Source organism: Arvicola amphibius, chromosome 17, assembly GCF_903992535.2.
Source record: "Arvicola amphibius chromosome 17, mArvAmp1.2, whole genome shotgun sequence".
In the NCBI taxonomy this organism is placed as follows: domain Eukaryota; kingdom Metazoa; phylum Chordata; class Mammalia; order Rodentia; family Cricetidae; genus Arvicola; species Arvicola amphibius.
In genome coordinates, this window is record NC_052063.2 from 5808781 (window position 1) to 5880700 (window position 71920).

Consider the following 71920-nt stretch of genomic DNA (forward strand, 5'->3'; position numbering starts at 1 on the left):
GAAGGTGTCAGATCTTGGAGCTATGGACAGTTGTGAGCTGCCATGTGGGAACTGAGCCTTGAACCCAGGTCCTCTGGAAAGGCACTTGGTGGCTCCTAACAGCTGAGCCAAATCTCTAAACCTAGGACTGGCTTCTGACTGTTCTGTTTTCTGAGTAGCAATTCTTAGCATCAAATGTTTCATTTTTCTCAGGCTCAAACACAAATACCAGAACATTAGTTGTTTGGGTTTGTTTGGTTGGTTGTTTTGTTCTTGTTTGTCTTTTCGTCTTTAGATGGGCTCCTGGTCCAAAGCAATATGAGGAAACACAAAATGCTCTCGTGCAGGTGTTTTATCCCACGAGTGATGCCCGTCACAAAGAACAGAGCAAACAACAGTTTAAAAGAACATTTTCCTTTTGTCTGTGTTTTTACTCAAAACAGCAGGATATTCAAGACCCAGGACCACAGGATATCCCTGAGGATATCCTGAGGAGCCCCAGTGAGAACTCATACAGGTTGTATAGCACAAACCAGAGGCTTCAAACCAGACCCATGACTCTAGCATAGCAATGAACACTTAGAAATAAAGATGTGTGGGCTAAAAGATGGCGGGACTCACGGGGCCGCACTACAGCTTCCGCAACAGATTCTTCTTCCTTTTTTTTTTTTTTTGTTCTTTGTTTTGTTTGGGTTTTGGTTTTGTTTTGGAGGGAGGTTACAAGGGCAGAGGGTGGATTCAAAGGGACAGGGAGGTAAGTGGGATGGGAATGCATGGTGTATGATGTGAAATCCACAAAGAATCAATAAAAGTAAAACATAAAGAACTGGGCTGGAGAGATGGCTCAGAGGTTAAGAGCACTGGCTGTTCTTCCAGAGGTCCTGAGTTGAATTCCCAGCAACCACATGGTGGCTCACAGCCATCTGCAATGAGATCTGGCACCCTCTTGTGGCACGTGGGCATACATGGAGGCAAAATGTTGTATACATAATAAATAAATCTTTAATAAATAAATACATACATAAATAAAAGAATTGTGGAAAGTCTTATCAGCAAATCCCTAGTGAAAAGTTTCTTTACCCCCATGAGCTTCTCCATGGATGTAATAATAAAAATCAGAACAAATCAAACCAAATTAGAAAAAGTCCAGGTTTAACGGATACCACGTTCCTGAATGGCTTTCCAGCTCCCCAGAGAGGAGGCGGGAAAAGAAGACCAGAAAAACCACGTGCTTATTCTCTGGGTGGGGGGGGGGGATGTTTAAATACCCTGTGGGAGAGGTCTTGAGCGTCTCTGGGGAGAGTCATTGTTTGGGGGGCTTTCTTGGGGGTGGAGTATGGACTGAGGCAGCTTCCAGGGCGGGGGACTTGAGATGGAACTTGGACCCTAACATTACAGACTCTTTGGATATATGGACACTAGGGGCTGGGGCGAGTCATCCATCCAAACACCTAGCACCTAGCTTAGAGTAAAGGCTGTGTCAAGCAAGCATTTAAAAAATTGTTTGCTGAATGAGCAGCTGGATGGATTGGTGTTTACTGTGCTGTGGTCAAGCAGATCGCAACAGAACCAACCATAAACACAGGTAACACAAGAAATGGGCTGGACTCCATCCAGCGTATTGAGGGGCTCAGTACTTGTACAGTCACATGACACCCGAGACGACCCTCTCTCCCCGATTTCTTTTTCTTGCTTCAACATTGGGTTGAAGAATTAAAACTGATCACATCAGTAGTTCCTTGGCTTGGGTTTCCGGATCTTTTCAGCATGACAATGGAAAGGGTTGGTAACAAGTAGAGCTAAGTAGAGCCAATGTGTTACAGTTGAAATTTTTTTTTTTTTTTTTTTTTTTTTGGTTTTTCGAGACAGATATTTTAAAGTAAGTCTGGATAGTAAATGGGGCTACCTCCCACCTTTTACTTCTGCAAAACGCTACAATCTCTACTAAATCCACACCACTGAAGAAATCTATTATGTCAGCATCTCTGATTACCTCATTCTTTTCTTCTCCAAAAAGGGAAGTTATGTTTGCTTTTCCAACTCTACCAGGGCATTTTCTCTGAGAAATTCTTGTACTGTTGTCGGTCGACAAAAAGCAGCCTGAGGTTCATTTTACACAGGGTGAGTCCCTTCAATCAGTGACGTGTCCTTCCCTTCTTCCCGTGAACATCTAGGTGCTGTGTTAAATACAGGAGACACAGTAATGAATGAGATGGCAGTCTGGGTCCAGGTCTGGTGAGGGCTTTAGATAACGGGAAATCTCACAGCCACATTCAACACAGTAAAGACAAAAGAAAAAAAGAACACTGTAAGTAGCCACCCAAGCCCGAAGGATCGGGAAGCCTTTGAGTGATATTCAGACCGACACATGAAGGTTAAGCACTGACCCCAACAGGTCAGGGGAGGTGGAGGAAATAAATGAGCCAAGTCCCGGCCCTCACCTCCTGCTGAGACACCTTCTCAGGGCTCCAAACCACCCCCCTTTCTTAACCTGCCCTCAGAGCCTCGGAGACTGGGGATTTCAAAGAGTGTCATTCTCAGCAGGGATGGTTTAAAAAAAGATCAAGAAGAAAAGAGAGAGAAAAGCCCTGCAAGGACTCCTGGGGCTTCCTGAACTTCAGAAACTGCTTTTGTTGATGCTTAAGGTAAATGGAAATCATTTTAAACTGCAGTTTAGGTTTTATTTCAGCGTTTGGGATTAAAGTAAAATGCTACATGTCAGTCCCACTCCTCTTCCAACAAACATCAGCAATTCATCAGCAATGTGTGCTGCATTCATGCAGTACGTTACCAGAGGCTTCCACGTAACACACAACCCTGACACATGTTCCAGGCTGTAACTTATGTCTGAAAACAAAAATGTGAAACCTGATGACTCAAAAAAAAAAATTGGGTTTTTTTTTTTAAAGTTTCCTTTTTAAATAAAGGATATTCTAGGGGAAAGCACTATCATCTTTCACCATTTACGTCCCCTACTATCTGGCAATTTAATTGACATATGTATTCTATAGTACATTTATTTTTCTTATTCTTTCACTGACTTGCAATAAGTACAGAGCACTAAGTCCCCAGGACAGAGGAATAAAAGTGCTCCGTAATTATCGCAGGTCGGTGAATGAGATGCTTGCTGTGTGGGTTTGGTCCCTGGAACTCACATGAGCTGGAAGAGAAGAACTGACTTTATCAAGTTGTCCTCTGACCGCGACACACACTGTGGCTCACGCACCCAACCAAGGCCACATATATGTATGTACACATACAAATAAATATTTTTTTAAAAAGACCAGTGTATTCATTTAGGGAACAGTAGGACACATTTGCTATGAAGAGGAAAATGGGAGAAACAGGGCGGGAGACTTACCAAGGAGGAGGAGGAATGTGAACATGGAGTGCTAAGTAACACTAAGGATATCTGAATAGCTATAGGATTTATTTTATAGTGGCAATGCTCCCTCTAAAACCATAGACTAATAAAAAACCCCAGTGCTGGCATGGAAAACCTCCTTTTGAGTTGTTGATCATGAGTGTCCATAAGACCCTCTCCCCAGATAATATAGGCCATTGCCATCATCCTTGGGACTTTCCAGCAAAAGGAGGAAATAGTCTATGGCTGAAGACATCACACACTTAGGACCCAGGGTTTGGAGGAGCTGATCTGGAATTTCGAGAACTCTTAGCTGTTTCCCACACAGGTATAACCCCTCACTGTATTCTACTGCTTATTCTTATGACAATCCCTGCAGAGAGCCACAAAAGACCAAAAACGCAGAAACCAACACAGCACGGGACGCCTGCCCCTAATTAATACATTTACAACACAACTCCTACATTTAAGGCTCAGTGAATATCACAGAAGATGGGGCAGAAAGATCATAAAAGCTAGAGGATCAGGACATTTGCTGCAAGATAGTCTCTTCTAGAGGAGGAAATGACACAAACTGTGTGTGTGTGTGTGTGTGTGTGTCTTGTAATGGTTCTGAAGAAACTGGGAGGGGGAGACCATGGATTCAAAGGATCAGGATACACTGTATAAAATTCTCCAATAAAATACTATATTAAAAAACACTAAATGGCTACTTGTAGCAAGGAGCTGCTTGTTTCGTTCGCAACTGTGTGGCTAGCTTAGACCCAAAATAATCACACAGAAATTGTATTAATCACTGCTTGGCCCATTAGCTCTAGCTTCTTACTGGCTAACTCTTACATATTAATATAACCCATCTCCATTAATCTGTGCATCGCCACATGGCCGTGGCTTCCCCGCAAAGTTTCGGCATGTTTGATTCTAGCAGGCTCCATGGCGTCTGACTCCACCCTTCTTTCTCCCAGCATCCAGCCTTGCTTTCCCTGCCTACCTGAGTTCTGGCTTGATAAAGGTCCAAAGCAGTTTCTTTATTCATTAATGGTAATCACAGCACACAGAGGGGACTCCCACATCAGCTACTGTGTTACAAACTTTGTTTTAGGTCTTAGGAACAAACGTGGAGGTAAACAACATAGCTGTAATTCTTTCCTTCTCAATGGTTCTAACAGTCTAGTGGAGATAATAGCTATCCCGCTGAATCCTTGGAAAGCCGGGTGTTACTTGTTTCGTGATGTACACCCAAAGATCTTGAATATAATGCCCTCATTATCCTCTCCCATAGCAGCCCAACGCAAACATTGTCATTAGAGGCAGAGTCACACACAGTTCATTCTATTTGTGCATACCTTTGTAATATGTGAAATAAATTAAAATAACACAGAAATGGATCATTTCCAATATAGCACCTTATATGAAATCATAAAAGACAGGCCACTGAGGTGAATTTTAATAGGTGTGTAGTAAGGCAACCTGTACCCACTACTTGAACTGCTGCCATCTAAATGTAAAAAGACAGAAATACACTATCTTTGTATTATTTCTTCAAGATTGTGGCTTTTTACAAAAACAGTATAGATACTGCAAAACTACTTAATAAAACTTGTATTTTCAGATGTACCCAGAAAGGCTTAAGTGTTCCCAATGTTTTCTAAAATGTCATAAAAATGAATTTGTTTAAACTTTTTACATTTATAAAAAGCTAGGAAAACATAAAACTTCATTTGTGAGTTTGGATTTCATTCTTGGAAACAGCACAGAAAAACATACTAGATTAACTGCTTTTTACAATTGCTTTGGTCATTAAAAAAAAAGAAAAGACATAAAAAGACAAAAATTTCAAATACATTCACGTTTTGCATCAAAGAATAAAACTGATACAGGACAATGGGACCAGCAATCACAGCCTCCTGTGGACACAGTGTTCATGTGACCTACAGAATTCGACTGTAATAACTGACAACTGCTATTATCTCAGAGATTATTAGCCATGAATCTGGTCTCTTTGAAGCAAACATCTAGGAGCAAAGCAATAAAAACATTTAAAGTAACCTAAGATTTCAAACTCTTCTCAATTTATGAGTTTTATGTATGCAATTTCCAACATGGATCAAATAAACAAAATGGATTCAGAATATACCAACCAAAAAAACGCAAAAAACAAAAAGCAAAACAAAACAAAACAAAACAAAAAAACACAAACAGAGACTAGGGTTCATGTTTACATTTTAATACTTGAGAAAAATAAGTTAAATTGGATATAAATACTGCTGTCACACAAACACGCACACACACAAAACAGAATATATACAAATCCAAACTCACATAGAGTTGGTATGAAGCTTGGGTGTAAGAATACGTCATAACCTTTATTAGCTCCTTTTGAGGAAGTAACAGATTTTAAATTAGACACATAAAACGACTGCAGGAGAAATTATATTCCTCAAACTATTCCTTATCCATTAAGAACTACAAACTCAGGCAGAGTGTGATGGCTCAAATCTGCAAACCCAGTACTTAGGAGGCTGAGGCAGGAGGATTGCTTTGAGCCCAAGGCCAGACTGGGCTATATAGAGTGTGCCGGGCAAGCCATAGCTATACAAGAAGACATTGTCTCAGAAAAACAAAACAAAAATGTGGACTATACTTCAAGGTCATTAATTACTGCAAGCATTCTGTAGGCACGATCTCCAAATTCCTCCTTGAGGGCCAATGGAAAAATAATCGTTTCATTTTCCTGCTAGGTTTTATATAACAACACATTCATAAGTTATGGTAAAGAAAAACATTCTATTTTTCAGAGACCACACATTATATCTTCCAGGTACTTCAGCATTTTATACTTAATATTTTGCTTTATTAAATATTAAACATAAAAGACCTTATGTAATGTCACACTATTACTAAAAAGAAATTAATACAAATGCAATATAATCTTTTAAATCGTGGCAGAGATTCATCAGCTCTTTAGAAATTTTCAAAATATATCTGAATTAATTTTTTTTAATTTGTGAGGAAGGAAAGGCTTTTTAGATTTAGTTATTTATCGCATATATGTTTTATCTGCATGTATGTATGTATATTATAGACATTCCTGGTGCCTGTGGAGACCAGAAGAAGACATCAGATACCCCGAAGCAGGAGGTCTGGAGTCTGGATGGCTGTGAGCCACCGTGTGGATGCTAAAAATCAAACTTGGATCCTCTGCAAGAATAACAAGTGTTCTTAATTGCTGAGCCATCTCCCCAGTCCCATGGAATTTAATTTCTTATTCACATAAAATGTGTTTGGGAAAAACAAGCTTCACAGAAAGAAACTGATCCTATGACTATAATTGGAGAAATTCCCTTCTGCTGAAGAATAGACTAATACACTTTATTTTCCAAATAAATAAACCTAAAGTTAATTCTAGAATTTGTGCCAGGTGCCTGGACGATATCTTTACTCTTGATCACCCAACACAAAGATGATGGTGTGAAATTGCAGACTCTGCTGAGTCACAGCTAGGTCTGCTGTGGTGCCATTGCATCTCTCTTGTCCCAGGAGACCCCGTCTCTTCCTCCATGCTGGGACTGCAGGCAAAGCATCCTGCCCACCCATTCCTATGCGGGTGCTGGGGATCCCAACTCCAGTCCTCATGCGGGCAGCCCCCTCCCCCAACCCTTATCATTTTAGTTTTAAGATCACTGAAACCTAATTCTGGTATCAAAACACATTGTTTTAATGTAAAAATATTTGTCTGCACACATAGGAAATATCTATTGTTTTTAAAAATAGTTTAATATGCTAAAAGGTATTAAATTTGTTTCCCTGCAGATTTCACCTAAAAATAATAGATACAAAGTGTGTACGTTGTTACATTTTTAAAAAATCTTACTTTTTACTAAATCTCAGGTTTTGTTCCAATAAATTAACTTACTTGGGTTTTTTTTTTTTTTTCCCTTCTTCAAGACAGGGTTTCTCTGTGCAGCTCTGGCTGTCCTGGAACTTGCTACATAGACCAGGCTGGCCTCGAACTCACTGAGATCCACCTGCCTCTGCCTCCTGAGTGCTGGGATTAAAGATGTGCACCACCACCACCCAGCGGGTTTTCTTTTTTTATACCAAAAATATCGATTATAAAATGCTATTAATATTAATAAAAGGCCAATTTTAATTTTAAAAGTCCCTTCTGATAGGGAAGGGTTACAGAATTAAATAATAAGAATTTCACTTAATCCATAATATCAAACCAAGCAGCAGCAGCCATAGGTACTTAGGATTGCTGGGCCAGGATTCCTGAGAAGAAAATCAACTCAAATGCCTTTTACAGCACATGTCAAACCGTTGCCGGGTTTTACCATGTACCCCGGGCAGGTGTCCTGCCTCAGCCTTCAGAGCTGGGATTGTAGGCACACGCCAATGCCAAGCAAACCATTGATGTATGACTGAACACGGTAACTAGTGTTCAGTGCATTAGCTGCTGTTAGCAGACAGTCTCCACAGTTACTACCTGCTCAAAGATACAAGGATAACAGCTACAATTCTATTAGTGTTGAACTTTTACATTTCCCTCAAACTGCAGATGCTAACAAGATGGTACAGATCAAAACCCATAATTTGCCTATTAATATACAAAACACATGTGAGTCCTCTCCTCGGCCCAGCCCTGTTCCTGCCTCATCTCCATCTTGACCTCATGCCTGCAGCTATCCCGACAAACACACATAGGGAGACCCTTTGTGATCCTGATGGAGCTGATTCCCACTCTGTGTGGCCACCCTGGTTTGTTAAAATGATACTACTGTATTTATTTTCTGAGCTTCTTACTTCCGGTCATAACAAAATAATGGTCATCGTCTTCCTTTTTCTTGGCAGTAGGCTTTTTATCTCCACTGGCTGCTCCCTTAGCAGATGAGGGTGGCTTCCTGGTGGAAGGGGGTGGCATGCCACTTTTGGGAGGCCCTTTAGCTGAGTACTGGCCCTGCGTGGCGGTCTGTGCTGACTTTGAGCCAGTTTCTGTCTTGGCAGCAGACTGGGGGACACTCACAATGGACAGCGGGGTTCGGCCAGGAGAGCCCGGTCCTGTCTTCTGGCAGGTACCCTTACTCTGTGGTTGCTTTCTGGCAACTGAAACGATATTCTCGCCTTTTGGTTCCTTGGTAGCTTTTGCAGAGGACACTGAACATGAGGAAGCTGGGTGATGAAGTCTTGGTGCTGAGATTGCCCTGGACTTCAGAGGTCTACCAGGCGGCTGAGACTGTGTCCCCACACCTCCGGCTGTGGCTTTAGAACTGGGCGTTGTCACTCTTGCAGGGGACTGGAAAAGAGAAGGGTCAGGCCCCCCGTGCATGTCTCCCTTAGGTAGCTTTGGACACTTTGATGATAGAGGTAAAGGTGACTCCTCCCTGGAAGAAAGATGACTGTGTTTCAAAGGCTTTGGTTTCATCTTTCCAGAAGACTTACTTGGCAGAGGTCTAGACTTAGAGAGATCTCTTGAATTCTGGACTGGGGTAGCCACGGTCGTAGCAGTCTTGGGGAATGTGACACATTTTCTCACCGACGCAGACGCACACCGAGCAGAGCTTGCAGAGCTGTTACCCCCTGAATTTGAAGAAGCCACGGGAGAAGACACACTGTGGGGAGCAGTGTGCGGGGTTTTTGCTCTGCCTTTCGAAGATGTGACCTTGGGGTGGGAAAACGATGCCGGAGAATCCGGAAGTTTAGAGCGGGTGGACAGAGAAGCTAGATTGCCTTTCGTTGATGCGGCAGCAGGCACCGCACCTGGTGGGCGCGCCTGCCTCTCCTTGCTCTTTGGAGCACTCGCTGGTGTGCCAGGCTTTAAATTCTGTTTCTGAAACATGTTAACTGCTGACAAAGGGTTCATTTCTGGAGGCTGAGGTGTTCTGGCGGCAGAATCTGGCACACTTTCATTAGAGACTCCTTTTTGAAACGCTAAGATTTTTTGTTCTAGTGTAGCAAACTGCAGTATTCGACAGGGGTCGTATTTCAGCAAAAATCCTTGCAGAGTGTCCCAGCCTCCACCAACACGGACCATAACATGTTTTCCGTGAAGCATCTGCCCCCAAAAAACAGAAAAGGTGAAACTCAGGTTTATCGTTTTGGTTTGCTAACAATAATGATTTGCATTTTTTTCCTATGACCTGTGAAACTCTGAGTATTCACTAATAGTTTTGTTTCAAATCAATAGTCCTTTTTTGTATTAAAATGATAAATTTATTATTCGGTTATACCGCTAATAAAAGCCCTCCATTTTGTAATAAAAGTATGTACAAATAATTTGCATCCTAAAATCCACATAGTTAACATAGAAAACCGCAATAGTGATATCGTTGAAAGGACGGCATGCGGGAGGAGGGAAGGAAAAAGAAATAAAAAGCCTCCTGAGAGAAAAAAAGTCATCAGGAAAAAAAAAAGCAACTAAAGCTAGCACTTTAAATTTAAAAGTTATATTCTATCAATTACATCTTTAAAACACTTATACAAATTACTGTTAGTTTATCCTTGCAGATAGACTAGCTCTGGGAGATTAAGACGTTTGTGGCTAGCCTCGACCACACCAGGCTGCCCACAGGGGCACTTCTGTAGGGATAAACAAGCCCCGGCTCTGCCAGTGCAGCCCAGGCTGGATTTCTGGGCCTGGCCCCTCAGCTGGTGACCTTCACATCACTATGAGCTCAGCTTCCAATTTTAGCTCTGCCACCTCCTGTGGACGTCAAGTTCGCACCACAGCTCAGCGCTCCTTATTCTCTGCGCTACTCAGAAAGCCCCTCTTTCCAGGGAACGTGGAGTCGTGGCTGCACAAAGTGCTGCAGAGACGTGATGGATGAGGACTGCTCAGGTCTCCAAGGTTCAGGAAACATTTTAGAAGAGGGAGTGGAAAGAACCTAAGAGCCAGATGACCGGAGGAGGACTGGGTCACAGCCACTGAGGTCATAAACTTCCAGCTGCTGTGGAGGGCCACAGAGTCTCTACAAGGCTGCGAACAACCATCAGGCATGGATGGAGGAGGGGCTTAGGGGACCCCACTCTCTCACTGCTGAATATTTGCTAAGAAAGAAAAAGGAAGACTCTAGAGTCACTGTCTCAGATTTCTCTTCAGGGCAGTTTGGGCAGCGGCTATTAACAGTCAAGTCGACCTGGCTTCTGCTTCTGTTTGCTATCGATCAGACTCACAGACAGGGGACATTGCCTTCAGGAGCACCCATTGATGACCCCACCAGGCTTGACCCCACCAGGCTCCAGTGACGAGTTTCCAATTCAGTTGATAAACAGATGGTCCAATTAAGCTAATTAAGCCACAAAACTAAACCAAAGTTGTAAATACCAGGAGGGCTTGGTAGCCATGATGAGACTGAGTTGACAGGGGTGAGGCCGGCGGGGAGGGAAGGGAGGCCGGCGGGGAGGGAAGGGAGGACAGAGGGGAGGGAAGGGAGGCCGGCGGAGGGGAGGGAAGGGAGGCCGGCGGGGAGGGAAGGGAGGATGGCGGGGAGGGAAGGGAGGACGACGGGGAGGGAAGGGAGGCCGGCGGGGAGGGAAGGGAAGACGGCGGGGAGGGAAGGGAGGACGACGGGGAGGGAAGGGAGGCCGGCGGGGAGGGAAGGGAGGACGGCAGGGAGGGAAGGGAGGATGGCGGGGAGGGAAGGGAGGATGGCGGGGAGGGAAGGGAGGACGCTGGGGAGGGAAGGAGGAGAATAATGAGAAGACAGTATAGACATGTAGGAAACTGCTCAACAACAAAATTAGCAAATAAAAATCTTAAAGAGAGCTAATTAGGAGACAGAAAATGAATCTGGGGGCTCCCAGATGAGCTGGGTACAAGGCAGGAATATGATGATTCTATGTGAAAAGGGAGAAATGTAGATGGTGAAATTGCATGTTTAAGGACTTTATATTATGTTCCTAAGGCAGATGGTGAAATTGCATGTTTAAGGACTTTTATATTATGTTCCTAAATTGAGAGAAGACAGCTCTTGCATTACATCAAGCTAAAAAAATGCTAAACAGGTGAAATTTTAATTTCCTTATCAATAAAAGTGATAAAAAAATCAACTATAGATGAGGCAAAAGAAGGCCATAAACACGGGTACTGTCAGCATACTGGTACATGACCTAAAAAAAGAGCTTCTGTTTACCTCAAAGTATTTATCATTATGAATGGCAATATTTCTACTTATTTTCTTACTATTTTTTTCCGAGACAGGGTTTCTCTGTAGCTTTTTAGAGCCTGTCCTGGAACTAGCTCTTATAGACCAGGCTGGCCTTGAACTCACAGAGATCTGCCTGCCTCTGTCTCCCGAGTGCTGGGATTAAAGGCGTGCGCCACCACCGCCCGACTTACTTTCTTACTATTACTAGAAATCTTACTGGACATTCTATTTTTCTCATTTTTTCTTAGGGAGCTGATGGAAAATTATTCCATTTAAGGAAACCTGAGAAATGCAGTAAATTCCCCAAAGTACACGAAGATATTTTCATTTAGTTATATTCGATGTTTTAAGTAATCTCAGCTGTCTTCTAGCTCGTTGCTTGAAAGTTAAAAGCATCTACTCAAGCTCAAGCTCACTTAAAATTTCATGGAATCAAGTATACCATACCTTTCCTGTCCAGTGAAATTCTTGCATTAATAGCACCCTCTATTCTAATTTTTCTTTCTTTACAAGTAAAAGGGGAATCAAAAGGAGGTTGGTACATAACAAGCCGATTCCAAGACAAGCTTGTCTGAATACAGGCTGCCAACAGCAAGCTTACCCTTATGAAGAGTATTTTCTCCCCGAGCCGGTAACGCCCCTCAGATAAGTATTCAATAGAAAATCGATGAGAACAGCTACAAGGAGGATCCTCGGCAATGTGTTTAACCTAAAATTAAAACTAAATATCAATATTCAGTGCTTATTAGAAAAAATAGCTTATTAAAATAAAAATGTTATTGGATAGGAAAATAAATCTCAAAGACAAAACTTCAAAGCCAGTTGGACTATTTAATTTAATCTCTCTTCTCCTTTCCACGCCAGCAGTGATGAGGCCTAGGTCTCCCTGTCTTAGACCAAATGAAACCAGGCCTCAAGTTAACAAATGTAGAAGATCCCACAGTGGGTCAGACCAGAGTCAACGCGAAACACACTTGCTGATCTTTAGGAGGCTTGAATTGTTTTGAGCCTTGATAACTACATTTGTGTCAAATGAAAGAGCATCCAGTCAGATGCAGGCTAAGAATTCTCCCTTCTCCCTTAAGACAATGCTAAACTCACACACAAATAGAGAGGAGACCTACAAGTTACTGCTAAACAAGCAGAGACATATGTCTATACACCCAGGATGGGGTAAACTGCTTCATATTTCAGTTCAGGAGGCATTTGCTCCAATTCAGCACTTCATGAGAAAAGGAACAAAAACCTCACTTCTGCCCCTCAGAATGCTGTCTTATTTATTAAGAACTTCAAGCACGTAGACAATGTATTGTGACCGTATCTTCACCTCCAACTGCCCCATTTCAAGCCCTCTCAGACACTTCTTCCTGCCCCCCCCCACTATCATAAAACACACACACTACATGACCAACAAGGCAATCCCTCACTATTTACAAGTCAGATTGTAACGCTACTATAGTAAGGAAAACCATTCATTTCCCGTAAGCTTGAAACATTGCTCGTCAAGCACCCATTCTCCACACACTCCCAGGACCATAGGGGCTGCAGATCAGTGACTGGCACACATTCCCAATAAACACCATCTTCGTCTATAGGCAGCATTTCCGGTATCATTAGCGATACCTAAAACTGTGAAACTTCTGGCGGTGTGGTACACACAGCAGAGCGGTTACTTACAGCTTCGTGTAGCTCTTCATGCTGACAGCAGGATTTGGGGATGTTGATGGACTCTTCAAGCCCCGAGGCATTAAGCAGGGTCTCTTCCAACTCAATCTCTTTCTCAAGTTTCACTAATACTGGTGGCTCAACTCCATATCTGAAAACAAGCCAGGAAATCTGCTCATGCAATGTGCACCGACTACGTCTCTGCAGATTGAGCAGATCAAAACAGGCGACGGTTTCTGTCTGGACCGAAGTCTGTGGGACTCCCTACAGACTGTTTCACTGCCACAGCTGGGAGTCTGGATTTTTTTTCCTTTTTGAATATTTTGAGACAGGGTTTTTCTGTATAGCCCTGGCTGTCCTGGAACTCACTCTGTAGGCCAGGCTGGCCATGAACTCAGAGATCCACCTGCCTCTGCCTCCCAAGTACACCACCACTACCCAGCTGGAAGTTGGTTTTAATATTTCAGATTGTCCAAAATCCAGACTATATATCACCTCTATATCATAGCATATCGTATATCTCAGTTATGTTATATTTTCAATATTATTTTGGTGTCCTGAGAAGTCGCTTTAAAACAAGCCGGTGGGTGGACAGGGCTGACGCAGGCAGTGGGGACAAAGCCTGAGCCCTCTTAGCAAATGGGACTTGATTTGCTTTGAGCTGCTTGACATCACATGTATTTACCCCATTCTTATCCTGAAAACTTTAAGCCACATCTTCACAATTTACTATGAAATGAAGGTAAGGGAGGAAAGCTGAGGCCAACACGTGTGTGCAGATACAAACACAGACATACAAAGATAAAACAGAAAATTGGGTCACTTCATTTTAATTAAGAGTCACATTCTTTGGGTACAGAAACTCTGATAAAATTAAGTCACTTAAAGGTATTTTTGATGTTAAAATTCTGAAATACTGAGAAATACATACCTTGACACAATTCGACCAATCTCAAGAAGACAAAGGTACACCTGCCTGGGGTCTTTATGTAAAACTGGGGAAAAATAAGATCATACAGTTTAAGAATCAGATTTAAATTGGGAAATACATTCTGCCATGGGAGGGAGTCAAAGGAAAGAATAATGAAGACAACAGCTCACTTGTTTAGACAAGACTCAGAAAAGACATTTTTATTGTCAACATCACAATTTCTTCTGCATTAAAATCAAACTATTGAGCACAAAGAGAATGGGCAGTGGCCAAGATAGTCAATTGCTCAGCAATTCAGACTTCAAAATCTACAGACTTAGTAGCACTAAATTATGTTAGGGGCTGGGGAGATGGCTCAATCTTAAAGTTCTTACTGCACAGACATGGGGATGTGAGTTCAGATACCCAGATCCCATCAAAAGCCAGGTACAATACACACCACCGTAAGCACGATGCTGGGATAGACAGAGACAGGATGTCCCTGAAGCTAGTGGCCACCCAACCTAGATTAACCAATGAGCTCCAGATTAGTGAGAAATCCTGCTGCAAAAATACGGTGTGGAACATCAAAGACACTCGAAGATGACCTCTGCTCTCTCCCCAACACACTGTAGTGACGATCTCTCAACAGGATTCCGTGAGAAGAGACAACGCCACTTCAGTTTTACTCTAGACTATGTATTTCCCAAACTTGACAGAAACAGGAAGTAGCCATTCACTCTATGAAGCATTGTTATCTTCAAAACAAAGCCGGAAGCCAGGGAAGGCATCACAAGAGAAAAACCAGTACCCGAATCTCACAGATGTGACTGGAATGATGCTTGTCACACTGGCAGCAAAACCCAGCAGCACACGGAAAGTAAGACATGCAATGAGACCGTGAGGTTTATACAAGGAATGCAAACACGTCAACATATGAAAATCAACTGATGTCATTAATAGACACAGGGGTCTCATCACAAAACAGAGGTACCACAGATCAAAGAATTAGAAAGGCTCTAACACTATTTCAATATGTCAAACAAAAGACAAAAAAACAAACAAAAGACCAGAAGGGAACTTTCTCAAGCTAACAAAGGGCATTCGTGAAAACCTACAGCTAACAACATCCTAATATCACGTACATGTTTACATGTAAGGTCATGGTGGAAATGCTCCCCCCGGCCAGGTTAGAGAGAATGGCACCACGCCCACCAGTTCTGTTCACCGTTTACGCTGTTTCACCGTTTGTGACTTCAGGATGATGAAAGATAAACAGGTAAAAATTTGGATTCCCTTTGTTAGGCAATACTATTTAGATAGGACAAAGTACAAAAAGAAAAATAAAGAAAAGAGACAAACTTAAAATTTTTAAATTTGAGGCTGGAGAGATGAGATCGCTTAGCAACTAAGAGCACGGATCTCTTTCAGAGGACCCAGGTTTATTTTCCAGGACCAACATGATGGCTCCAAGCTGTCATTCCAGGCTAAAGCAAAACTGCGACCCCATAATGTATTCCCACCCCTTTGCCTTGCTAACCTGCTGAGCCTGTGATACATGATTCCTTACAAACATGTCTAATCAGATGCCTTGCTGACTCCCCTGCCACAGGATGTGTTCCGTGCTTATCTACCCCACAGGCAGCCTTGAGCCCTGAGTGCCCCTCTCTTTTGTCCAGGTGCCAATAGCCAATTATCTCAACAGCTGTCTTCTATCTAGTCTAAGTCTTCCCCATAAGAGGAAACTCGAAAGCCAGTGAGGGGCTGCTCTCCGAAATCCTGACTGTGGGAAAGGCTGCCGTCTGGTCAATCTAAATAAAGATTGCTTAATCAGACAGCTGTGGAAATGGTTTTACCTCGAGTCTATCCAGAAGTCCTAAGGAACTCTGGAATCCTAACCTAACATGCAATGCGTTCCACCAATAGTCAGGGCAGTTGCTCTCTGAGGTGTGAGTAGTATCTACCACATACACAAAACAAAGGATCTGTTTCCTTTGAAGCAGGTCTCAATACAAGGCTCAGGCAGAGGCCACAGGTGTGCACCAACATGCCTGGCTGCAAAGCATTAACTCTTTTTTTTTTTCTTTTTTTTTTTTTGGTTGTTTTTTTTTTTTTGTTTTTGTTTTTGTTTTTTGAGACAGGGTTTCCCTGTAGTTTCTAGAGCCTGTCCTGGAACTAGCTCTTGTAGACCAGGCTGGCCTCGAACTCAGAGATCCGCCTGCCTCTGCCTCCCAAGTGCTGGGATTAAAGGCATGCGCCACCGCCACCCGGCTAAAGCATTACCTCTTAAAGCAACAGAAAGGGCCTCTGAGTTAAAGCCACAGAAGTAAAGGAATTTATCATGAAATATTTCAAACCTGTTTTTGTAAATATCCTAAGTACCTTTAAATAGTATATTTTTTTAAATTACATTGAGTTCCAGGCAAATAGATGTAAGTCAAACATCTACATCTCACTCCAGTAGCTGCAAAGGGGCTACTGGTGCTGACTGTATTTTTCTTAGTCCAGCGCTGCCCTTCAAGCTCTGCTGGAAGATGTCTTTGACATTTAAAAAATAAAATCTCAGACCTTTTCAAAACTAGTAAGCTACAAAGGAAAGCATTTGAAGCGTCTCCTCCTCCCTTTGATGCTGGTAGCTGGATGTGCTATTTAGTCACATCCTTGTCAGCGACAATCAGCACACCTGGGTTTAGAGCACAGCCAGTCCTGCAGGGCATTCTACCCTGGGCGGGGGCCGGGGGCCAGAGACGCCACAGGCGGCAGGTTGTCCAGCCGCGGACACACTTCACACTGTGGGTGCAGAGTCTTAAAACTAACACGTTCAGCTGAACGTCTGCTGGGGGCCGGAGACGCCACGGGCGGCAGGTTATCCAGCCGCGGACACACTTCACACTGTGGATGTAGAATCAACTGAATGTCTGCTTCTTTTAATCGTCACCACGAATGGAGCCTGTAAACAGCGTCAGAGATGAAACTTCTGTCTAGGAAGTGTCCCCTCTGGGTTAGCTCACACCGTAACGTTATTCATTCCATGCATGTGCATCTTTATACATGGGGCTGGAGAGATGGCTCAGAGGTTAAGAGCACTGCCTGCTCTTCCAGAGGTCCTGAGTTCAATTCCCAGCAACCACACAGTGGCAAACAAAAAAAAAAAAAAAAAAAAAAACCATCTGCAACGAGATCTGGTGGCCTCTTGAGGAAGAGACCTGGTCAGTCGTCCTCATCAACTTAGACTATGAAAGCCGATGTGGAGAAGTTCAACAGAGCCGCCATACATGGGCTGCCCATGTGTGCTGCAGCATTGCCAGGGCATACATTTCAAATTTCATATGCACACATATACACACCTATAAGTGGTTTGAAAAGTGTGTGTAAACAGCAGTCAGCCGCTCCATTAGTGCCATAGAGATGCTTCCGCTGACTTAAGAAAATGAGAAAAATACATCAACAATTTTTCAGTAGAGCATGATTTTATTTGGTGGGGGGCTGCATTTCAAGACAGGGTTTCTCTGTGTAGCCATGGCTGACCTAGAACTCACACTATAGACCAGGCTGGCCCTGAACTTCTGCCTACTGAGTGCTGGGATTAAAGGTATGTGCCAGCAGTACCCAGCTTGGAGCATGATTTCTCTAATGAAATATCAAAAAAAAATTATTCTTTTTAGATAACGAAGAGGGCAGTTATTATTTACAATTCAATCCAAATACTATAAGCACGTTTCACCTGTTATTTCTACAATGATCTGGTTAAAGAGGAATTGCTAGTAACTCGCACCTGGTGGAGTCGATCTTCAGGGAAATATCAGTAGAGCATTAGTGCAGAGTCTTTGGCAGCCGACTCAGAACTGTAGATACACAAAGCCTATTAACGTAAGTGAAAAGCTTACTATATGTGATGGATATAACTTTCGAAGTAACAGCGATACGGCATTTTGAGTCACTATTTAGAAAGGAAATTTAGAAACGAGGGACACAAAACCAGCCTAATAAAGACAAAAGGCGCTTACCCAGACCCTCAGACTCAAAGAGGTACGTCTCGTCAACGCCGACGTGCCTACACCAGTGGAGGAAGTTTGCTGTGTTGTCCCTGGCGAAGAACGATCCTGACGCGGCATCTTTCTTACAAGGCACTTTTCTCATCGGAAAGTTCTGGAAAAGACAGAAGGACAATTTACCAAAAAAAGAATGAGCGATATTCTCATTCGGTGTTCATTTTAGTATATGACAAAGTCACTTTTAAATGTATTAAGTATAACTACAGACTCCACAGCTTGGAGGGAAAACTATTATCTTCAAAAATGACTTTCTTCTTTTACTTTAAGTATCTTCCAGAAAAAGATGCTTAGGAAAACGATCTACTCAAAATCAGCAGCAGATTCAAGCTTCTCTAATCTTCTTTTTAAAATAGCTCAAGAATGTCAGCATTTAGGGGACGGCCTGGTAATCACAAAGTGTCTGCAGTGTGCTCCACACAACTCAGCTCAAACACAAACTTCGATGTGAACTAACATACCCATTTCTGCTTTCCTCTCCCCACCCCCAGACTCATAAAGGCTGCCCTGAGTTTCTTAAACAGACTGTAAAATAGGGGAGTAGCTGCCCATTCTTAATTCAGGTTCTTAGATGACCTAGGTTTTATAAAACCCTAAATTGGTACTTTTGTTTGCTTAACTATCTAGCTCCAGAGGATTCTGAAATTCCTGCTGAGACTGGGGCAGGAAAAGGGAGGTCTTTGCTTTTACTTTTTAGTTGGCAATTCACAACAGTGATGTTTTTAGTGCAATAGGTACAGTAGGTCTTTATCATGGCCAGTCAGTCTCTCTCCCTAGACACAACGGCTGTTACCAAATCCATGTGTCTCCTTCCGGGTGCTATTATTTCCCAGAACCGAAATAGCCCGCGTGCATAATTAAATACAGAATATATTATCATTACCAAAAATATACAAATAAATATGGCAAAATACAAAGATGATTAGTAGTAAATGAATTCCTCTCACTGACATTTCAATAAATTATCCCCGCAAAGCTATGCATGTGAACCTAGAAAATGCCAGAGAGACACAATTCTACAATTTGATGTCTATGTGTGTGCATGTACTTTGAATGTATGTACACTGGATAGGTTGTGGGCATATTTATGACTTAAAAAGAACACATTTAAATAATTATTTCTAATGAACATAGAATATTCCAATGTTTAGGTAACATAATTTTACAACTTCTCTATTGACAAGCAGATTATATTATTTCTAGCTGTGATTTTTCTCAGAATGAGTACCTAGAAGTAAAGAATTTTATGTATCAAAGGAGGTACTTTATGTATCATATGTGCACATGTATGCATCTACACATAGAGTGATCTCACTATACGGATCATATGTACACATGTATGCATCTACACATAGAGAGATATCTCACTACATGGATCATATGTGCACATGTATGCATCTACACATAGAGAGATATCTCACTCATTGTCCTCCAAGAACAATGAACAGTTAATATTTAACTTATAGTATGTCTAGGCTCCAAACTCTCAAAAACACTTAATGTTTGATAAAAAGAAAACCTAATCCACTTTAAACCGTCACTTTAAGCTTCTCTTCTGAAAACGCTGTATGCTAAGCATTCCATCAATACTTACAAATTCACTACTAAGGAGCAGATGAGGACTGCAAAGATGGTGGTGACAGATGGGTGACACATGCCTCACTGCCTAAGTTAGGGTCACTACCGCTGTGACAAAACACTATGGCCAAAAGCAAGCTGGGGAGGAAAAGGGTTTATTTGGATAAACCGTACGATACTGCTCATGGCTGAAGGAAGTCAGGACAGCAGGGCCGGAACCTGGGGGCAGGAGCTGCTGCAGAGGCTGTGGACGGGTGCTGCTCACCACAGCTTGCTGAGCTGCTTTCGGATGGCACCACCGGCCCAGGGATGGCACCCCCGTCAGTCGCTGACTAAGAAAATGCCCTACAGCAGGATCTTATGGAGACATTTTTTAAATTGAAGTTTCTGCCTTTCAGATAACTCTAGCTTGTATCAAGTTGATATAAAACTAGGCAGAACAGCCAGGGACTGTCACAAAGTCTTCCCCCTATAACCACACAGCAGCCTGTGGAAGGCACTGTCTCGTGAGGATCTAGGTGCTGGAGATCAGCTGTAGGAAACCAGGCACTATCCTAGATACCATCTATGGGCTTAACATCGGTGAACGGTCACAAATAAACCGTGCAACGTAAATATTTATGCTGTTGTTTCTGGTGTGTGTATGTTGGTGTATGCACGTGTGCATGCTTCATGAAGACATGTTTCTTAAGGCGGATCTCTCAGTGAACCTGACACTCACTGGCTGGTTGGACTGGTAGGCCAGACAGCTTTTGGGATCTGCCCGTCTCTGTCTGCCAGTCCTGGGATCATAGGCCCACGCTGCCACGGCCACCTTGTACTTGGGTTCTGGGGATCTGGACTCAGGGCCACATGTTATACAATAAGAACTTTACCAGTGGAGCCACCTTCCAAGCCTCAGTCAATGTTACTAACTCTATTTTACAAATATGGTTTTTCAAATGCACAAAACATCAAATCAGTTTCCAAAGTCTCATAGCCAGAGATATGACGGAAATACCCACATAGAGGTGATAAGAAGCAGACATGTCTACCCTTTTCTGAACAGAAACAGGAGAGGTGGATGGGGGAGAAGAGGTGGTGCAGGGGAGGGGTTGGGAGGAGAGGAGGGAGGGGAAAGTGCTGTCAGGATATGAAATAAATAAATAATAAGCAAATAATAATAACAATAAAAAGTAGACATGAACAATGAACTTCATCCCTGTCAATATTTGCTTACCCCTGGTTCTTCGGAGTGGCACGCTTTTACCATATTCTGAAGAACGTTGATTAATTGACACAACAGCACTCCATTGTCAAGTTCTTCCAATAATCTTTCGGCCTTAATGTCAATACCTAAAAACACAGTTTAAAGCTAAGACCCATCTAGAAGCAGCAAATTCAAAAGCAGTGGCTACAACCTAAATATAATCAGATAACAGCTAGAAAACTAAACAAATACCAGATGAGACTCCAAGTTTCCACCCCTAGAAGGTAATTTTAAAACAAATAATGTCAAGGTAAATTGAACACAAGAGGAAACTATCAGTGGTTCATAAAGTTCATAAAAAAAAAAATACATGTGCAGCCAGGCGGTGGTGGCACACGCCTTTAATCCCAGCACTCAGGAGGCAGAGGCAGGCGGATCTCTGTGAGTTCCAGGCCAGCCTAGTCTACAAGAGCTAGTTCCAGGACAAGCTCCAAAGCTACCTGTCTTGAAAAAAAAAGTGCATTTATGTCAGATCAACTCACTGTACATCAATATGACTTGTACAAGGGAGAGAAAAGGTCTTTTACCAATAAGATGGACTTTGCTGCAGTTTAAAGGTTAAATATAGTACTAGTCTGGGAATATCAGCTTCCACCTCTAAAATGACATCTTTAAAAAATTATTACATTAAGAATTTGAAATCATCTATCTGATGCTCGACAAAGAGTGACTGCTTAGTGTGTGTGTTTATCTTCGAAGGACCGTGGTCCATCTTCAGGCTTTTCCCTCCCAAGAATCTCAGAATGCTACATGAGCGTCTGTAGTAAGTGATTTGAGGAACTCAGGAGCAAGCTCCCTCGGTAAAGAATGAGGTCCTGAGCTTGGGTTCCCAGACCTACATGAAAGGTAGATTTGTCGGTGTGCAGGAAGATCCCTGGAGCTTGTGGCCAGCTAAGCACACACACACGCACACGCACACACACACACACACGCACGAACACGCACACACACACACACGAACACAAAAGCCCCAACATCCTGGAAAGAAAGCTCAGAGCACTCATCATAACCTTGAATATAGTAAAAAATGTAATGCCAAGAATTCTCCAGCTGACACTTTCTCCTTGCCCCTCAGTGTCTCAGAAACAGTGTTCATTTTCATATAACGAAAACATATCTTCCACCTACAACCTTAGAGCTCACAGAAGCTTGGGGAAATCAGTTAAAAAAAAAACCAATATTCAATATACACAATTTTTGGAAATATATTAAAATTAACCATAAAGTACTGATTATTTAAAAAGGCTGGCCACTTCAATCAAATCTCAAGTTTCCTACGATTCAGGTTGAGGGCGAAGAGTACCTTTTTACTCTCTTTACTACGCAGATTATGAAAACAGGACCTGGCTCTGCCATTCACTGGCATATCCCTGGTATCTGGAATAATCAATCACTCCTTAAATGAAGATAAAATTAAAAAAAAAAAAATCAGTGTTACAAATCAAACTTCGTAAGCCTTACCTAGTAGGCCAGAGAGCCAAATGGAGAGATCTTCTTTCATGGGCAGTAGACTGGCTTCGTGCCTCACGGCTATCCACTCGTCGTACTGGCAAACATCAGCCAGTCCTGGTCCATGTCTGGGAGTCAGGGGACACCTGGGACTCAGAGGCAGGTCCTCCCCAAACCAGACCTAGACAAAAGGCCAGACAGCTGAAAGACAGCAATCTTTGCGGGAAGTCGCCGTAGCCCACCTGTGTCCGTGTTTAAATCAGTAGGCGTAAGCCATGCTGACTAAGCAAAACTGAACCATCTCGTAGAAATGGATAAATTAGAAGCAAACTGGATTCTTTGAATGTTGTTGTCAATATTTAGTGTAGTGGTCCATGTCAATGGACACTAAGTAAATGAGTGGACTCTGCTGTTGAGACAAGGGTTTGAGACGGCTCAACAGACTACTTCCTTCTCCGCTTGTTACCAGAATCCCCACATCATAGCTCTAGAAGGGGTGCATGACACCTGCCTCACAAGGAACAGGTCTGTCCGTCCAGCTCTGGCCCTGACAGACAGCAGGGAATCAACGACTGTCTGCTGAATGGATAAATGGATGAATGCATAAAAGGTGTCTGCCAACTTCAAATCATAATTGTGATGCTTTAAATATCTGATTATTTTTACTTGTATGTGTCTGTGGGTTTATGTATAGTAGCATAGGTGCTCATGGAGGCCAGGAGAGGGCGTCAGATCCTTTAGAGCTGGAGTCGCAGGTGGTTGTAATCGACCTGATATGGGTTCCAGCACCAAACTCAAGTCCTCTGCAAGAGCATACGCGCTCGAACTATCGACATCACTCCACCTCCTACAATGCTATCTTTACATTTTTTTTCTAAATGCTTCGATCAAAGCAATAGAATGGCAAATTACAGTCTAAGCAAATCTGCTTTATCATCTGCATTTTTGATGACCTACAACTCAAACACTTTAAAATGGTTGCTATCCAGCCGGGCGGTGGTGGCGCACGCCTTTAATCCCAGCACTCGGGAGGCAAAGGCAGGAGGATCTCTGTGAGTTCGAGACCAGCCTGGTCTACAAGAGCTAGTTCCAGGACAGGCTCCAAAGCTACAGAGAAACCCTGTCTCGAAAAACCAAAAAAAAAAAAAAAAAAAAAAAAAAAGGTTGCTATCCAAGTACCCAAGTACCTGTCTAACAGCCTCAACTTCGCCTACTGGCCTGCAAAGCCAGGATATAAATAAGAATAAAATTATATAAACGTACTATCAAATCAACACTAGGAAATATATGAAATATAAACTGCTGAGTGGGAGGCCTGCCCTGGAGCGCTGTTCACACACCCGTGAATTTCCCTGCCCCGCCTTCTGCCTGCGGGTGGGTCTTCGTGAACACCCTCACTTCTCTCTACTGGGATTTTTGTGAGCTGAACTTGTGCAGACAAACTATAAGGGGAAAAAAATAAAAACCCATTTCCAATCTCGTCTGGCAAGATAGAAACATATGTTAGAGAAAGAATTGCCAAAGAAACAAACCCCTGGGCTGGAGAGATGGCTCAGAGGTTAAGAGCACTGACTGCTCTTCCAGAGGTCCTGAGTTCAATTCCCAGCAACCACATGGTGGCTCACAACCATCTATAATGAGATCTGGTGCCCTCTTCTGGCCTGCAAGCTTACAGGGAAGGAATGTTGTATACATAATAAATAAATAAATCTTAAAAAAAAAAAAAAAAAGAAAAGAAACAAACCCCTGAAGGGCCACTGGGCAGTAAGCGACCTAGCAGGGTCTCCGCATACCATGCGCTATCCTGCTGATTGACAACTGCCCTGCAGAGAGAGAACTGTATCTTCACTCTTCACCTTACCTTCCAGGTGATGAAGCAGAGGAAAGATAATTCTCCAGACTCTCGGTCTGAGATTGGAACTAAGCTGCGACTGACTCTCTTAAGTTCTGACTTTCCAATGTGTTTGATTACCGGCTGACTGTACCTTTCTAGATAAAAAGGTACATTGTGACTTCTGCCTTTAAATCAACTTTTCATTGTTCTATTGATACCCAAAGAAAGAAAAGAAAAGCAAGCAAGCAAACAAAAAACCCAGCAAACACAAACTTTGGAAATCTCTTAAATGTAAGACTATCATGGTTTCTGTGACTCCCCACTGCTGGTTTCACCCAGCCATAAACAAACAAAACAAAAAGCCCTACTCATTAAACATTTTAATTCTAATACAGAGTCAGGGACAGGTTCATTTATAAAGCATATGGACAATTACATAAACTAAGACTTGAATCTCTTATTTGACTTTTAGTGACTGTTCCTTCAACTATCTCATGTACCATGTTGTAATGAGAGGGATATTATAAAATACTGCATTTATTTTCCCCAGGTTGACCCACCAACCACAAAATACTTTTGATTTCTTCAAATATCTAACACAAGTAAAACTCAGAATTAAAATCTTAGAACTAGAAAGCCAAAATGCAGTATTCCTATTGTTAAAATGTAGTGTTAAAAAACTCCAGCCATGTCAGGCGGTGGTGGTGCACACCTTTAATCCCAGCACTCGGGAGGCAGAGGCAGGCGGATCTCTGTGAGTTGGAGGACAGCCTGGTCTACAGAGCGAGTTCCAGGACAGCCAGGACTACACAGAGAAACCCTGAAACCCTGTCTCCAAAAACCAATAAACAAAACAAAAAATTCATGCCATAAAAAGAACTGGATCAATAATATCAATGCCTAGTTTATATTTACTTCTTACAAACATGGAGCTCACCTGAATCGCAGGCTGCATGGTCATCTATCTCCACTGCGACGAAACCGTTACTCTGAGAAGAGAAGGGATGGGCATGCAGATGATGGCAGAGTTCTAGCTCCCCCAGATCCCAGACGACAGCATGAGGAATGTGCCTTACTCCCTCTGTGCCTGAGACTTCTCATCTAGCTAGAAAGCTCGACTATGAGGAGCTCACCAGGGCCTCTTCGCCTCTGCCTCCTGAGTTACTTGCAAAAGAAAAACCCGAGAACACTTCTGCTACATTGCCCCTGGCACCAGTGTCGCAGCGACTGTTAAGGTGTCTCGGCAGCGAGATAGAATTCATGACAAGAGTGGCTCTTCCCACAACAGCCTCCCACAATTTTTTCCCATCTAATAATACAAAGGTGACGTAGATATAACCCCTCAAACCCGATACTGAAATGCAAGCATCTTTGATCTCTTTGTAGTGGTCATATCTCTACGAGTCGTATGGACTTGGTATAGAAATCACATGCTGAGCCATAAGCTTTCTGCTAGACAAGACAGTGGAGTTAACCATCAGATTTAACTGTGAATTAAGAATACTCGATACCTTTCTGTGATGATTTGTCAAAAACAGGAGAAACAGCAGTGTTGGTGCCAAAGCTTTGGTCTTGAAAGCTACAAAGGAAAGATCAACTCCAATAAATTAAATTAGATCAACACATGAGAGTGCTCTCAGTGAGAAAATGAGTGAGAGGCTTAAAGACAGTGTTACAGAGGAAATAAAACATGGGTCTGTTGCTCGTTTATGGCAGATAACACACTACTTTTATTAGAAACTATCACTAAAAGATTTTAGGAGAAAATTATCAAACTATTTATAAGACTGAAACGGTACCTGTTTCCAAAGTTACGCCCTCCCCTGGGCTCCCTCAGACATCTCGTGCACAGTGCCAACTCCACACAGTGCCTTCTCTAAGGAACAAGAGGAACCTGGGCTAAAGCTAACTGAAGGGCTTAATGTTCTACTGCATTTTCTCTGTAGAAGGCAAAAGACCACAGAATGCCCTTTCTAATCTGTTTTCCTTCTCTCTGCCACAGCAAAAGGCCAAGGCACAAGTGCGCATTGCTAATGAGCTACTTGTGCTTCCCACCAGCTAATTCCGTGGGGAATACATTCTCCTGTAGCATAAATAACCCTTTGTCCCCAACAAAGGTCCACAGTGTGAAGCTTCCGAGACCACTTCTTAAAAATGCAGCAAAGAAGCTGCGCCCATTAAAATGAGGTTCCACATAATCAGACAAGAGCTCTAACAGTTGGCGCTGCCGACCCCCAGCAAGAGAAAGCTGCAATTATAAGGCGCGTGCACGCCCAGAACAGGGTGGCAGATTCACAAAAGGGCCTCCCGGGAATGCTCAGCAGCTGCACTTTTTAGGGAAGATTCAACAAAATTAGTTTTGTGAAAGAAATGGAGAATTCGTGTACAACAGTCACTTGAGGTTCAGCAAAAGCCATGCTTTCGAGTTCTTCTTGCACAAGAGACAGCACTCCTGTGTGGACAGAAACGTACCCACCTGCACTGCCTCTTTTTTTTTTTTTTTCTTTTTTCTTTTTTTGGTTTTTCGAGACAGGGTTTCTCTGCAGCTTTTTTAGAGCCTGTCCTGGAACTAGCTCTTGTAGACCAGGCTGGCCTCGAACTCACAGAGATCTGCCTGCCTCTGCCTCCCGAGTGCTGGGATTAAAGGCGTGCGCCACCACCGCCCGGCTTTGCACTGCCTCTTAAAATGTCTCCAGAACGCTTGTCCAGCATGTGCAAAGCCTTACAATAAATAAATAAACTAAGTTGTAACAAAATAGTACGCAGGTAAGTTGTAATAGACACTCAGCTCTGAAAGGCTATGATGTACACTACTTATTTAAGGAAAACATTTATAAACTGTCCAGACTTAATCAGTTAACCAGGTGCTTAAAGAGTACTCACCTTATTTCGGATATAGAGAGCCAGTTGTACGTATGTATGTACATATGTATGTATGTGGCATGAATCTAATAGGTCTTAATAATAAAAACTTGGAGCCAGCCATCAGGGGGTGAAAGCTGATGGATCAGAGAAGCAGAGCAACCAATCCATCACTGGAGAGTTCTTACCTCTACCAATGCTCAGACAGAAGGGGCATCCTGTCCTCAGAAGGCTTCCTCAGACTGCATCTGTCTCTCTGAAACTTAGACTACACTGAGCTCCTGTCTCCTCCTGCCTGATATTCCTCTCTCTGCCCAGCCATTATCATTCCTGTCTCCATCTCCCTAGTGCTGGGATTAAAGGTGTGGGATGCCAAGTGCTGAGATCACCTTGGTGTGAGCTCTGTTTCTCTTTCAGATTCAATCTCATGTAGTCCAGGGTGGCCTGGAACTCACAGAAATCCATATCCATCTGCCTCTAACACCCAGATCCTGAGATTAAAGGTGGGCGCCACCACTGCCTGGCCTCTAGTGGCTTAGTTCTGCACTCTGATCTTCAGGCAAGCTTATTTGTTAAATTACAAACAAAATATCAGTGCATTTATATGTATGTATGTACACACACACACACACACACACACACACACACACACACAATCTAGCTCTTTGTATTCCTCTTGTAAGCCAGTTTCATATCCAAGAGTAGCTGCTTCGTCAGGTCCTGCTCTGCACCACAAGCTCAATCTTCCTATACTCATTTTATCCTGTCTTCCTTATTTCTATCCTTCCCTGAGTCTCAGCCTCTATCTGAGCCAGCAACACTTCATTCCTGGGGGTGCACTTGACTCCTGGGGTATACTTCACTTGGCTTTTCTCTCTTCCTTCCTGTCTTATTGGAGAAGCTGACTTCAATTCTTTATCAGCCTTAACAGCACTTTTCGATTGTTGGGCTCCCTTCGCCTTTAGACTGAGTAAAAACAAAACAAGAACTCTCATGTGACCAAGTCCACACTGCACCCTAATCCGGAAGATAATCTTTCACGAGCAAACATAAAGCTTTGAAGCTCCAGGGAAGATGTTAGAAACATGGTATGTCATCCACATGCAACCTGGCCAGAAATGAGCCCAACCTGCTCATCCCAAAAAGCAATAATGAGGTCCTTGCAATTAGTTTTCTTAAGGCTCTTCTATAAATTGGACCAGATCATAGGAGAGAAAACCATTCTGTGGACATTCCTTCCTAGGAATGTCCATGAACCACAATACACCCCATTTCTCTCCCACACTGTAAAACTGATGGGAAGGACTTAAGCCCTCGACACAATCCTGACAGAAATCTGGCATCAACTAGGGAAAGTAGAGAAATAGCAAACAAATAAGGTAAGACTCTCTGGGGGAAAGGGGACTGCTACTGACCCACATCCCGGTCTGCACTCGGCCACCAGATGACTGCCAGGACATATAAGCCGCAAGCAGAGGACCACGTGCCAAGCCGGGAGAGCAGGGAAAGGAGAGGCATTTTCCTACGCGTCTGTGTGCCTGCAGTGCATGTCACAAATGCTCCACCATCTTCATGTCTTTCTCTAAAATAATAGTTGAAGGATATAGTACTCCTGATATATGCAGAAATTTAAATTTTTCAGCTTTAAAATTCTCAGCTAAATATTTCTTAGATACTTAGCAGAGAAAATAGAAATGCCACATATATACCAAATGCTTTTTATATGTTTTTAAAGGATATACTAATATACTCATCATCAAAATAGCACTATGGTAGTACAGAGTATTGAATTCATCTTGATTCAATTCCTGTTCCAACATAAATCAGCTATAAGATCATAATATAGCTAACTTTTTGAAACCTAAAAGTTTCTCAGAAAATCAGAGTATCACAATCCCTGTCAGGTGGCTGTTAGAAAAATAAAATGAGATGACACCTGGCATAGGAGCACTTAACAAATGACTTATAATTAAATCTATGATGAGACATAATTACAGTTCACTTAATAAAATTAAAAAGATAAGACAAGACTAATAGAACTCAACCACCATCAAATATAACTTAGAAGGCTAATTTGCTAACAAATGTATGGCTATAATGAAAATAAAAGGTTTAGTATAGCCACATCAAAACCCGAAGTCAGAATATACAACTTAGGATTCTCTTTGCTAAAGTAAGTCTTCATAAGTGTGTGGTCTGCATATGTGCAGTGCACATGTGTGCACAGGAATAGATGGGGTACAGACCCACACACACACACATGCGGAGGCCAGAGCAGATGATCAAAAGTCTACTCTCTCACTGAACTGGCCGCTCTCCATTCCAGGGATGCTGGCTGGCCAGTGAGCTCTTAGGGTGTGCCCACCTCCACTCCACGGAACATGCTGGGGTGATGGGCATGTGCAGGCAAGCCCACTTTGAGTAGGTTCTAGTCCTTATCCTTGCAGAGAACGTATTTGCACTCTCTTGAGCCATGTCCTCTGCCTGTAAATCGGTATTTTAAACAAAGGTTCCCTGCTCCATTTGGCCTTACTTCTAGGTCACTATTCAGGATACATCCTGTTTCATGTGACACACACACACACTCATATCTTCAATAAACATCTATCAACACACTTTATTGGACTAGTCACCATAACTGAGGTAAACATGATAATCACGTTCCTGCCCTTACAGAACAAACACCGCTGGAGAAGACTGACGTGGAAAGTAGACAAATAAACGTATGATGTCTAACCATGCGATGTTCTGAAGCACAGAACACAGTCTCTCAAGGGAAAAATGGCAGGGACCTACTTCAGACTTAAATTGAATGAAATAATTTTTCCATAAGAAAATCATAAACCTAAAGAATGGAAGACTTTGGCCAAGAGGAGAAGGGTTCTGTGCACTTACAACAAAGGCTCCATATGAACAAAGTCTGACGCATTCCAAGAACTTAAAGAAACACAGTGGCTGAAGGATGGGGAGCGTGTGGCTTAGAATAATGTTGGGGAGTGGCCCCGCCACACAGGCCCTGTTGGGGAAATTAGATTCCACTCTCACTGCAGTGGGAAATCACTACAGTCTCAGTGAGGGAGCGGTGGTACAGTCTCACAGCTTTAAAAAGCTCTGAGGACAAAGGAATACAGAAGTAAAACAGAAGTGGGTTTAGCAAAGATCAGGAAACAAAGCACATGTGGCTGGAGATGTAAGAAAAAGACCTGAGGGAAAGGAAGGAAGAACCAGGGAGAGGCAGGGACAGTGAGGGCAGTACAGTGAGTGTCTACAGAAGAGGGGAGCAATCCAAAGAGGGAGCTGGGAAGCCCCAACAGCAATTCAATGACAGAATGTGCTGAATGAACTGGTATCCAAAGGCGTCTCCCCTGCAGATACACAGAATTTATACACCACTGTCTTCGTTGCTGCTGTATTGCTGTGAAGAGACACAACAAGGCCGCTCTCAGAAAAGAAAGCACTTCACTGGGGGCTTGCTTGTAGTATCAAAGGTTAGTCCAGTATCACCGCGGAGCGGAGCATGGATGCACGCAGGCAGACGTGGTGCTCGAGGAGTAGCCGAGGGCTCTGTCCTGGTCCACAGGCCGAGAGAGAGACTCTGGGCTTGGCACGGACTTTTGACTGCTAAGTCAGAGGACCCACCAGGAAGAGCGAATGACTAAGGCTGGGGGCAGGCAGAGTTCTAAGAATGCAGGACCGAAGAGCTGCACAAACGGGTGAGGACTCTGACCACTGCAACGCCGAGGATGCATATGACTGCTCCTCCGGATGCGACACGTTTATTATTCCGCAGACAGACGAGCGGCACCCAGAGGTGACCTCTATTGCCCGTGGGCTGCAATGCCTGCTCTGACAAGGCAAAAGGAATCTTGCAGACCCTGAGTTGAGAGATTTTCCATCAAACTAGTGCGATCACAAGAGTCCTTAAAACGGGGTGAAGAAAGGTCAGTCATGGAGGCAAAGAAGGGGGTCAGGATGGGAAAACGTCAGAGGCAGAGATCGGAGTCCTAGACCAAGGCTGTGAAAAGGGAGGCAGCCAATGAACGAGGGGCCTCCTGGATACTGAAAAGACAGAGAGGACTCTTCCCGAGGGAGGGAAAGCCTGCCCACACCTTCTTTCATAAGCACCATTAAAACTCTTGTCTTTTTAGCCCCTAACTATAAGACAAAAATCTGTGTTGCTTTGTACCCTTCTAACACTTGGGAAGCTGAGGCAGGAAGTCTAAGATTTCAAGGCCTTGGCTACGTATCAAGATCCTACCTCAAAATTAAAAGAAAAACTAACATAAAGCAACCCTCAATTGATTCCTAAATGTGTATTATTAAAGGTTAAAAGGTAATATGAAACATTAACAACACAAATCTGGGCTAAATTCACCTACAACAAAGAGCAGCTTCAATAGCAGATGAAGACTTCAGAAAAACTGAGCTTACCAACTGAGACATAGGCCAGTAACAGAGCACTTGGCTGGTACACAAGGCCCTGCATTCAATCTCCAGATCTACAAGGCGGCGGGAGCAAGATCTGCAGCTAACTTACTGAAACAGCCACAGCATGTACAGAATGCAGAGGCACTTCCTTTGTTAGAGAATTCAAAAACTCCTCTTCCAGGGTTTGGCAGATTCTCAATTTCATCTGAGAATTTTCAGTTTAGTTTTGGGATACGAAACAAATGTTTTGTAAGACTTTTTAAAGTTGCATGTATGTTGAGGAGAGTATATACATGTGAGTCCAGGAGGGTCCCCGTCCTTTGGAGCTGGAGTTAGTTATAGGTGGTTTGAGTTACCTGGCAGCAAGGATGCTGGAAACTGAACTGGGGTCCTCTGTAAAAGCGGTACATGATCTTAACCACTGAGCCATCTCTCTAGTCCCGCCCCTCCAAAACACTTTTAACACAAATTTAAAATCAGTTCAACTGCATTGCTTCAATTAAAAGACTGTATGGGAAATATACAGTACACTAACATAAGGAAATAAAATATAATGGGTATATATAATGTAATGGGTATATGTAATTACCCATTAACTGAAAACTTCTCAAATAGTGTATGGAAGATTCATACTATGTCCTAAAATTATGAGTGTGGCTGAGAAGTGAAAACTTTTCCCTAGACATGTTGGTACATGTCTATAATCCCAGCGCTCAGAAGGCCATGGCAGGAGGGTTTCCACAAGTTTGAGGCCAGCCTGGGTTACAAAGCAACAGTTATTTTTTTTTTCTATTGCTCTGATAAGACGCCTTGAGCAAGGCAGCTTTTAGAAGCAAGAGTTTATTGGGGCTTAACGTTCCAGAAGGTGAGTCCATGACCATGCATGGCAGCAGGCAGGGAAGCGTGGCACCTGGGGCAGTAGGTGAGAACTTACATCCTTATCTGAAAGTTGGAGCAGTGGCTGTGAGCTGACATCTGCTCCACAAGGTCAAGGCAGAAAGAGCTCATTAGGAATGAAGTTTAGCCCCCCCAGACACGCCTCCAACATAAGCCACGCCTCCAACATAAGCCACACCTCCAAGTCCTTCCTGGTGGGGACATAGCACTCAAACATATAGGCCTGGGGTTGGAGGTGGGGGGACTTTCTCATTCAAACCACCACACAACACGGGTCAAAAGAAAGGAAGGGAAGGAGGGAAGAACACAGGGAAAGAGGAGTGAGAAGAAGGGGAGCGAGGAAGAGAAGGAAGGCAGGCAGGAAGGAAGGAAGAAAAAGAGAGGAGGAGGGAAGGAGAGAGAGAGAAAGGTAAAAGAAAGAAAGAAAGAGAGAGAGAGAGAGGAAGGAAAGAAGGAAGGAAGGAAGGAAGAAAGGAAGAGAGAAAGAAAAAATTCTTAACAGAACCACAACTAAATGTATTTTTGGTCAGGAATATAAATAAGTCACGGGCTAGAGCAGAGTGTTTGCCTAGCATGCATAAAGCCCAGAGTTCCAGTCCAGTCCCAGAAACACACACACACACACACACACACACACACAGAGGGTGGGGGGAAGAGAGGAAGAAAGAGTCCATCAAAGCAAACAGAATAAGTTCTTGAATAACTTTATGTTGCATGACAGTAAGCAGACATCTCTATCAGATAGCGCTCCAGCAATGTCAAGCATACGACTGACCGATGGGGAAATACACCAACTCCCAAGATCCTATCAGCAACAAAGACGGAATTACGTCCCACGTGTGTGCTACACTTTATTGCAGTCAAGTTCTGTGAAGGTTTAGAATTCCTACAGAAATACTTAGGAACTTTCTGGCAATCAAAACACCCAGTGTGTCACAGTGCAATTCAGCGGGAAAGCTTACTCCCGTCTTAGAAGAAACACCTGAGACACGTCATTTTAATCATGGTCTTGCAAAAATTATTTCTGAGGCAGTTCTCTGTGACAATGAAATTCCACTGGAGATGAATTAGATTCGCTTCCCATTCTCTCAATATATATCACATCATTAGGCATGGAAAGGGGTACCCGGTCCAAATGGGGAAGCAAGTAAGAGGAGGATAAATATATTCACACACTACCGAAAGATGGCCAAATACAATAATGTTGCACCATTCATTTTAATCCTTTACGTTTCTCAACAGTAAGCTTGAAAAATATTATTGAGGTTAAGTGCCTTTGCCCTTTACCTCCAAACAGAAATTAAGATATTAGAAGGGGAGGGGAGAAGTGGTTATTAAAACCCAGATGGGAAATATAAATCGGAAGCATCCCTTCTGAATTCCTTTCCAAACACTATGGGATTCCGTGTTTCTTTTAACTGATGATGTGTGTGTTTTGACATTATTATTATTCTCCCATCACACACTTTCAATTCCCATCATAAGCTATTTCTATTTTTTCATTCACTTTTTTCTTTCTTTTTCTTTTTGAGACAGGGTTTCTCTGGGTAGCCCTGGCTATCCTAGAACTCACTAGGTAGACCAGGCTGGCCTTGAACTCACAGAGCTCTGCCTGCCTCTGCCTCCCTGGGGGCTGGGATGTTACACCTGGCTAATTTGTAATTTTTAAGTCATAAAAGATTCCAAATAAGCCCATTTGCATAGCAAAGCAGCAGTGGGAGCGGTACAAACAAGGCAGCCTAGGGAAGCTGCTTAATACAATGGAAATGTTAAATACTGTAGAAAAGGATCTGAAAGCTGGTGTGAGAACTCCGGGAGGACTCCATTAACTCCTTCCCCTTCTCCGAGGGTTCGGTTCCCTAAGTTATTAAATACAGACAGCACCAGAGAGGGCCGGCAAGCTTAACAATAGGACAAGCAAAGCATCGAGAACCCTACACCAGACAACTCTGCACTGCTCTCAATAAACAGCAACACGAGGGTTTACTACGACTTTGAATATTTGTACTCACTTGGCCTACAGGCAATAGGCACCACTGTCTGGGCCACTATCCTCACCTGTGCTCCCCTTTGCCTTTTCAAGGTAGTTTTCTAACTTTTAGCCCAAGTTAAATGGCGTGGAAACATAATAATCACCAGTGTCCGGTATTATGTTATATTAATTCTGTGGATTATTTCATAGACTCCCCAAAGCCCTCGTGGCAATAAAGTAGAAGCTATTACTAATCTTTTTTTTAAAAAAAATAGATTAGGAAAGTTAGGCTTATGAAGATTTACCAGTTTGCCTGAAGTTGCATACCTAGTACAAACTGCAATCAGACACCACATGCTTATCAACTTCGAGACACTTGAAAAACCACACAAAAACAAAACAAACAGAAAAACCCGCTTTCAATTCAACAGCGTCCAAGCAGCAGACAGCTAAAGTTCAGTGTCAGTTGGCCAGAGTGAGTGTCTTAAACCGATGAGTCAGATGGGACAACGCGCCAGGAGCTACACGAGAATATTCTCACTAGCTTCCCCCTAAAGCGTGTGGGAAAATTCCAAGTTTTAATCGTTCTGTGGTCATGCTAGAGAGAAGAGAGCCCATGGCAGCTGGCAACGGCTTACCTCCTAAGTAAGGGTAGTCATTACTTCTCACCCGGGCGAAGTAAAACCCAAACTCTGACCTAGACGGAGCCTGCAGAAAAACACATTTCTTCATTTTAAAGAGATTACTGAGCACTCTAACGCGTACGACTCAGACCCCCGGTTTAAAGGGGCTAGGATGGAACCGGGGGCGTCTGCAAACGGACGCAAGCTCTCTAAATGGTTCCTCCGCCCTTCCAGGACTTTCTGCAAGCCTCCCCCAGCTCAGTTGTCCAAACCTGGGGGTGTGGGTGGGAGAGCATTGCGCAAGGGCGCCACTAATGTTCCCTAATTCCGTTAAGTCTGGGAGAGCTGAGCCCTGCAGAGGACAAATAGGGAAGAACCTGCAGTGCCTACCACGGGACAGGACGGCAGTGTGACAGTGAGTCGCAGTCTGTCAGAGCCAGTGATTTCATCACTTCTTTCCCAGGGCGTGGATGAGGAATCGACTGACCCTCTCTGGCTGGACGCCGAGGAAGAGGGTGCCCCGGTCACCCTGCCCTAGCTTGTCACTCAGCAGAGCCAGACGGGTCGCGGCTCCACGCTGTGCTCCCCGAGCTGATCAGCTCGCACTTGTAGCCCCCTCTGATCCACTCGAGCGGGCAGGTGTAGGAAGGCGAGCTTAAGCGTCACCGTGACAGCGCCAGGAGCCAATCACAGCACGCGGATCCCTCCGCCAGCCAATCGCAGAGCTCCTGGCATCCCACAGCTGGGTAGCCCACCTGAACTTTCATCCCGGACTCTAGAATTCCGGGCGAGCAGGGCGGGAGTCCCGGCAGCAGGGAAGCAGGGATGCCGGTGTGTGTGTGTGTGTGTGTGCAGTGGGGTGCGGGGAGACACCTAGGGAAGGCGACGGAAAGTTCGGGAGGAAAAGGGCAATCCGACAGGGAAGTCACTCACCTACCAGCCCGGGAGCGCAGTCACTTCTCCCTGCGGGGCGCCTCGGGCTCAATCCGTGCGTGCGTGCGAGCATTCCCGGGACCAACCGCCGCTGCCGCAGTTCGCCGCCGAGCGCTGCCGCCTATTTCGAAGGAGCCAATCAGAGACGGGGGGCGTGGCCTGGAGCCCCGCCCCCTGGGCTCCCTGCGGTGCGCTGGCTGCTGAAGGACGGAGACGGTAACCGAGCATCCGTCCGTCCGTCTACCTGAACGGTGTCCCCGTCACGTTGGAGAAAGTGTAAAGCTCGCCTCTCAAGGCCACTTCTGAGCGCCCTGGAATGTTGCTCTTCCCGGGAGTTTGAGCCGCTTCCAACCCTAAAGTCCGCTCACGTCCGGATGGGCGCCGAGGCTTCCAGAAACACAAACTAACCCAGCGGGGACCCGTCCTAAGCAGAAGTCTTTCAGACAGAGCACCCCCTTCCCCTTTACTCTGGACTGTGAGATAGAGAAAGAGAGGAACCCTGCAGTCACCGTGGGATGCCAAAGGAGGATGTTGGCCCTTCCTTCAGGAAACATGGGGGAAGGGGATTTGGATGTCAAAGCAACAGTGTAACCATGTGATTGTTACACAGTAGTGATAGACGGGAGTGAACTTTAAAAGTGGCTTTTTTTTTTAAAAAAATGTGGCTGAAAGCCTGGAGGTCTGTGCTCTGACCCGGCTTCTTAGCCTCTTGCCACTTCTGTTTCTTTTAAGCTATGACACCTCGGTGGTCGGTCTTCCTCCATCTCTAAAGTGTGGGCACGAACGGAAGCGTGCTCTCTCACAAAAACAATACGGCACACTGTTGCTTTCATAAGAAACCAAAGAAAACAGTCCGAGCCTTCAAAGGGTTGAGGAAGCGTGGAAATGGGAGTCTGTGAAGGAGGGAGACGGTCGGAGGGTTGGAAGTGGCTAGATCTTGAAAGAACTGCAAGCTGCCGGAGGAGGTCATTGCCAGAAAGGAGAGCTTCCTAGGCCGAGGGAACAAGCGTAGGACTTGTAGGGGCACGTGAAATATGTTCCGGGAGTGTTCGTTTTGAATAACCAAAGTTTGGAATCAGTAGGAAGGAAGCCGCTTTCCTGGAGGCAGATGAGATGGCCTATAAGGAGGGAGGATAAGGGAATTTATATGTGGGTTTTTATTTCTTTGGGGGGTGGGGTCATTTTCAAGGATTTTGAAGAAGGAGCCAGGGTAGTTTGTCATTAAACATAAATAAAACTAGAAAATGACAGCTCTCTAAACTAGCCCGGAAGGTGGGTGTGGAGTATCTAACGGGTGATTTATCTGGCCTTGGTTGTTCTGTAGTGACGCTGGACATAGGAACGAACACAGGTAAACCGAGCTGTGCTAGAGGGCCAGTGCCTTTTCGTTGGGTGTAGTCAGTCTGAAGGGAGAAACAAACATGGAAGGGGAGATGATCCGATAATAGCTGAACTGTCTAGAGCGACTCCATCTGAGCGGAGACAAGGATCAGAGAAGAGTCCAACAACATTACTGTGTACTTCCTCTGCACCAGGCTCTACCCTAAGCCCCAGGAATCCTGCTCCCCCAGAATTCTAAGTGGAGAAGTCAGTCATTAAAAATTGACAAACACATGATAAATGGATTTGATGATATCATGTAGTTGTTCCTGTTTTTCTAAATTGCAGTTCATCTCAGAACTCTTTGCTGACTACACAGAAATTCAGAGTCTGTTAAAATCACCCTGTATTTCCCAATATTTATATTTAAAACAATGGAGCAACTTTCCTCATTTAGCCGGATTGTACGTTGATGCTTTAAATTAGATATCAAAATATGTACACTTCTCCCTCAAATCTTAAGGAGAATGTGGCTCAATCCCCAGCACCAAAAGAAAAGATTAATAATAAGTAAATTGTGCTATACAAATGCAGCTTGGCGAGTAAGTGCTTAGCAATGGCTCTTTTATCTTCCTTCTGACATGCATGCCTAGTGCCTAAATATTTGACTACTATGTATTTAAAACTGAAACTAAGCTCAGTGAGGAACGTAAACCAACATCCCCCTTTTTACACACAGTTCTTAGTATCTTTAAGTCACTTACTGAAATCACGCGGCCTTCTAAAGGACGGCTTTGATTTTAATCCCTAATCTGTTGAGTTAGGAGCATATAGGGCAGTGTGGTTGCCAATGAGCCGCTCCACTCAGCCTGGATCCCTCGTTGGCTATGTGTGGATTTGGGTGAGGGGTCCCCCTCTAGGTCCTTTGGTTTGACTTGTTCCTCTCTCACTTCTCTTAGATTCCCTTGTTTCATTCAGAACTTCACACTGGCATTGGTTCCTAGTTATCACTCCACCCCCTAAGCACACTGACCAGCTTACCTACCTTGATCTTAACACTGCAATTAGTAATTGAGGGCTCCATCAAATAAGCTGTAATCTACTTTCCATGTGTAGGCTTTCTAATTGTTGGTTAGGTTAATAGCCATGTTTTAGAGGTTGTCTCTTTAATTGAAATTGGCATAGTTGTAACATGCAAAAATAAATAAAAAATAAAACTACTCACCAGCTATCTTCCATTAGATGACAATCTATCCAGTCTGACTTCCCAGTTTTGAAAATATGTCCCACTTCAGGAAGCAGGATGTTGGAAGCCTAAGTTTTTAAAATGTATTACATGAGGAGCTATTTGTCTGACTAAAACGAAATAATTTTTTTTTCAAATATGGAAGATCCTCCAAAAATTCCATCATCCTTGAAATAAGGTGTGATCTCTTTACAACCCTGCTTGGATGGTTTGGTTGCTGAAAATGTACTGTGGTTGGCGTTCATTGGGCTTGGAGTTAGTCTCTTGGACCTCTTCTTTACTTCATGGTTTGGGGACTGTTCTTAATGCTCTGACATGGCATGACTGTGCATTGTGGGAAGTGCTGAGTGAAATCTCTGACTTATTCACAATTAAATTACACCTTCAGCAGGTGATCAACTGAGATCCAACTATACCAAAACAATAGTGATCTCTGCTACTGTAGGAATGCTATTGATTTATATTGACAAATATTTAGTGTAAGTAATCAATAATATAACTATTGTATAATAATATTATTATTACTAATTATCATTATTTTGGTTTTTCAAGACATAGTTTCTCTGTGTAACAGTCTTGGCTATCCTGGAACTCACTCTGTAGACCAGGCTGGCCTCAAAGTCACAGAGACCCGCCTGCCTCTGCCTCCCAAGTGCTGGGATTAAAGTCACGCGCCACCGCCACCCGATGTGGAATATTATTTTAATTGGACAAAGATGTGTTACGTCTGTTTACACTGCAGAATATTACTTTAACTGTGTAAAGGTGTATTATATTTGTTTATGCTGCATTTGTTTAACGATGTAAGGATGTGTATTTATTATGTAAAGATGTGTTATACCTGTTTCCACTTGCCTGCCTAAGGTACCTGATTGGTCTAATAAAGAGTTGAATAGTCAGTAGCTAAGCAGAGAAAGGATAGGGGAGGGTGGAAGGTAGAGAGAATAACTAGGACAGAAATCTAGGCTCCAGAGGAAGAGAAGAGAAGAGAAAAGAAGGGAGATGCCCAGGGCCAGCCAGGCAGCCACTAGCCAGCCAGACATGAGAAGCAGTGAAAGTCTGATATACAGAAAGGAAGAAAAGTAAAAGGCTCTGAGACCAAACGTAGATAAATAAGTTAAAAGAGCTAGACAAAAACAAACCTAAACTAGGCTGAGCTTTCAAAACTAATACTAAGCCTCCTTCTCATGACTTGGGAGCTGGTTGGTGGCCCAAAAGAAAAATCCTGGTAATAATGGCATTTATGATAGTAATAGCTGTGATTCTTATATATAGTAGTAACATACATGATAGTAACAGCTGGGATTCTTATATCTGATAGTAACATATAAGATAGTAACAGCTGTGAATCATAAGTATTGTGCACTCCAATTCATGTGCACCTGACACTCAGAACAGGACTTTATTTGGAGGTAGGCTTTTGCACCAAATCTAATTAATGTTCCTTGTAACAGAGAGACAGACAGACAGCCCCCGACACATACATACATACATACATACATACACACACATACACACACACACACACACACAGGTCGGGGAGAAACAGAGGTTAGAGTTATGTACTCACAAACAAAAAATGCCAAGAGCCACTGTAAGAATCTGGGAGACTCCAGAGAAGATTTTCTTGGAGGCTTTGGAGGGAGCTGGGCTCTGCTGGAGTCCTGATTTTAGATTTCTTTAGAACTGTGGAAGGGTGAGCGTCTGCTGTTTAAAACTGCCAAAGTCACGGGAATTCAGGGACTCCAGGGGACAATGCCACATCTGTCTGAACAGAGACATAAAACTAACCACACGGTAAGCATACCAACATGAGACTGTGCTTCCAAGTCCTCTGCTCCATCTCTAAGATGTCACAGATGTTAATGGGGCTCATGGAAACCACATTCTCTCAGAAGTATCAACAGTTTCCATTGCCTTTAGTTACATGTAATAGAAAAAAATCTTCAAACTCATTTCAGAAAAACTCAAAAGCGAAATGATTAATTTTATGATAAGATTCTCTAGATTCATGCCAAGGGTGGTCTGATATTTCAAATAACATTGAATGTTTGAATAAAAGTGCCCTCACAGGCTCATAGAGTTGAACACTTAGTCCGCAGTTGGTAAATTACTTGGAAGGGGTGGTGTCGTTAGACTGGGTGCATCCTCCTTGGAGAAAGTGTGTTGCTGGGGGTGGGGTGGGCTTTGGGGGCAGATTGCTTGCTTGTGTTCTCCCTCCCTCCCTCCCTCCCTCCCTCCCTCCCTTCTTCCCTCCCTCCCTTCCTCCCTCTCTCCTTTCTTTCTCTCTCTCTCTCTTTCTTTCTTTCTTTCTGGAGCCAATGGTGTGACCCAGGGATGTGAGCCAGCAGGGAGTCATTACAGTTCTGAAGTTGGCAGTCCAAAGAAAGTGCTCAAAAGCCAGACACATCAGCAGCAGGGTTTGTCCTGTAGGACTGGGAGCCATGTGAAAGATGCCATCTTCACCAGAGAGCGAGGGGGGAAACATCCTGTCATCTTTCCAGTACCTTCCTTGATGGAAGCTGGCCAAAGCCAGCTGAACCAGGGGCATATAAGATACAGCCTGTTGGGAGTTGGCTGTCCTTCCCAGTGCAAGCAGAACTCAATGGGAATGGTAGGTCTGAACACAAATACATTAGGTATATCTTTTCTTCCTTCCCTTCCTTCCTTCCTTCCTCCCTTCCTTCCTTCCTTCCTTTTTCCCTCCCTCCCTCCCTCTCTTCTTTCTTTCTCTCTCTCTCTCTCTTTCTTTCTTTCTTTCTTTCTTTCTTTCTTTCTTTCTTTCTTTCTTTCTTTCTTTCTTTCTCTCTTCTGTGAAATATCAAGTATCTTCCCGATTCTAAACTAGAAACATAGCTCCTGGATGTTGGGTTTGTCGCTTCAGGCTATGGTTTGGATCGTGGTAAACTCTTTCTGTCTTCCATTCTGGGACTCTCAGCTCTCCAGGCAAGCTTCTCGTGGCAGATGGCCGACCATAGATGTGAAAGCAGCAAGCAGAGACATGCAGATCTCCAGAAAGCTCTGAACTAGCATATTGTCACTTCACCACACATTCCAAAGCCAGCTACGCAGACAAGCCCAACTTCAGTGGGTGGAGGCTAATGTTCTTCCCAGTCTTGTATAAGGTGTTAACAAGAACAGAGTCCTGTTTACAGATTCATAGACTCAGATAAAGGATCTACAAACAGACCAAGTAGGGAAACTCAAGGATAATTTTATTGGAGTTTGCAATTAAAAAAACAACAGGGTAGGTAGCTATTTGGGGAAGATGACTAAGAGGAAGAAAGTAGACAGGTTTGCCAATAGCTGTGGGGTGTGTGTGTGTGTGTGTGTGTGTGTGTGTGTGTGTGTGACTCAGAGTAAGAATGTTTAACGGCTGACGTGGAAGGTCCTTCTGTATATGTGTTTCTTTTATTGGTTAATGAATAAAGAAGTTGCTTTAGCCTGTGATAGGGCAGACTAGAGCTGGGGGGGGGGGAACTAAACTGAATGCTGGGAAAAGTAGGCGGAGTCAGAGAGACGCCATGTAGCCGCTGAAGGAGACAAATGGGGGGAATTTTGCAAGAAGGGCACGACCTCATGGTGATGGACAGATTAATAGAAATGAATCAATTTAAGATATAAGCGCTAGCTAGAAATATGCACAAGCTAATAGGCCAAGCAGTAATTTAAGTAATGCAGTTTCTGTGTGACTGTTTCCAGTCTGGGTAGCTGGGAACAAACAAGCAGTTTCCACTAACAAGCCGCTAAGAGAAAGAAAGTCATACTCTCTGTGTTAGGGACCAGTAAAGTACATGAATGCAGCATTGGCAGTCTGTCAACAGTTATGTGTGTGTGTGTGTGTGCACATGTGTGCGCTCATGTATGTGTGTGTGAGTGATTCAGAAATAGAGTGAGAAGACCCCACGGCTGGGTAAGGAGGGTTAGGATCTAGGCCGTGCTCACACCAAGGAGACTGAAAGAACGAGGCTCAGACAAAGTCATGCGCCTGAGTCAGAACTCAGAAGCTGGGTTGGCTTAGCAGTGAAGCTGTAGAACCGCTGCAGTGAAGGAAGGGCTTCTGGGTGCATGAGTCCCATCTCATTGAGAGGTCACTGTTCCTCTCATCTTAGCATATTTTTAGATGCGCCATGTTTCTTGATGTTTCTGGAACTGACCCTTCTCCTGGGGGACGTCATCCTGTCCAGAAGTCTGATGGCTCATTTGGACCATTTTTTAAATAAAAATTTGTTTTTATTGTTTTAAGAGAGAGAGAGAGAGAGAGAGAGAGAGAGAGAGAGAGAGAGAGAGAGAGAGAGAGAGAGGGAGAGAGAGAATGTGTACCTGAGATAGGTGTCCACAGCAGCAAGAGGCCCTGGATCACCTGGCTTGGAGGTAGAGGTGGTTGTAAGCTGTCCAATATGGGTGTGAGGAAACAAACTTGGGTCCCGCAGCTTAGTCTACACTGTTACTACTAAGCCATCGCTGGGGCCCCCTTGGGTTAACTGTTTGTGTTATCAGACAGGTTCTCTCTGTGTAGCCCTGACTGGCCTGAAACTCAGTCTGTAGATCACGCTGGTCTTGAACTCACAGGGATGCGCCTGCCTCATCCTCTGCCAGGGTGCTGGGGCTGTTGGCAGGGCATGCACCACCACGCCTGGCCTCTCTTTCTTTTCTTAAGCAGAAGGAACACAGATTTATTAAGGGAGTGTTAGAATGTGTGGACATTATCCACTCTGGCATCAGAGGACCGTGCTACAGTTCAGTTTTGATGCTGAGTATTTTGGGCAGTGCTGGGGCGCAAACTGGGGTCACTGCATGACAAGTCAGGCAAACCCTCTGCCACAGAGCTACATCCCTGCCTGCGTCCATGCCCATAATCTTGATTTAGCACAAATGCCAGGCTAAGGGCTCACTCAGTACCACAAGCCTCCTCCCTCTCTTCAAATGACAGTCATGGGCCTAATTTACATCCGGACTAACCAGCAGTAACTTGTGGGTTCCTGCAACCCCGTCTTCAGGTTTAGTAATCCCCTAGAATAGCTCACAGACCCCAGGAGAGCAGCTTTGTCACTATGTGAGTGACTCCTGTCCCCTTAAACTGAAGTGATAAAGATCCTGACGGAAGCCCCATAAGAAAGGAGAGGGAAATTTGGCTCACAGTTTAGATGGCACAGCCCATGGTGTGGAGGAAGGCCTAGCGGCTGCAGAGGCTCAACCAATGGCAGCAGGGGCTTGCAGAATGGTTTCACACCCTGGCAGGTCTGGTAGCAGAGAGCTAGACCAGATCTGGGCAATAGTCTACCTCCACCAGGGAAGTCCCACATTTCAAAGATCCTATAAGCTCCCAGAATTACGCCAGCACTCCGGGAGGCTCAAGTGTTCAAACCCGAGCCTGTGGGAGACATCTGGCATTCAAACATGGCATTCACCCTGATTTCAGCCAAATCAAAGAGATGTAGAGGACAAGGTGAGAGGGCTTAGGAAGCGGGGAGCTTCCACATCCCCTTTCCCAGCATGCCACTCTCCAAACACCCTAGTATTTTCACCAACCCAGAGTTTTCCAAATCCCATTCTCAGGGGAGGGGGCAGGCATGGAGACTCCACTGCACAGACACGATTTATTTCATCTTTGGCCTTTGGTGATGAAATTTGATCCCCATTCTTTTGGGGAATATTATTTTTGGTGTGTAACTTTGTTTATGCGTTTGTTTAACTCTGAAGCTGTGTTACTGTACCTGTCTAAAACACCTGATGGTCCTGATAAAGAGATGAAAAGGACCAAGGATAGGTGGGGCTGGCGGGCAGAGAGGATAAATAGAAGGAGAACTGTGAAGGAGACAAAGCCAGGAGCAAGAAAACAAGGAGAGGAGGATGTCGGGTGCCAGCCACCCAGCAAGGCACGGAGAAAGAAGTAAAGATAGGTATTCAGAAACAGAGAAAGATAAAAGCCCAGAGGCAAAAGGTGGATGGGATAATTTTAAGGTAAGAAAAGCTAGCAAGAAATAAGCCAAGCTAAGGCGGGGCATTCATAAGTAATAATAAGCCTCTATGTGTGTGGTTTATTTGGGAACTAGGTGGTGGGCCCCTCAAAAAGCCAAAAGAGTAACATCACAACACCATTCCCCAACCCCCGGAATTTGGGGGTTGAGACTGAGAATCCTAGCCCTTTAACCATCCCAAAGCTGTCTAGAGGCCCACCAAGTCTTTGATGGAGTTGGAGAATTTGATAGTTATAGTTTTCCTTAGTTATGATTAAAAGATAAAGTAAATATAAATGTTGTAACTGCAATTCTTGCTTGATACCTGTTTTGTTATATGTAATTTTAGTATGTTAAAGTTAAAACCTTCCTTTTCACTTAAACAGAAAAGGGGAGGTGATGTGCGATTCCCCTCTTTATGCTGTGAATCCCATTGGTTAATAAAGAAACTGTCTTAAGTCCCTGATAGGGCAGAACTTAGGTGGGTGGAGAAAACTAAATCCCTGAAGGCTGGGAGGAAGAAGGCGGAGTCAGAATGAGAAGTCATGGAGCCACTGCCAGAGACAGACATGTTCAAACCTCGCCCGTAGGCCACAAACCTCACAATAAAATATAAAATAATGGAGATGGGTTCATTCTAGATGTAAGAGCTAGCTAGCAATATGCTTAAGTGATTGGCCAAACAGTGATTTTAATTAATACAGTTTCTGTGTGGTTATTTCAGAAGTCTGGACGGGCAGGAAACAAACAAGCGGCCTTCCTACAACCAAGTCACCGTCTCAGTGTGAGCTTAGATGTGGCTGAAGGAAGCCATGAGCATCACATGATGTTCCTACCCCACCACTGAATGATGCAGAGCTGATTCAATACACAAAATCAATAAAAAATAAATCATATAAACAGACTTACAGACAAAAAAACAATTGACAAGATCGTCTCTATCTCAATAGCTGCAGAAAAAATCCAATAGACTTTCAGGTAAAAGTCCAAGGGAGAAAAAGGAGGGGGGGGGAGAGGGAGAGAGAGAGACTAGAGGGAATATACCTCAATGTAATAATAGCTCTATATAACAGGCCCATAGCCAACATTATCTTAAATGAAGAAAAACTCAAAACCATCCCTTTAAAACCAGGGATGAGGCAGGTACCCCTACCTCTGTCCGCTACCCCTGAGTTCTGAGAGTTTCTGAAGCTGGGCCTGGAATGGGGAACCAAGTCCCAAACTGTGTCTCCCGTGGTGCCACAGTTACGCCCCACATGGTAAGCATAGCCTTTGCCACTGCAAGACTTTGACCACTTCAATACACCCAGACCAGCAGGATGAAGTCGTCTGCAGTGCCCACGGGTTCCCACTTCCCACCACTTCCCCCAAGTGTAGCCTGTGATCCAGAGACGCCAAACCACACCCTGTCCTCCAGACTGACTCTTCCCTTTCCGGCACTGAGAAAACCCGATTTCAGCCTTAATTCCGTCTCTTGTCCAGTGAATGAAGTTCTAAACAAAGGACTTGGATGTCTGCATTTTACGGTTGGCGGTGGGCTCTGCCTCTTTCCCTAGTCTAGTTCCGGCCTCCTTTGTCTCCGCCCCTTCTTTCACCTGGGCCCATAGAACAGAGATTCTATGAATCCCAGGGGAAATGCTACTGGGCTGTGGGACTCTCTTGTTTCTGTGTTAGCCCCGCCCTACTTTCCACTGGACTCATTTGCAATTCCCCCCCCCCCCCCAGAAGTTACAGGATCGTAACAGTCTCTGTCCACTATATGGAAATCAGCGAAGGAATTTTACATCCAAAGAGGACTTTCCTGCTGATATCAAATAGAACCCAAGCGGTGCTATTTGAATGCTAGGGTTGCTCTGTGTTTCTCTATAGAAACCCGTTGCTTACTGAGCAAGCTCCGTTTGGGCTTACTTCAGGGGAAAGGGACATTTCTGCTCATTGCTTACGGAAGGTGTTCTGTTGTACTAGGCAAAGGAGGATGGGGCGAAGACGGTCACACTTGAATAAGGAAGGAAGGAAATGAACCGGTTCCTGCTTTGGGGAAGTATAGAACAGCTGTGCACCCAGCTGTAGAAGTGAAAACAATGAGAAAAAAATGACGAACTGTGTGTGCTGAAGCCACAGAGACGGCGGACTGTCCCTTCGCAATTATTATCTGCGTGCTCTGTCTGGAAATGCTGCTTCAGGGACCTGGCTGCATGGGAGGAGCTGACAGCATGGGAGGGGTCTGACCACATGGGGAGGCTAACTGCATGGGAGGGAGCTCTATGGCATGGGAGGGGTCTGACCACATGGGAGAGGCCCCTGACTGCATGGGGGTTCCTGACTGCATGGGAAGGAGGCACTGATTGCATGGGAGGGAGGCCCAACTCCATGGGAGGGGACTGACTGCATGGGAGAGGGTGTGCTCCAGGGAATGTTGTAGGCAGAAAACCATTAACTTCCAGAATGATCAGAAGGCTATCATAAATGAATACCAATCATGGCTTCCCCAGGAACGCAAACATCTCTTTTCTAGTCTAAAAGTTTACTTTCTGGAAATTACTGACTCTGTGACTCAAGAATGATGTGTGAGGTCCTTCTGTATATGTGTTGCTTCTATTGGTTAACAGATAAAGCTGCTTGGCCTATGACAGGGCAGAATACAGCCAGGCTGGAAGACATATACAGAGAGAAGCAGAGTCAAAGAGATGCCATGTAGCTGCCAAAGGAGAAAGGCACCTTAAGGGGAAGCCACAGCCTTGTAGCAATACATGGAATAATAGACATGGGTTCATTTAAAATGTAAGAGCTAGCTAGAAATACACTTAAGTCATTGGCCAAACAGTGTTGCAAATTAATACAGTTTCTGTGTGATTATTCATGTCTGGCCGCCAAAAACAAAAGAGCAGTCTCCGCTTACACATAAGGTGTCCATCATCACTTAAAGAAATACTTGTCAATTTTTTTTCTCCAAAAGAGAAGTCTGTTGCCATTATGTTTAGTTTATTGTCTCAGTTGAAACATCTCTTTAATAAAATATCTGTAATATGTCAAATGAAGAATAAAATGAGGTTGTCCTGATGGAGGAGGGTCATCTGTCTATGTGTTACTTTCATTGGTTAATAAAGAAACTGCCTTGGCCCTTTAATAGGACAGAAAATTAGGTAGGCGGAGTAGACAGAACAGAATTGTGGGAGAAAGAAAGCAGAGTCAGGCAGATGCTTTAAGCAGTCGCCATGCCTCTCCTCTCCGAGACAGACGCAGGCTAAGATCCTTCCCGGTAAGACACCACCTCATGGTGCTACACAGATTACTAAATATGGGTTAGTCAAGATGTGAGAGTTAGCCAGTAAGAGGCTGAAACTAATGGGCCAGGCAGTGTTTAAAAGAATACAGTTTCCATGTAATTATTTCAGGTATAAAGCTAGCCGGGTGGCAGGACGCAGCCCGCTGCTCCTTCTACAGTTGTCTCTCTAGTTCAGCAGACAGAATTGAAGTAACAATCTATTGAATTAGGCAAACAGGGCATGTCAATGGGATTTCCTGAAGCCTTGTAAAATGTGATGTAGAGAAAGCAATTCTATCTAGCCTGTATTTACAACTGTGGGAGTTACACAATTGCCGCATAAATATTCATTGAGATTCTTGAGTGAAACCAGGTACAAATGAAATAAGGGAAGTCAGGCATCAGATTCGTGTTCCAAGGAGGACGAGGAGCTAGTCCTTCATCCTGCACATCACTGCACGTCCCAGATCTCACAGAGGAGCGGGGTGAACTTGTGGTCATTCACCCTCCAGGACATCAGCATCTCCGCGTGGTGATGGTTGAATGTGCGAAGCTCCGTCAAGCGGCCCAGGAGACAGGCAAAATGCTGAGGGTTCTCGGGCTGGTGAATCTTGCACAGTTTTTGTAGCACGTCGAGCAGCGGTTCCTGAAGCTTCTCCACTGCCTCTCTATCCTTTATGTACTGTCTGTCTATTTGAGGGTTCGAAATAAAACAGCAAGATAAAAAAGCAAAAAAACATCAATTGGGCATAATTATGACAGTGGCTAAGCTTTTAAACATCTTTATAAATGTTGTATGCTTAAATGTACAAAATTTTCAATGCAATAAAGTTACATGCATGTACACACACATATATGTATATGTATGTGTATGTGTATATGTATATACACATACAGTGGACTTACATGCAAACCAAGATGTGGAACATCAAAGGCTCCCAGAGGTTCCCTTAAATTCCCTTCCCAGTCAAAGTCCTTGAAGGGAACCCACATAACAGGTGTAAGCATTCTGTCTCAGGGGCATCCTCAGACTTCCTGGGACATAGGGGATCAATGTGTGTAACTCTAGAAGGCGCTGCCAACAGGTTTTTTAAATCATAATTATTAATGCCCAAAGAGTAGCAACAAGCAGCTGCCTAATTATCACATGTGAAAATCATTTAAGGCTCATGCACTATGTTTTACAAACTATGAATACAGTAGTATTTGTACCCAAATTAGTAAAGTCAATTTGGAAAGGACATTTTTATGCAGGGAGATACTTATTCATTTCTACAATTTTGGAAACAACAAGAAAATTGGCAAAATACAACTGTACAGACACAGAGAAGATGTAGAGTGTGTTTGTTGGACCATAAATGGAACATAGGGCATACCGTTAACAAAAGTCTTTTAAAGAACTTTCTGAAGGATGGAATCTTTGCTATGTTATAATGGTTATGATTTCTTTGATATCCCTGCTCAAGGGTCAGCCTCTGGCCTCTGTGAGCAGCTAATGAACAAGCCATTCCTTCTCCTCTCACCCCCTGCCCATATATTCTCATTGTTACGAGGTTCTGAGATGATTCCCACCATATAGCCCAGGCTAATCTCCAGTCTGGACTCCTCCTCCATCAGCTCTCAGGCTCAGAAATTACTGGCACGAGTCACTGTGTCTGTCTCTTGTTATTGCGTAGTTTGTAAAATTCTACTTGCTTTAAAGAAGGTGTTATTGTCCTCATTCTTTGAGAACAATAACAGTCTTGTAGAAGTGGTATTCAATTTACTCCTAATGTCTAGAGCCATATTCTCTATGTAGGAGGTGTTCAATAAGCAGTTACGGAAACCAGAAGGGTAATATCTTTTTAAAAAATGCTGAAGAGGTATATTAAAATATTAATGATGTTCTATCTGAATAGTAAAATTATGGCCCATTTTACTTTGTTTGTATTTCTCTGTTTTGTTTAATACACACCACTATGACTGTCCCGAGAAAGAAGTGAGCAGCATGAAAATCCAAATGTAATAGTAAAATTACCTGGGGAGAGGATGACAATCGCCGTCAGCAGCGCGTACTCTTCCTGGGTCATTTTCAGTTCCCCGACACTTTTATAAAAACTGAACATGGGAGTTATATATTCATCAGAGATGCCTGTGCAGAAATTGAAAAACACACAGTTACGACAAAAGGCTTTTAATTTTAGTTATCGTTTTTGCAAGTGTGTGTGTGTGTGTGTGTGTGTGTGTGTGTGTGTGTGTGCGCGCGCGTGCGTGCATATGCTCTCGTGTGTACGCATGTTAAAGTCAGGCTACGACTTTGTGGAGCCGGTCCCCCCCTTCTCATGGATCCTAGTGACCACACTTACGTCACCAGGCTGTGTGGCAAGCACCTTTACCCTTAGAGCCATCTCACTAGCCCTCGTTGTGAGCGACCAAAGAGTGTAAAACCAGAAACGTGCAGATTCACATCTGCCCCCCAGCCACATCCACTCATCTCGGCCAAAGGCAGAGTGTGTAAGCAAGGTCAGTAGGAAAATCTCCAAAGGACAGCCTCGTGTCTGACGCAACTGTCTCTGAGTTCAGTACTGTCTTTGACCACTGGTGTGGAACAATAATGCTCTTGGGTGAGAAAAACTTCCCAGAATGGCACTGTTTTCTGGATGGGGCCTGTTCCCTTAAACAATATCAGTAGATACACTCAAGATAGAGAGCAACATGAACAATGAACAAAGTGTAGTTGCGCTTGAGTCCAGAAGTATAAGCAATCACACTGAATAAGTTGGGCAGAGTTGAACGGGCTCGGACTTACCCGGCACACCCATTGCCTACCGTGCATTCGTCAGTATGGGGCCACTATTTTCAAACTTAGGACATCAAACATGATAGATGCCAGGTAGGGACCAAACCTCCCAAGTTTCTCCACACCCACTCCCTTCCTGATGTCTCCATTCTCAGTGATGGCTGTCCTTGCCACCCAGGTGTCCAAGCTGGCAGCTAAGATTCTGGTGTGTGGTCCTGCGGTCCTAACCGCTCCCCCTTCCTCCCTGTTGCCTTGCCTCTATAGCCCTTGGCATTGAGTTAGTTTCGATCACCATCTCTCATTGTCTGGAGGAGAGCAATTGCTTCCTCACCCCAGGCTTGTTTATTCTTCTTCAGTCCATTCTCTACCCAGATCCGACCTCCCTGAACTTCAAATCACGTATTCTCCTCACTTCTTACACACCTTCGAAGCCTCTCTATGGCTTTTGCTATACATGTCCTTCTGTTTTAAATGGAGACCTCTGCCTCTCTGAGTTTGTGTTTACTCAGGCCTCAGTACGCACTGTGCTCTTGGCTACTCATTTCAAACACAGTGTGCCAAATATCAAACACACCTGGTACGAACCAAATCCTCAGATGGTGCACACCTTTAATCCCAGCACTCGGGAGGCAGAGGCAGACAGATCTCTGTGAGTTCAAGGCCAGCTTGGTCTACAAAGTGAGTTTCAGGATAAGGCTACACAGAGAAATCCTGCCAAGGAAGGAAGGAAGGAAGGGAAGAAAGGAAAGAAGGAAGGAAGGACCAAACCCAAACACCTTTCTCTAAATCCACACCTTTCCTGCTGTTTCTTCATTAAACTTTCTAAAATCTCACAAGCTCAGGGTATCTCAACCTTCCTAATGCTCCAACCCTTCACTGCAGTTCCTCCCCCAACCATGAAATTATTTCATTGCTACTTCATAGCTATATTTCTGTGACTGTTATGAATCGTGACGTAAATATCTGATACACAGGGTATCTGATATGTGACCCCTTGTGAGAGTCACGACCCACATGTTGAGCATCCGTGCACTATGAACCGATAGAAAGGTTAGTAACCAGCCCAAAGAAACACAGATAGAGAAAGGTGGTGCACACTTCAAAGTTGGCAGGCTTTGACTCGGTTTCCCTGCTTTTCTAGTTTCCGGTTTTTCTCTAGCAGGATTCAGCCACTTCAGTCTCCCTCAGCAATTCTGTTTTCCCAGTCTCTGTACACACACGACCGTCTCTGCTTGGAATATCCTAATTCTCTTTTAACTTCATTATCCTTGTTTATAATTTAAGACTTCGTGTGTCATTTTTTTTCCTATTTACTCAAAAAATGATTCGTTTGGAGCTTGTGATAGGTATGGTTTCATTCCAGAGGAGAATGGGCAAAGGACTCGAGGAGACAGGAGAGGGATGGCTCTGATTTGCTGATGAGTGAAGATGAGGATGAGCATGCCCGGACTGGTCCACTTGAGAATCTCCTGTTCTCTCCCTTCCTACACCAAACCTAGAGCCGCAGAGTTCTGGCTGAACCACAGGAGAATGCAGTTGGATCGCTGACGCTCAAAAGCACAACTACCAACTGGCAGCACACTTTACAGAAAGTCAGTTTGTCAGCAAGCTGACTCCTCGCCTTCAGAAGAGTTTGAAGACCCTTCTGAACCGAGCCTTTGGCCTTTCCCACCATTCCACACAGTGCCCTCTTCTCCCCCTGCGCTTCTGTTCATGTTCTTGACCCCCGGTGGATTCTCTCCACAGCAGAGTCTTTGTTTAGCAAGCGGGAGATTGCATCATATGGAAGAGTGACCTTTATCCCGCGGCTCCAGAACAGAGTTGAGGACCCATGACCAAACTAGATAGAACTTTAAAGGACTGGGGTTGTGAGCCTGGGAATGCGGCTCGCAGCTTCCAACATAGGGCTAGAGGTTGTGAGCCAACTTGTGACTGAAATCTGAATCCCTGATATGGCCTGGAGCACGCTGACACTTTTGAAGCCATGGTTTTGTCATCTATGAAATGTGACCTGTGTCGTGACAGTATTATGTAAGATGACATAGAGAGTATTTACTGCAAACCTGCCTCACAGAAAGACCTCAGCCGTGGGCAGTCTTGTAATCCCAAGGAACTGGAAGGCAGAGGGAGGAAGAGAGCAAGTGCAAGAACTGCCTAAGCTACAGAGAAAGTCCAAGGATAGCTGGGTAGCTATGAGGCCCGAAGTGGCCAAGTGCAGAATGACTGTGGTGGGCCCAGTGGCAGGGGGTCCATCTGCGACACTACCCCTGTACCCAGGGCTCAGGGAAATTACAGGAGCCAGAGGACCAGAGTGTCGGCATCGTGACAGCGTCTTCTAGATTGGGCGGGGGCAATGCACCCACACAATCTCAGCGATATGGCTGCCCACGTAAGATCTGCGTAGGAACCACATCAACGGACGTGCCAGTGTGGATGTGGGAAATTTCTCAATTCTCCACCCTGGATGAGAAGCTGCAGGTAAGAGAAGAGAGTCCACTTTCTCCAGGGAGGAGCCCCCTGATAGGTTATCTAAACCCGAGGGTTCTGCCCCAAACATAGACGCATAGGAGCAATACTAAATGAACCCGATAGATATGCAAGATGAGGTCTTGAATTTGTGGGGGTGGGGTGGGAAGGTTGACGCAGAAGGAGCTGGAGAGGGGAGGGAGGAGGAACGCGCTCGCCTAGCTGGTGGGAGGCTCTAGGTTTTCAATCCTCAGTACTGCGAGGATAAAAATGAATAAATAAGCAAAGAGACGTGCATTTACCATTGTTATGCAATTTATTGCATTCACAAACTCGACATAACCTCAGTCCATTTTTAGTCTAGATTAACTTTGTGTTCATCTGCCTTTACAAAACAATATTTTTTAAATTAATTTATTTAATTTAATTAAATTAATTAAATTAATTAATTTATTAATAATTAATTTCCTATGTGTATGTTGGGGGAGGGGAGACTGGAGGCGTCAGTTATTTTTCCACCTTGTGGGTCCTAAGGATCAGTCTCAGGCATCAGGTTTGGCAGCAAGAGCCTGTATCTGCTGAGACATCTTGCCAGGTCAGTGTGTGTGTGTGTGTGTGTGTGTGTGTGTGTGTGTGTGTGTGTGTGACTGTGCATGAGTGCGTGGCTGCACGTGTGCATGTGTATATTTAAAAGATCTTTTAGATTGTTTCCAATTTTGGGGGCCAGCAATACTACTCTTGGGTATATACCCAAAGGATGATCAATCGTGCCACAAGGACATGTGCTCATCTATGTTCATAGCAGCATTGTTTGTCATAGCCAGAACCTGGAAACAACCTAGGGGCCCCTCAACTGAAGAATGGATAAAGAAAATGTGGTACATTTACACAATGGAGTACTACTTAGCGGTAAAAAATAGTGACATATTTGTAGGCAAATGGATGGATCTAGAAAACACCATATTGAGTGCGGTAACCCAGACCCAGAAAGACAAATATAATATTCACTCACCCAAAAGCGGCTTTTAAACATAAAGCAAAGAAAAACCAGCCTACAATTCACAATCCAGAGAACCTAGACAACAAAGAGGACCCTAAGAGAGACATACATGGATCTACATAGGAAGGAGAAAAAGACAAGATCTCCTGAGTAAATTGGGAGTTGTGGAGGTCAAGGCAGAGGGTAGAAGAGGGGAGGGGAGGAAGAGAAGGAAGGAAGAGAAGAAGGAGAGGGGAGTAGAGAAAAATTTATAACTAAATAAACCCAGTAAAAAAAAAACTTTTAGTTTTTGGATTTTTTTTTTTGAGACAGGGCCCCTCTGCCTGTACTGGAACTCACTATGTATACGAGGCTGGCCATTGCCTCCCACGTGTGGAGATTAGAGGCACCTGCCACACGCCTGGCTAAACACATCATTTTACTTTACTCGGGATGAATGCCACTCATCTGATCAGTGTTCTGCTTCAGCATTTTCCCGGACATTAAAGCAAAACAAAGGTTTGTAACTTTTTGTTTAACTAAAGATTTTCTTTTTCGTCTTCAAAAATTAGCAGTCTTGGCTGTAAGTGGGGGTACATGCCCCTCATCCTAGCATGTGGGAGACTGAGGAAGGAGGATGTCGAGGTCGGAGGGCAGCCCAAGACACAGCAAGACTCAGTCTAAAATCAAGCACGGCTGTCCTCATGCCCCTGCCATATTCAGGGTCTGTACCTGTGGGGAAAGATCAGCTCAAGTCGTGACGGGGCCACAACTTTGTTTTGTTTTTAATCTCTTAAGAGATGACTGCAGTAAATTCTTGAAGGTTTTAAACTTTTTGAACAGATTTATGTGGAACAATTAATTTTTATTGACCCTTCTTCAAAATACATTTAAATTATTGGTACAACTACCAAAATAATCTGTTTCTAGCCAAATTACGTTCATGTTTTTACCAGTGCGGGATCAGCGCCCACGAATACAGTTTCTACTTGCCACACCTGTATCTCTGACGTCAGCATCTGCAGCTGTCATTAAATAGGCTCAGGACCAAGTCACCGAAGGACCTGCCGTACATCCATGCGTCTGAGAATTGTTCAGTTTATTTACTAGGAACCACAAAGACTTCTGTTCATTTCGGATGACTCAGCTGTGTGAATGAGCAATCGCGTTATTATTTTGAATCATTGACTTCTCTACGAATGCCTGCCTCGTTCCAGGAAGTCTCTTTTGAGAGTACTGATCTGTGAGCCGATGTCTCATGAAGCGTGGGTAACTGTTTCCTTGGAACACGTAACGAGAGTCCAAACGCCTGGACAGTAGACCAGAATAAATCCTGACAGTATGAGCCATAAAAATATTTCATTACATGTTTGTTTATGTGTGTATGCACATAGACATGTCATGCACAGATGTGGAGGTCAGAGCATAATGTCTGGGTGTGGGTCCCTGGGATCAGACTCAGATGATGGGGCTTTGTGACAAGCACCTGCCTCTGCTGAGCCATCATTTTAAACGCCACGGGATTTAGAGACCATCGAAATCTACCTATCTGAAAATGTTCAATATTTAGAATTCATCTTTGATCGCCAACGTTTCTGATTCATTCCTCCTTCTAAATCCTTACTCTCCAAAGATGCTGCCTGCTGGAATTAATTATAGTTGATGAAGTTTGGGAAAAAATAAGTAAGAACGCTTACTACGATTGTTTTATTTGGTACATGTTGTAGAAGCCGGGGGTATATTAAAATGTAGAAAATAAGTAATAGGTGAGTTTTGAAAATTGATTTTCCTGCAAGACAGATCAGGTGTAAGTCTTCTCTGGGAGCCAGAGTCAACGTCATTACTAAGGACAGAAGTGTAAACAATAAAACTATGAAAGCGTAATGACAACATCATCCTGAAGGGGGCAGCCCTTTCCCGTTCTCCGGCTTCCTTTTTTCCAAACACTTGAATTTGTTTCATTTTTCACTTAGGACCAGCTGGCTCAATGTTGGCCACAAGAGGGCCACAAGAGTCAAACTCACCCATAGACACTGACACGGAAAAGTCCTCTGGGGAGGGGTGCCCCTGTGATGGATGAATTAATTATTCAAGGATGAGAAAAAGTCATCTGAAAGAATAACCACAGCAAAACATCACTGTGCTTTGTTTCTCCTTGCTTTGTGTTTTGAGGGTGCTAGGGATCAACCCCGGAACCTCGGGATGCCAGACAAGGGCTCAGCCACTGCTCTCTTTAAATGTGTCATTTCTTACCTAGCTGACTTCCTAGTGTTAATCCGGAATGAAAACAGGCAGTTTCTCTGATGTGGGAATATGTACTGTATATCATGTAAGCCACATTTCCCAGTACTCTTGATGCCTCTGTATGATTTATTCTTATCGGTGACCTCAAGATAGACTGGGCACCTTGTTTAAAATGATGCTATTTGCTCAAAACCACGTAATCTGATTTTCCCCAGAAATAACACCACAGCAGTAGCACAGAAGTTAAATACACACCTGAGCATAGCAGCCAAGCCTATGCCTTACACACCTGAGCATAGCAGCCAAGCCTATGCCTTACACACCTGAGCATAGCGGCCAAGCCTATGCCTTACACACCTGAGCATAGCAGCCAAGCCTATGCCTTACACACCTGAGCATAGCGGCCAAGCCTATGCCTTCGACTCTCCAAAGCGAGTCTGCCCTGCCCCAGTGTTTTCCCGATGAATGAATGAACAACAGCTTTTCTAGGGTCCAGACCAAGACCCAACCACTGTTGATTCATTCCCATAACAGAGGCAGCATCCAGAGACGGCCGCACAATTCTGGCCGCTGCTATTAAAGGGGACGCACCTGGAACTCCGTCTAGAGATTTCCATTCTCCTCCCTTTTAACCATGACTGCTGTCTTGCTTAGAGGTGATGCTCACAGGCTCTGGCCACTAACTAGAAGAACTTGCCTGAGGTTAAAGACAACACCCAAGAAGAGAAGATGAAGAAGACAACAGCTGTGTTTCTCGGTGTGCTGAATCCCCAAATTAACCGTTTCTGCTGGTGCCTCTTCTGTTTTTTGAGCTAACATTTCCCCCCTTCTTTTCAAAAATGTTATCCATTTCAGGGCTTCAGTACATGAATGACAAGCATCCAACCACTGAATTACATCCCTAATACTTACAAACTTGTTGTGTGTGTGTGTGTGTGTGTGTGTGTGTGTGTGTGTGTGTGTAAGAGGTCAACACTAGCTAGCTCCTTTTAGCACTGAACTTGCTGCCCACTGATCTGGCAAGACGAGCTGGCTAACACGCTCCAGGGATCTTGTCTCTGCCCCCTGCAGCACTGGGGCCCCAGGCATACATGTGCGAGCCCACAAGTGACTCAGTTTCCATCTGGAGTCAGTTCTGACTTTAAAAAGTCATTTGAGTTCAGGCTTGCCTGCTCTGCCTATGTGAGAAAGTTAAACTCATGGGAAAGAGCATTTTGCCCACGGGAAAAGAATACACTAGTAAAAAGCACACTGCCAATGCCAAACCTTAGAAACATTGAGATAAGACAGGACACTGCTTACTCAAGGACAGGAATGGCCTTGTAGGTAGATCCTGACTCTCTGGGCTGTGCTTTGCTCTGCTTTTGTATATAAGCAGGTTCTGAAATAAACTCCGGGCTGTACAGAGTAAGCCGGCAGTTGCCCGAATCCATCCTGTGTTTTCTTTTCCATCTCTGTTTCTTCCAATCTGACGTTTCCTTAATCCTCGCGCCCCTGCGCAGATAACCGCAGCTGATTTTGCTGGAGCACGCTCTGACACGTATGCACCCAGCTTTTAGCATGGATGCCCAGCTCAGGTTTTTGTGCTTACACGGCAGGCCCTTTCCTGACAGAGAGTACCCGCTCCTCGTTTTCTTCCCCTTTAAAAGCCACGTTCAGCTGGATTTTCTGTGACCTACATCCAGGATCAAAACTGATAGTGTCTCTAACAGATTAACACAGACAGCTTGTCTTCAGGGTTCCCCCCCCCCCCGGAAATATAACCCAAGGCCCCTGTTAAAGTGAGGCACTGCCCCTGTGTTCAAACACTGCCTTTCCCCACCACAGTGGGGGAGTAGAATGAGCTACTTTTCTTCTCTAAATTCAAGTTGCCCACACCTGTGCAAATCATAGCTCTCCTTCTCACCATGGTATAAAAACCAAACACAAAGGTATAAGGGAAGAAACAGGGACTACGCCCCCATGCGGCCTTGCCTGGGATGGCTGCCCTACAGGAGTTCCTTATTAATCTTGGAAATGTATCTCTGCTAATTAGCATCCTGATGGAGACGCGGAAATCCATACACGTGTGCTCAGCTAGACAGTTTTTCTAGTTCCTTATGACAAAGGTGACATAGCTATAACATGTAATAAAGGCAAGAGATATCATTAAAACAACGGAAGGGCCAGAGAGAGACGGCTCAACAGAGGTAAAGGCGCCTGCTGCACAGGCCGGGCAACCTGAGGTCGGTTCCTGGAACCCGCATAAAGGTGGAAGGAGAGAACCAACTCCATAAAGTTGTCTGGGACCTCTACACACACGCTGCGGCGTGTGCAATCACAAGCATAGCATACACATACAATAATAATTAGTAAGATTTTGAGAAGACTACTAAAGCCTTCTTAAAATACCAAGATAGGTTTCGATTGCTAGACTCTGGCCAAGTGAGTCATTTGGGCCTTGACTACCAGCTCTAATTTTTAAAAGCTTCAATCAGTTTAACAATTAGAAAAGAGGTTAATTTAAAATATTAACAAATAATATGCCCTGCATTAGTCCTGGTAGCAAACGTGTATTTGCTCAGATTAGATTTTACTAGGGGTTGGGACTCATCAGAGTTTGGATTGCCAAGTTTCTGAATGAACTCAACAAATTCCATCCATATAAGTGTACCTAGTGGGCACTGGGTGTCACAGCAGTGCCAGGACAAGGTCTCAAGCAGTTAACAGACCAACAGAAGAGGTGGATATGTAAATAAATACATACGGCCGAAGGCTGAGCAAGTACAAGGTGTTAGAGACGAACAAGGTGTCTGCTCAGCAGTACTAAATATATCAGCTCCTAAAGTACTTCAAAACTTCTTCATGTGAAGGCAGTTGCTTTCTCTAAGTCAGTCTCAAGAGGTCCATGCTGAAATTAACACGGGATCCCTTTGAAAAGTCAAACTAGAGGGGGTAAGAATGTAAGCTACCTTAAACAATGCCTTTCTCATAAACGGTCTGCGTTTAGAACTTTGCATTTTGAACCCTTTGGAAGACAGTACTGGAACTCATCGCTGGTTTGCCTGTTCCTCGGGGAAATGTAGTTATGTTATGCTGTCTACAGCTCACGCCTGTTTCAAAGGACAGAAAAGAGGCCTTGTATACTCTACTGCATACAGTGTCGTCTAGTATGGCTCTGTTGCTAACTACAACTCCGTCACCCTAATACAAGTGTCTTGTTTCTCTGACCTCGTTGTCTCGTAATCATTCAAAGAAGCAACTTGGCGTTGCTGGCGGCTGCTTGTATTTTATTCCTCTGACGGAGGGCGACGATGTGTTTTTCTGGGTTTTATCCTGACTGGCCAAAAGCTGGTAAATGTTAGACCTTGGCAAGTGATGGGAGCAATATATAGAAAGAACACTGGGCCTCCAAAATACCTGCACTCACTTCCTAGGGGTGTGCTGATCAGCTGTGCAGCCTTGGCCCACCGAATGTGACTCCTGCCCGTCGAGGCCACTGAGACTACTTACAAGATGACTCAAGAAAAAAACATTCAAAGTCTTAAGATACACTGTTATCCTGACAAATACTTGTGAATTGGATTTTACTTTGTATATATTGTGGGGGGAAAGACACCCCCAAAAGCCTTGGAAATGTTAGGATTTACTTAAATTTGAAACAGACCAAACAGGTTGTTTCATTTTATGAGGTTGTTGCTGCCGAGTGCCTTGCTGTCCAAATGCACATCCGTCAGAGTTAGCAAGCCCGATTCAGTCCTATCATGTTTTATAGTATTATATGATTATTATTATTTTTTATGAAAACGTTCAAGTCAGAAGCCGAGTTTGCATTACAATACTACATTTGGAATAAAACATTGGTGTGATCAAATTGTATAGAAACAATTCCATTGCCAGAGACTATGTCAGCTACAAGCTCTGTAGCTTCAATTAACACAAATAAACACTTGCTCCCTTTAAGTAACAGCATCCTCAGGAGATGGTATCTTTGTGGATATAATTTGGGTATAATAATAGAAACGGCATGAATCTGCAGAACAAAAAAATTAATTTTTATATTGCAGACTTTAAAGACTTCTTCTGTGGGCATCAACAGGGTAACTTTGAAAGACTGTGTTATTCGAGAAATAAATGCACCATAGAAATGAGAATTACTACATTAGCATGAGAATAAAAAGCTATTCTTAAAGGTCATCTTGAAAGATGGGGTTTTGATGTGATATGTGGACCAGACAGTGTTCTGAGAGTCCGCTGGGAGTAAGGGACTCATGAATATTAATAAATGGAAGACACACCGTCATAGATAATAAAATACGAGGCGGCATGTGAGTTCGGGTGGTTTTCACTGTCACAATACCTGGTTGGTATTTGGAGACAGTTTCTTATTATGAACCAGAGACATGCATATTTATTGGCATAGATTATATTCTGGAAAATTTTATCACTGAACTTTCATGAAATTGGAAAAAAAAACCACAGTTTTCAACTTACAACATCATAAGTAAAGATGATTTTTTAGACTCTAACACATATTTAACCCAAAAGAGCCTCGTGATTTCTCGCTTGGAAATTCCATTTGTTTCTGTCTATGTCTCCTTGCTTCTCCTCAGTCCCCGCAACAATACGTCTCCATTATGACTAGAAGGGTCTTTCTGTGGCAGAGCTAAGATCATGATGCATTTGTTGAGAATATTATTAAGGTTTTTCTATTGTACTGGCGTTAAACGACTTTTGTGGTATTCAGTGTCCCTAATAGCCTAATGCATTTTCGGCTTCATAGATAATACTTTCTAAAACATCCGGGCACTTGTGAGTTCTTGACGTGGAATTCCCTCGTTTTGCCACAGCCTTCACTTGCTCTGCCTGTGTCACTGTATCCTCACCGCCACAGCCTGACACGTTCCTAACCATCCTCCGTGACACACTCGTCAGCTTCTGAGCCTGTCCAGTACACCTTCCCAGGGATGTGAGCCCTCTCCCGGGCTCCAGTTCACATAATACTCCTTCCTGAGGCTCTTCTGCCTTCTCTGCCAGTCCGCAGTTCCGGAAGGACAGAGGCCAGGCAGTCTACTGTTCGCATTAGCCTCAACAACGGTACAGTTCTGCATGTGGGGCACCCCCAGTATTCATCATTATCTGTTAAAAAAACAACTGACTAGCTGCATAGGAAGACCTCTGCACTATGCCCCGTCATTACATCTCCACAGCATTCGCTGCAGGAGGCATCACACACACACACACACACACACACTGTCTAAACAAGGTCCCAACCCGTGTGAAAAACAAAATTTACCGCCTACATTTATCTGGCGGGCCATTATTGCCTACATAGTCTGGGCCACAATCAATCCCTTAAAACTGTAGACTATAAATGGGCAGTGGTGGCACATGCCTTTAATCCCAGAGCTTGCGAGGCAGAGGCAGGCGGAGCTCTGTGATTTTTGAGGCCAGGCTGTTCTAGGACAGCCAAGGCTGTTACACAAAGAAACCCTGTCTCAAAAAAAAAAAAAAATCACTATTTATATCTTTAAGGTGGTAATTAACGGAAAGAGACTTTCAAAATTCTAAGAATACATTGTAAATAGCAATAATGAATCTTTGTTTATATGAAAATGAATCACAAAAATTTTTTATATTTATTTATTTATTATGTATACAATATTCTGTCTGTGCGTGTGCCTGCAGGCCAGAAGAGGGCACCAGACCCCATTACAGATGGTTGTGAGCCACCATGTGGTTGCTGGGAATTGAACTCAGGACCTTTGGAAGAGCAGGCAGCGCTCTTAACCACTGAGCCATCTCTCCAGCCCCTGAATCACAAAATTTTATATGGAAAAAAAAACATAGACTATATCCACTCTTCTCGACAGAACAATGTCTTTCAAAGGGTGAAAGTCTGGGACAACAGTCTCAGACCTTGCATCCGCTTCCCCAGGACCAAAGATCACACCCTTGGGACCTCTCATCTCCCTGTCAGTCAGTGTCTCCCATCCCAGCTTATCTTAAGGAGACTCGCAGACATTTATTCTCACACTTTCCCTCATCTGTTCAAAGCCCTTCAACATCTCCCCATTGCTTAGAAAATATCAAAACCTTGAGCCCTTAACCATCAAGACCCTTAACGATCTGGTCTTAGTTCCTTCCCTCCCTTTCTATTCCCTTTTATTGTAAGCCTAAATCCAATTGCCCCACCCTCAGCTACCTCTTACGGACGCACTCACGATTTCTGGTCTTTGTTCCTTCGCCCACGCTGGTCCTATGACCTACAAAAGTGCAAGTCCTTCTGACCCCGAGAATCCAGATGACTGACTGTTTTTCCAGACCAGGATGCCTCCCACCCAGAAGCCAGTTCTCAGCCAGCTGTTCTTCCAGTTCCACCGAACTTTTCATAATTCCCCTCCCTCCACTAGACCTCACACTTCACAAGGGAGGCAGCTGTGCGATTATTCTCTTCACCGTAGTGCGTTCCCTCTAAATATTCATTAAGCTAATAAATTGGTGGCTACACAAGAATGGTGTATCTTTTACAAATATGCATCGTCAAACTCTAATGATGGCAATTATACTTTAAGGTCTTGTGGTATATAAATAAGGGATTTGAAAATAACTCCGTTTTTAACAAAAATCATTACGACTACAATAAGGCAGTCCAAAATGACAATCTTTAATATACATGTATGTACATGTATATACACATATGTGTGTATAATGCAAATGCATATTTCCTTCTGATCACTGTTCTAGAATGGTGGTTTTAGAGTCGTTAACATTGTTCCAGTCAGGCACAGAATAAGATATTTAGGGGGTCATCTTACGTCATCCACCCTCATCCCCCAACCCATACATAATCTCATAGTAAAGTAAAAGCATCTTATTTTAAGGATCCTCCCAAGAAAAATTATGCAGAATTTATGCAAATTCATCCCAGTGTCTCTTGGCAGTCTCTGCCATAGTATTACTCTATAATATTTATAATACTGAATAATGTGTAGTGTGATTTCACTCTGCCTCCTAATGGGTAGTGTAGTATATTGATTTAGACTTACAGCTTCTAGCTGAGTAGATAGCTCAATAGAAGGCCAAATGCCCACCACATGCAATGCCCTATTCAATTCCAGTCACTGCAAAATAAAACCAAAAAGACATATGGCTTCCAGAGATCCGAGTATAGTGAGGATGATGTTAGAACTGATTTCACAGGATGAATTTTAGGCTGGTCTGAACCACATGTAAATTACTCAAAACAGTGTCTGGAATCCTGTGTGCAATGTATAAGTAATGATTATAGTTGTTTATTATTTTATTTTAAATAGGATGGATAATAGCTTGATACTAGTTTTTATACCTATAGGCTGAGAATAAATGAATCTTTTTTTTGAAAACTGGCTGAACAAACTCCACTGTAGTATTTTCAATCCAGTGAACTTTTAATATTTCTTCTTCCGACCCTTCATCTTAGTTCAGAGAAGAATATTTTGCTGTTACCAACAGGATTTTTGAGCTAAGATTCCCAAGGTCGCATCTACTTAACCTCTATCTTTTCGAGCTGCTCTTCATGCTAAGCATTGTGTGATGCTGCCTGGTAGCCTAGGGCCCATTGTCATGGCATGCGTGCCAATTTCACTCGGATTAACAAACCCTTTACCACTCACCACTGTTTCGAATTCTTTCTTCCAACAGGTCTGCGTGCCCAACGGGGAGTTTCTTATTGAAGATCTCTGCCGAGCGGAGGAACATGGCTTCAACTGCTGACCCTTTCAGCAATGCGATCTGATCCTCGTGGTCCAGTGTCTGAAACCCTACGGTCAGAGTCAAACAAGGTCAAGGGCTGCGTTTGCCCAACAATATCTCGTGCTGTTTATATAGGATAATATGGCACATTTCATCATCGCCATCATTCTCACTCATCAAGCACCTCCATCAACCGATCCTGAAACTGTCTCACAGCAGGGTCTTCAAGTGGAGTGCACTGAGTACTTTAACTGAGCCCCCCAAAGAGAAGCTGACGTTTTTCTTCACGGAGTCAGACTTACTGAAGGAAGGCATTGAGAGCAGATGCCAAGTGCACAGCAAGCACACACATGAACCTGGCTGACTCACATGAAGTGACCCTTGGAAGCTGGATGTAGGCAGATCCGCTCTGAGTCATTATTCTGGTCACACCTGGCGCACAGGGTCAACTCGGAAAATAAAAGCACCCGGAGCCAGAAAAATAGTCTTGATGTGTCCTAAATATTGGGCTGATTTGTGAGGCTTAGTCAGAATGTAGAGCATGAGTCACACATCCCACGAGTCTATTAGTGTCATCTCGAGGTATGTTCTCTGAGCTAAGGTCTACACCGTGGCATGTGGAGAAACAGACAAAGCTGGGGAAGACTATTAACCTCAAAGAATAGAACACCACAAAGTCCTCATCCGGACTTTTAGAGCTCCCCCACCCTCTGCAAGTGCTCTGACTCCCTCCCAATGTCCCCTCTCCCTCTCCTCCTCTTTCCTCCTCAGGCCCTGACTGTACTGGGAGCTGAAAGGCTGCTGTTGTCTCATAAAGGCTCTTCCCTGGCTTCCCCATCCCCGCCCCCTCACAGGAGTCAGTTATCCCTGCAAGGCTATCCCGGGTAAAGCTCCAAGCTCTCTCTAGATCCCACCTGCTTAATTTCTGTCCACAGAAGGCTCCACTACCTGTCATGATACAGTGGATTCATTTCATTATGTACTGGTTGCTCCATATGTTGCAATATAAACTTTTTAGAGCAGAGACTGTCTATTTTTCTTACTTTCATAACCTCAATGCCGGGACACATCATAGCCACCTGACACCATTTGTTGGGCAGCAGAATGAATGAGTAAATGAATGATAAAAACCCACAATTTTTGTGCATACTGACACACGAGAGCAAGAGGCAGAGGGGGCAGAGAAAATGTCATCAGTGTCTAATGGCTAAGGAGAGGGTTAAACAGCAAAGGGCATTCAAAGAGAGCAATGCTAAGGATTCACAGTCACCAATTGAACTGGACCAGAGAGTTAGCTCAGTTAGTAGAGTGAATGCCTAAGCCTACACGAAGCCTTGGGTCCCATCCCTCCCCTTGGCGTTACATAAAATTTAAAATTGGACGTGGGTGTATGTGCCTGTAATCTCAGGACTTGTGAGGTAGAAGCAAGGAGATCAGAAGTTCAAGGTCATCTTGTATTATCTCATGAGTTTGAGATCAGTCTGGCCTCCTTGAGGAAAGGAGTATACCCCAAGGACTCCTGGGAAGATGGTCAGGGTCACAGGTTCTGCTTACTGGATCTCCAGCACCCTGGACAGTGTCTGGCAGAGGCTGTTCTAAACAGAGAGACTAATATCCACAAAATACCCTTTCAATACTGGCATTATACTAGCCTTGCTGATACTTGTAGTGTTATTTCTAGAATATTATTAGGGGAAAATGGTCGACAAAAGCCTTTTGTCTTTTATTTCCTTCTGTGTTTTAAGATTTTTTCCTTCTGCTTTATTCATTGAACACACATCAATTGTGCTCTCCCTCAGGAGACCAGGAATGTTGAGGAGCTAAGATATTGTCACTGCTTTCAGAGAGCCACATCCCCAATGCCTCTTGTCACCTACTATGACTTAGATCCAAAGCAGCTGACCATGTAAGCTGAAAAACATCTCCTCAGAAATAATTTTTGAAAATGTCATAGCCCTCTCTACTTTTTTCATTTATTCTCCCCACAATTTTTCTTTTTTTTTTTTGTGTGTGTGTGTGTGTGTGTGTGTGTGATCTTGGTTTTGAATCAAGATGGGGGTCACCTTAATTAGCATATATCAAATTAAGCTCCTCTTTCATCGCTAGTAAAGAAACAAGAGAATATTAATGTCTCAATGACAGCGAGAACTTTCCAGGTTTTTATGAGTTTCATTAGGCTAATGTCTATCTGTGACACATTTAATAAAAGAATACTGGGAAATAGCCAGCAAATTAGCATGTCTAATTAAAAATCTATGTCAGAAGTTATCATCTGGAATTTAACAGACATTATTCGGTTACTGAAAGTATTGATTACACTCTATACTAAGAAATTGTAAATGCATTTATGTTTTTCAAATTCTTTTGAGACAAATTTTATCAGGTAGCCCAGGCTAGCTTTGGTAATGATTTTCCATGGTCACAATCACCTCTTAGACAACCCTGAGGCCCCAGATACACGGACGAGGCCGGTTGGGAAATGTGGCTTGGCACTCCCGGTTCTTTCCTGGAGAAAGTTCATATGCTGAGCACACCGGGACATAGTCTTTTCTTTCGCTTACACAACCCCTATGCATTTTTGAATTTGTCTTCCGCGTTTCCTCCTTCTCTCTCCCACCTCTCCTACTCTTATTGCTTTGAGTCTTCTTCCCCAGACTTCCTGAGGAGCAGACTAACTGTTCCCTCTGCTTCTTGTCTTTTTCCCCTCAAGTCCACCTCAGATAAACCTGGTAAGGCCATCTATCTGCAACCAAAATTTCATCATTTCCTGAAACCTCTTTACCACCCAGGAGGCAGCAGCTAAATCCCATAGTTAGGCTCCTATCATCTGTGCCAATTTGCTTTACTGTGTAATCAAAGAGTATGCCAAGAGCATAATCCTATAAGTACACTGACTTGCTTCTCCCATTGTGTGTGTGTGTGTGTGTGTGTGTGTGTGTGCATGCACAGGATGGCATATATGTTCATGTGTATAGTTTTTGATTGCATGTGTATCTGTGCATGCATGTGGGTGTGGCTTTGTGAAAGTCAGAAGTCAACATAGTGTCTTCTTCAAACATTCTCCATTTTATTTTTGAGACAGACTCACTGATCCAATCTGGACCTCCTGTCTTTCTCTCCTCAGTTCTGGGGTTAGGGGAGCACAACACCCATGCCTGGCTGTTTACTTAGGTACTGGGAATTCGAAATCAGGCTTGTGTCTTTGGCCTGTGCAGGTACCTGCAAACATGTGTGTGCAATAAAAAAATAAATTTTAAAAAACACTGACTTGTATAAAATTCTTTCTGAGGACTCAGGTTTTTCTCAAACCCAAATCCCCTCTGTTCAGGTAGCACTATGTCTGTGTCTCTGTGTATATTTATATATAATACTTTAACTACTTCTTTAAAGGAATAGCATGATGGGGTATCAGCCACTTCTTATTGAATAAGTAGATAAATGACAACTTTGCAAAGTCTCAATCCTGACCTATTGATTAGGAAGACTTTTTTTTTCTTTTTTTAAGGCATCGTTTAATGTATATCAGACTGGTCTCAAACTTAATGTGCAGCCAAGAATGGCCCTAAACTTGTGTCTCCCCTGCTTCTACCACCTCCTCCTTCTTTTTTTTTTAAAAAAAGATTTATTTATTTATTTATTAGTATACTCTGTTCTGCCTGCATGTTTGCCTGCAGGCCAGAAGAGGACACCAGATTTCATTACAGATGGTTGTGAGCCACCATGTGGTTGCTGGGAATTGAACTCAGGTCCTCTGGAAGATCAGCCAGTGCTCTTAACTGCGGAGACACTGGGATTTCTAAGCATATACCCTCAGGCCTGGTTTACACAGCTTTATGGATCAAACTCAGAGCTTTGTGTGTGTTATCCAAGTATGATACCAACAGAGCTATGACTCCAGCCCAAGAAAGGACGATTATAAATGATTCTGAAAATGCATTCTGCCTCTAACTTTTCATGTCTGAAGTAACTGGAAACATCAAGTCAGATATGATTTTATGGTTGAAGCTCTCAGCATGATAGGGAAACTACAGTATAGCAGAGTGATTGCTATGGAAACCCCCAGCAAAAGAAACCACCTGACCACGCCAGAATGCTTTAAGAACTGAACAGATATTGTACAAGGAGTGATTAATATGATCATGGCACATTTTATACATTTCAAGAACATTCACATTTATTATTTTTAAAAAGTACCTGGAAGCTTTTTTGTGAATTCTACAAGAACCTGTACATGACTGGTAGCCATTTCTGTTAATATGAGAAAATTTTCTTCTGCACTAAATTCTTCTTTTAACTAAATTTTAAGAAAAAAAGTGAATGATTAATAAATAGACAGGGTTAGGACAACTCCATATAAAACCATTAAAGGAAAGCAACAGACTTGAATAGTGGAATTTATAGGCCCAGATCAATTTCTCAGATCTTTGGAAATCAAATGCTATTTACAAGATAGATCTTTGACTTGTTTAATTACTTAAAGGTAATAAAAGTTTGAATATATTACTGGAAATCTCAATACAATCAATTTGAGTAACACATTTATATATAAATCCCACCACCTTAAAGGTACTAAAAGCTCCGGAAAAAATGCTAACTTTAAACAAGTGTATTTTCAGAAAGCATACATACAATTTTATTTGTTATTTCCTGTGGCATTCTCTGTTTGCTATATGAATCCATAATATAATCCAGTAGGTTCTGCTGATCTGGGGTGAGTTCAGTTTTCTCCTACACTGGCAAGAAAATGGAGAGTGTTAGGGAGGGTGGACAAGACACACTCCAGTGCATACACTTATCCGAAAGGAGCTGACAGCAAGGGATGTTTCTAAGCCTTAAGAGCTATGGGCTTTCATGGAGTAGAAAGTCAGTTTCTCTGGGTCCTGGCACACGCAGCTACATATTTCCCTAAAGTTGTCTCCACTTTGCTGGTTTTTCCTATTTAGAAAATATGAGCAACAAAATATCCTCTTCGTGTGTCTCATGGGAATAAACAGAGGGAATATGGAGGCTGGTTGAGCCCCGTCATACTTGAAGGTCAGCAGAAGTTCAAGGTTAAACCGTCGCTTGAAAAGGTTTCCTGGGTGTTAAATGGAGACTCCACCTACACACACTCGTCTATATTCAAGGGTGGCAAACTGTGGCCTGTGGACCCATTCAGTCTTTGCGAATAAGAAAGATTTACTGGAACGTGGCCATGCTCCTTTGCAGATATATTGTCTGTGCTGCTTTTGAATTAAAATGGCAGTTACATAGCGGTCATAAAGAACACATGACCAAAAGTCTAGAAGCCTGCATGTCTAGCATGTTACAGACAATAGTCTGCTGATGATACTACAGTCGTCTACATGTCTAGCATGTTACAGACAATAGTCTGCTGATACTACAGTCATCTACATGACTAGCATGTTACAGACAATAGTCTGCTGATACTACAGTCGTCTACATGTCTAGCATGTTACAGACAATAGTCTGCTGATACTACAGTCATCTACATGACTAGCATGTTACAGACAATAGTCTGCTGATACTACAGTCGTGAGTCTGCCCAACCCAGACCGCAAACAGCTCTCTCTGTCTCCACTGTCTCTGCAGAAATAGGGATTACAGTGTCAATGTTTTGCTTCCTTACATCAAAGCATCACTAATGAGCACTTTGGCAGAACGGTCCTTTCTCATAAGATTACTTTTCCTGAAATCAACGCAAACCATGAGTCTAACAACCTAACCGAGGATGAAGTGATCCTCTCCCAACGCGTACAGGCAGAAGTGTGGCTTGCACGTCATGGCTTGTTGGTTTTTCAGCTAAGCACATAAGAACCGTTCCTGATGCTCGGTGATTTACCATGGTGTGTGTGTCTAACCAGGCTAGTTGTCCCCTCACTTTGTCCTTAGTTATTCAGTGGATTTCTTAAGAGATTTGTTTTTGATTCTATGAAAAGGGCTTTCTCTGTTGAGACATGTATGTGTGGTATCCTGCTTTACCCTTTGATGTGGAGCAATCCACAGCCTCTGCTAAGTTCAGACTTCCCGAGTTGGAGCTTTCCTTCTCAAGGGCGAGGGTGGGGTGGGGAGTGGGGGTCTGGCCAACAAAAACTCAGGTAGAACCCAGGCCAGGTAGTGCAAGCTTTTCACCCCAGAATTCTAGAGGCAAATCCCAGCCCTTGGGAGACAGAGGCAGGTGGCTCTCTGTGAGCCTGAGGCCAACCTGGTCTAAATACTGTGTTCTGAGACAGCCATCCACAGTGAGATCCTGTCTCCAAAAAAACAAAACAACAACAACAACAACAAAAAAACCTAAAGTGGAAAACGCCATCCTGAAGACTAAATTGTTTCCACTGTGGCCCAGGGAGAAGATCCTTCACTTTTTACCTCATACACAGCTATTATTTAAAATCTCATGCCTCTCCCTTTTGATTCAAAAGAAAAGAACTCCCTTTCAGTGCATAACTGGGATGGAAACTTGGGCTGTGGCTAAGGGCTCGGGTTGCCGGAAGCTCAATCCCGGCTGGTTTGGGGAACGCCATCAACTCTATTACCCTGCATGACTTGGTCGTGGAGGTCACTTGTCGCAAGTCATGCCCCTCGCTGGTCTCGTTCACGGTCTTCTCTGCGTGCTGCTTTACATTTTTCCTCAGTCGTTTAGACTTGCATTGAATTTCAGTTAACAAACCTGAAAGAAAGGGGGGGAAAAGCATAGACAGTTCTGTTGGGTGTGTGGTCCTGATGCAGCGCCCACGTGGTCAGCTCAGGTGACGAGTCAGGATGGATTAATTCATTCTAGCTCATCTGGCCTTTAAAAGGAGAAGGCCGGGCAGAGAGATGGCGTCATGGTTGAGAGTACTTGCTGCTCTTCCAGAGGACCGAAGGAGCTGGTTTCCAGCTCCCACATCGCATGTGTGTCAGGTGCCTCCCGTTCACCTGTGTGTGATTCCAGCTCCAGGGGCCCCACGCCCTCATCCGGCCTCCTCAGGTGCCCTACATACATGGCATTGCACGCACACAAACGCATGCGCATAGATAAAAATGAAGACGAATCTTAAGTAAAAATAAAATGCTAATTTTTAAGATTTGATTTTTGAGTGAGGCATTCGCCATCTGGGAGTCTTTGTCTTCATTTATAAAATACAAATATTGCTGCAGAATTTTCCTTAAATGTGATTAGATTTTAAAAAAAAACAACTGGGTTTTATATAAATAATATGTAATACTAACGGATTATACCAAACACAAGATGGTCAGTCAATGGCATGGTAAGTGACCCGCTCCCTGGTTTCGGTCTAGGCAACCAGGGAAGCTGGCTTCAAAACCGACAATTACTATTATTTTCACCTGTATTAATGCTGTTCAATAAAAGGTTTCACATTAAACTGGTTGAATAACATAAATGTGAACGTCTCCTGGAAAAAAAAATCCTATTAATCCGTACAAGTTATTTAAAAATATAAAGGTTACAGTACTTCAGGAATGTGATTGCTTGGTCCCTGTGTTGACGACGAAGCCCCTAGCATGCTACTGGGAGACACTGGAACTCTTGGCAGGGGTGGGAGGGCTCATAGAGCATCTGTGGATCTTTAGTATGCATCCTCAGATGAGACTGTGGGACCCCAGCTTCTTCCTCCTTCCTTTTTTTTGCTTCCAGGTCATGAGGTGAGTTTTGCTCTGTCATCAGCTCCTGCCCTTTGCCCCGCAGTGCCTCTTCCAGAAGTTTCCACAGACATGGAAACCCGTGGTGGAACTTCTAAAAGCCCGAACCAGAAGAAATGTTTTCTCTTCATAATTCTCTTGGGCATTTTAAAATAATAATAGAAACACAACCGACACAAAGTGTCCGAATTTTTTTTCATGACCACGTAATGTCATTGATTATACCTGGAGCTTTAACAGGTGATACGGAAATACCTTTTGTATTTATTGGACTTCTTTGTTCTCCCAATGACACCGCAGCACGGCTCCAGGAAGGTCACTGTGCAGAAACTCGTGTCTCTGACAGGAAGATTCTTGTGCTT

The 71920-nt window shown here is 43.7% G+C and overlaps 2 protein-coding genes across 7 annotated transcripts in view; both read right to left on the reverse strand.

The window, feature by feature from the left end:
- Positions 1 to 5688: 5688 nt before the first annotated feature.
- Gas2l3 (growth arrest specific 2 like 3) lies at positions 5689 to 36024 on the reverse strand. 3 transcript variants are annotated; one of them, XM_038315024.1, is made up of 10 exons: positions 35025 to 35096; positions 25739 to 25806; positions 25165 to 25216; positions 22406 to 22574; positions 20915 to 21030; positions 18073 to 18214; positions 14087 to 14150; positions 13168 to 13306; positions 12092 to 12199; positions 5689 to 9398 (listed from the first exon to the last, which is right to left on the reverse strand). In XM_038315024.1, the coding sequence occupies exons 3-10, from the start codon at positions 25186 to 25188 to the stop codon at positions 8130 to 8132; spliced, it is 2031 nt and encodes a 676-aa protein (XP_038170952.1). In that variant the 5' UTR covers positions 25189 to 25216; positions 25739 to 25806; positions 35025 to 35096; the 3' UTR covers positions 5689 to 8129. The 3 variants fall into 3 exon arrangements, with proteins under 3 accessions (XP_038170952.1, XP_038170953.1, XP_038170954.1); XM_038315025.1 differs by lacking the exons at positions 25739 to 25806; positions 35025 to 35096 and adding an exon at positions 35943 to 36024; XM_038315026.1 differs by lacking the exon at positions 25739 to 25806 and having other exon boundaries at positions 35025 to 35083.
- An 11804-nt stretch (positions 36025 to 47828) lies between these two features.
- Positions 47829 to 71920, reverse strand: part of Nr1h4 (nuclear receptor subfamily 1 group H member 4) — a 70756-nt gene continuing 46664 nt past the window's right edge. For all 4 annotated transcript variants that reach the window (XM_038314687.1, XM_038314688.1, XM_038314686.1 and 1 more), the window contains 6 exons: positions 70451 to 70584; positions 68544 to 68642; positions 68109 to 68208; positions 63836 to 63982; positions 49751 to 49864; positions 47829 to 48423 (listed from right to left, as the gene is read on the reverse strand). In XM_038314687.1, the coding sequence (XP_038170615.1) occupies positions 48185 to 48423; positions 49751 to 49864; positions 63836 to 63982; positions 68109 to 68208; positions 68544 to 68642; positions 70451 to 70584 (833 nt within the window). In that variant the 3' untranslated portion in view covers positions 47829 to 48184. The remainder of the gene's footprint in view (positions 48424 to 49750; positions 49865 to 63835; positions 63983 to 68108; positions 68209 to 68543; positions 68643 to 70450; positions 70585 to 71920) is intronic.

Excerpts from the sequence above, each read along its gene's own strand:
- Gas2l3 (XM_038315025.1), bottom strand. The coding sequence starts at position 25,188 with ATGACCATGCAGCCTGCGATTCAG. Across the intron at positions 22,575-25,164 it reads CCATGCAGCCTGCGATTCAG|GTCTGGTTTGGGGAGGACCT; the intron begins GTGAGCTCCATG and ends CCTTTTGTCTAG. Across the intron at positions 13,307-14,086 it reads ATTGGTCGAATTGTGTCAAG|ATATGGAGTTGAGCCACCAG; the intron begins GTATGTATTTCT and ends GCTTGTTTTCAG.